The sequence below is a fragment of the Merops nubicus genome, unplaced genomic scaffold, assembly GCF_000691845.1.
Source record: "Merops nubicus isolate BGI_N331 unplaced genomic scaffold, ASM69184v1 scaffold9686, whole genome shotgun sequence".
Taxonomy (NCBI): domain Eukaryota; kingdom Metazoa; phylum Chordata; class Aves; order Coraciiformes; family Meropidae; genus Merops; species Merops nubicus.
In genome coordinates, this window is record NW_008613079.1 from 1 (window position 1) to 60,822 (window position 60,822).

Consider the following 60,822-nt stretch of genomic DNA (forward strand, 5'->3'; position numbering starts at 1 on the left):
GCAGGCTGCTGCCCTGGGTATTTTAAAATCGCCCACGGAAAACAAACCCCGGGGGCTAGTTTCGAGAGATACCCAGCAGTGCTCTCGTTCCTCGTTCCCCGCTTCCGCAGCTGGTGCAACCCTCCGCTTGAGCCAGCGAGCCCGCTCCCAGCTTCTGCAAACAGAGGAAAGGGTCAGCTTCTCCAAACAGACGAAAGCAAGCGTTTGTAACACTGAGATAGATTAAACTAGAAATGCGCAAGGAAAAGGAAAAAAAAAAAAAAAAAAACCAAAACCACAAGAGAACCCAAACCAACCCCGGAGATGGTTTCCTTATGAGCTCCTGAAATGTTCTTCTGGGAGGCACCTGCCTCCCGGGGCGCTCGCTGCCCCTCGTTCCCCTTCCCAAACCCTCTCGCCATAAGCTGCTGAAAAATCAGTCCCGAAACAGCTTGCCACACATAAAACAATCACATTTGGTTTGTACTACATATTGAATATTTCCAAAGGCATTTTTAGAACTAATATTTTTAAAGACTATTTGGATCAGGAACTAGAAAATTCAGTTCAGATCATTCCTATGCTGCCAATCTTAGTTGCATCTGATGGAAAAAGCAGTGACTTTTATCAAGTAGCAACCACTGCATCAATACAAAGAGAGAGAGCATTTTCTCTTTATATTTAATGAGAAAAAAATCACTCATGGTGTTTGATCTTTAGGATCAGGATATTATTTCAAACCAAAATTGTAATTTCCATGTTGTTTGGGCTTTTTTCTGAAATAAAGATTTATTCTGAGAAACTTAGAAAATAATATGTAATAACTCTAATAAGATGCTATATAGATTAATTGTCCAAACTCTCTTAAGAAAGAATCTAATTCTTAATTTAAAAGGCCAATTTTTTTGACTGATGCACCAGAAGTAGGTAATTTAGATACCCGATAGTGTTGCAACTCTGATACTCCTTTCGCTTCTCTGGACATACATATGTTTAAGAGCAAAAGAGTACAACAAAGTACTAGATAACTTCAGTCAGCAAGTCCCAGCTTATCTGTTTAGTTTTTTTTCTAATGTAAATGTCTGTATTTCTCTTTCTGTTGTCTGTGACTTTTAACTCTAGTTTCCTTTCTGGGCTGTGGAATTTTTATACTTGTTTCTAATATTTTCTTTTACATGTCTGAGGTTGTCTTTAGCGTATTTTTGAAAACGGCAATTTAAGATACTTGTCCTGTAAGAGACAACTGACCATGGATTCACGAAGATTCTTCATCCCTTAAAATGCTAGCATGTATTTCCTTAAACAAGCACACGAACATTTGCATCGCAGGGAGGTGAGGGTAATGCCCCGATTTTCCCCTTTCCCTTTCTTGTGCCTTTATTGGATGTGCATGCATTACGGTTTTAGGGTAGCTTTTTGAGAACTGGGTGAGCATGCTGGGTTCACGGTTGCTGATCTTGTGAGCCAGCGTGTCTCATGACACAACGCTGTGCAAGGAGACTTCCTAGCTTACATGTTTCAAGCAAGGGCTAATTTATGCCCACATCAGGGAAATTTGAAAAGTGCAATGCTGAGCATAGCATAGGCCACAGAAACACATTATGGCACACAGAAGAGAACAAAAACCCAAAAGCCTAGGCCACAGAGGAATGGGAAAGAGGAAGTCAAAATAGGTACATAAAGAGGGAATTTTGACACAGTGATTTTAATTTTGCATGTGGAAGTGAAAATAGGGGTTATTGGTGACAAACAGGCGAGCACTGAAGTGAGAAACACAGCCTCCTGTAGAAGGAAAGGCTGTGAAATACCTGAGACTGGAGACCTCTCTCATAGGAGGTACCTATGTCTGGGGAATAAGAGAGACAGAAGAAGTAATGGAGCTGGTGATCCTGTTTGCAAAGAACAAGTGTGATTAGAAAGCAATAGAAATAAGACCAAGCTGTGACAAGTTCCAGCCAATTATAACTGCATGAACACAAGATAGAAAACACTAAGAGGAAGGAAAATTACCGAGCTGCAACTCAGAGGACATGATGCAGGACTACTTCCTCTTAGAATGGGTAAAAGAGGAAATAAAAACTAGCTAGATTTTTTTTTTTTTTTTTTGGAGGTAGCCTGTCCTGAGGTTGCTACTGTAGACTTCATTGGTGGAACAGCAACAGGATCTAAAAAAAGTATGATAGGGAACCTAATTCAAACTCTTGCTTTTGTCACAATAAATCAAGAGATGTACTAGATATCAGTTCAATTGTAGCCAGGTAAAACTGTTTTGAGATTTCAGTCTTGCTCAAGAGGACAAGATGCAGTTAAATTTTTCATTGTTCAACCAGTGTGAACATTGTAGATACAAGTCAGAAAATGTAAGGTTAGAAATCGATATAGCAGCGCATTGCATCAAAAATGCGGCAAGTGCTGTGTTCCTAAATATTTGTTTGATAGGTGCTGGCACCAAGAAGCTGCAGCACAAAGACTTCAGAGCAGGTGAAAGCCTTTGTCAGAGCGACTGTAGATTTCATTAGTTCAGATCACAATTTCCATCCATCAGGTTGCGGGTGAGGTCTTAAGTCAATTATTTGGTTTCATGCTTCTCAAGGTAAAAAAGAAATTGTTCAATAAGTTGTGATTAAACGGTCAATTGAGACTTGCTTTTCCACGGACTTATTCTGAATTTATGCGGGGGCAGCTCTGTTCAGAGTGGTGGGAGGAAAAGACGGGGAACTGGTGCAGCTGTTGGGACTCTGACCCTCTGCGTTAATGAGATGATTTGCTTGGGTTTGCTTTCTCTTGAATTTAGCATTCCCATTACTGTGCTGATTCTACTCCAGCTTAAAAGTAGTGCTACTGATGTAAATTAGACCAGAATGAGTTCCCATTACGTGAATTTATTTACTGAGAATTACAGAATTGTATTTTGGAAAGATTATTTCATGTGCATTTCATGTCAGAGTACACGTTATGCTGGGTATTCCAGAGACACATCAATGTGAAAACTTTTCTGTAGCTCTGTAAACTAGGAACAGAAGTGATTGTAGTTTACCCCAAACACCTTAGTCTGCACAGATCTTTTTGCTGCTGCTGTTTTTTCCTATTTTATCATGTTACTTGTCGATCTTCTGCACCCAAAATTAAATGTTGTGTCAGGAAGCTGAGGCTTTTGCTTCTTGATTTGATAGGTGGTGGCCTTGGGAGATGTGCCGGATGGGACGCTGGTAACAGTGATGGCTGGGAATGATGAAAACTACTCTGCAGAACTCAGAAATGCCACAGCTGCCATGAAAAATCAAGTAGCAAGGTTCAACGACCTCCGTTTTGTGGGTAGAAGTGGAAGAGGTATGTGTCAGCTACACTTTGGTCGTGTTCACTAATTATGTGAAGTTATGGTTACGTAGAGGGAATTTGAAGATGGAGTCTGTCGAGTTTTCTGCAGCCGGGGATGCTACAAGATCTGGCATAGGCCGATTCCAAAGGCACAGAATTAGCTATATATTTTACTTTTTTTTATTGCAGCCTGTCCTCTGTGTTACTTCAGTTTTAAACAGCAAAATCTCATTTGAAAAAAAAAAAAAAACACAGACAACAAGTTGTATTGGCTCTGGAAGCCACCCTGTCAAATTTAGAACAGCACAATATTGCCCATGGTTAAGTTTAAACAGTGAATTTTCAACTTAAAATGTTAATTTTCAGCTTGTGTAAAGACTCAGGACCGCCTCAGGGCTCCAAGACATTCTCTGCAAAATCTAGTCTCTGTAACAGAGTGAGTCAGTCTAAAATTACAAGTAATTCCTGCACAGATCTAAAAATTTTCTGAGTTCATCACAACTTGATGAAGGCACAGGGCACTTTTTCTGACTTTCTTTCTCTGAAATAGTCATGGAACGGTATGCACTAGTCCTGTTATTTAATATGCTCCTGAAAAGTGAATAGGATAGACCAGAACTGACCAGTTGAGTTTAATACCTGATTTGTTGTATCTCGCTCATAACCAGTAACTAGTAATATGTAAATAAAAAGGTGTTATGAGCATAAATAACAAATAAGAGTTGAAGCTGACTTAGACTAGGACTATATAAAAATGTTGTTAGGAAGCTGCAAATAGTATGTGACACGTGCGGCTCATGTCACATGTGAGTGGGCAGGTGTACAAAGCTTGATCCAAAATTCTGTAAAATCAACAGAAGGACCCTTTGCAACTTCACTCTTTGGCTCCAGTCCGTAATCTTAAACCTCATAAATTCCAAGCAACCATGTTTACCTTTCTATTACAAGGTGATTTTAAGCACTCCTCTTGCATTACTTCCCTTGCTTCTGTGAGTAGAGTCCCTTTGTGTGGGTCAGGGGGGTTCAGTAAACTTCACAGAAAAGAAGCCAATGAGCTCTTGCTCAGAAGAAGCTCTGAGGATAGATCTGCCTCTCTCCTTTAAGGCCAAGAATGAAAAACTGTTGCACCTTTCATGTGACTTCATATGATATTTACCTATGTATTTTTCTTCTTTTTCATTCATATCTTTAAGTAACATCGGAACAGAACATTATGGTGTACCAGACAGAGCAGTGTTATTTAGGGATGATTCTGTGCTGTAGCAGTCAAAAATTGAAGTGATAGCGTCTTCTGCACTTAAATAGGTTTCTGTATACTACATTTTTGAGCAATTTGTGCAATAATGTGTCTCTGAGCAAGACTGAGTACTCAGGGCTCGCTACCCCTCCTCACCATTTTCCTCTCCCTCTCTCCCCGTGTGAACATCCAAGCCATCTCCTGATGCATGGTTGCATGTGTGGTTCTTTTGAATACAGAGTTATGAGCATGCTTCAGGAGAGTTGCAAAGGTGACCCACTTCTGCTCGCTCACTCTCAAGATGTTTTATTGCAAATGGGAGACGGGTCAGGCTTCAGACTGCGGAAGTTACCCTTATTATATGCAACAGCCTTTATTTGCCTTTGAAGTGAAATGTATCTGTAGATATTCTTCCAGTATAAATACAGTCAGCAATTGTGGAAGAGCATGGCCCTGCTGAAACATAGGTGCAAGCACTAAATGCATTTTAAAAATAAAATACCAATCCAGTCCCTCTGTATCCTGCAGCATTTTTAGCTGAGGATACAGAGGGAGATGTCTTTTAAATCGTGCTGTTTGAGCCATCTTCAAAATGCACTTGGTGGAAAACACCCACAGCTGAGAACGTAGCTTCGTAATGCTAGCGAAGAATAATAATAGGGTAATGCTGAGAAAATTATATCCATTTACTGAAAACATGAGAGATGCTGTAATGTCTAAAAGTATCAGTCATTAAACATGTTCATTTGTTATATTAAAGGTACCACCTTTTCAGTAAATGGAATTTGCATTATGATTCAGAGATGACTGTTTAGACGATTCAAATGAATAGCTGGCAAAGTGGTGGAGAAGCTAATAAAAACAAACCTGTAGTTCAGTTCCTGGCCATGGTAATGAAGCTAGAAATCATAACAGTGAACTGTGTGAGTTTCAAGGTCAAAATCCAGCAGTTACGAGAGAGAAGTCCCTACTCACACAGAAAAGCTTGATGGGGAGCGTCGTTGACCCCCTTACCCTGCTCTGAGTAGTTGCTAGTAGTCAGTCACTCGTGCACAGACATAAACTTAATTTGTCATATGATATTAAAATGCTTGGGATCCTTTAAGCAATGGAGTTATTTGGGAACGCTGCATGCTATTAGTCAGTCTTCGAGGTTAAATCTCATCACCTCCATTGGCTGCCCATCTTTGGAGCAAGTGACTAATGTATGCTTTTGTTTACTCCTTGAACAGGGGTTTGTTTTCCAAAGGTGGGGATTGTTTGCATTTGGTTCAGGATTTCTGAGGTGCTGTTCTGTTGAATTTGTATGAAGCCTAAAGCATAAGGTAACTGCTTCAAAGGGCATTGCTTCCTTTGATACTTTGCTAGAGGAAAATTAACCGAAACTTTGTTTGCTGTGTAATATTTGAGTTTGAGTAAGTTCAGTTGCCACAAGTGATAATGTGTTGCCAGGAGTATAATGTGAACAATGATTGAAAGTTCACGTCGGTTACGGTCAGAGTGGATGGTCTTTGTGTTCCTGGGGTGATTTAAAAGCCCTGTTGGAGAATAAGGAATGGCTTTGACCAGTGATAGTTCCCTGTGTGTCAGTTGTCTCCGAGGTGTAGCCATCCCTGTTAAAAAAAAAGCCTTGCCAAACTGATGGCAAGCCACTGCTCTCTCCTTTCTAAGAGGGTAGGAAGTTGTCATTCATGACATTCTTAATAAATAATTTAAATGTTCTTCTGTGGGCTTTATATGAAATCTAGCAGGATAGTCTGATGGCTCTTTGAAACGTAAGACTATAGTCCACATTTTCATCTCAGTGAATAAGTGACTCTGCATTGATGGTGGGAGTGTTACAGCAATTCCCCTCACTTGGGGGTCTGATACTGCCCATGAGTCAGAGCAGACACACAACCAAATATTGGCCAAAGCTTAAAGACCCAAACTGTGTTTAGGCGTTTGTTTTGTATCTAACAGCAAGCAGTTGCCCCGTGTTGCTCTACTTGTGCCTGTTGCCCAGAATTACACACACATACAGAGAAAAAGCATTTGATTTTCCTGACACATGGAATGGGAGCTGAGAGTATCACAGGTTGCCCAAAAATCAAGATGTTGTATAAAACCGATTTGGCTTGCTTTCCCAAACAACACAGGTTTACATTGGAATTGGCTGGGCTCCAGAGTTACTATTCCTCAACCTAGTTGGAGAATGCTACTGGGAAAACCTGCCTGTCTGGCTTGTAAGCCTGAGTAAGTAATTTCTGAAAGAAAAATCTGGTTTAAAACTTCAGCCAATCTCAGCCCCCCCCTAACTGATTACCTGGTTAAAAAAAAATAATTAATCATTATTTTTCTCCCTCCATTCATAAACACTTTAAACTTCAGAATGCTACTACTGCAAAGTATCCTGTTTTCTTAATGTATAATGAACCAGTTTAGGTTACTATGATGAAAAAAATCTGATGCAAAATGCCTGACACCATAGAAATTCATTGGATAAAATTAAAAGTAAATAGTTATTTTGGAGAGGAAAAGCTTCATGGCTCAGTAAGCATTACATATTTTCCTCATGGAATCATTAATCCTAGTAACTATCTTCTTTGTAGAACATAACATTTAATAATAAAAAAAAAAAAGGCAACAAAAAACCCACAACAAATAAACATGTTTTCCAGATGAAAATAATTATTGATAGGTTATCACAATAGTAGCTAATGGGGAAGTGTCTTGGCTTGCTGCAGAAGATCTCAATCTTGAGCAGAAAGCTGGAGCTGGAGCTTCGTGATAGCTTTCCAGCCAGGCTTTTTTAAAAACTATGTCTTAGAAAGGGCTGAAAATTAAGCCTACATAGGTGTTTCCTAGTAGCTGTCAGGAAGAGTCATGAGTAAGTTTTTTCATAGTTTTTGGTTTCCACGGAGCCAAAGTACTCCTTTTTCACAGGTGTAGCTGGTAGGAGAACAGGAAAGAGATATTACCAAGCATAATGAGAAGTTTCTGCCATCAAGTCTTTTCCTTCTGGATATAATTTTGGGGATGAAAAATCAGTTTAAGCTGGAATCTCAAAAATACTTAAAACCCAAAAATTACTGTCCTGGATTCTGAGTCAAATTATTTTTATTGGTCTTCTGAAGTCAGAATTTTGCTCATCCTGTGCTGTTTCAACTTGTGGCTGCATTATTTGGGCACTTTGTTAAAGTTTGCTTTATTTTTTACTTAAATGCATTCAAAATTATAAAAATATGTGCAAAACAGAGGAGGTTGCTGTTCAACAGGATCGTAAAATCAGTATTAAGCAGCCGGCTGGATCCTGGTCCAAGCCATTGGAATGCTTCAGGGCACGTGGTATCAGATACTGGAGTAACAATGAGCTGTGCTTGCCAGATGGGATGAAAATAGAAGAAATCCAACAGTAATCAAAACCAAAAAAAAAAGAGTTGATTGATAGAATTTAAAAACAACTGCTTATTTATAGTTCAGGTTGATAAGTATGCAGCACTAGCAGGGCTTGATGGCCACCAGGAAGGCAGTTTGGGCACGGAGGAATGGGCAGCTCCTTGGAGCCATCCTGCAGTCATGTCATTGTGTCGTGCTGGGCACAGGCAAGGCTGGCACAGCCCTTGAGGTGGGAAATCTGGGCATTGCCCAGGGCTGCCACTGTTGGCCGCAGCCAAAGGAATGGGTTGTGCTGTTGGTCCTCACCCCGGCTGTGTGTTAGAGGGTCAATGTTTATCCCAGGGCCCTTCTCCCACCAGTGTGTTCTGAAAGGTGTTTCTTTTTCTCTAAAAGACAGAGTCCAGAAGCAGTAATTTTATTTTTAAGTGACTTACAGTTGCTTAGTTGAGTCATTAATTTTGAGATTTCTGGATAAACCGAATAGCTGTGGAAGAGTTCAGTGTGCAGACTCCATGCTGGTATGGAGGAGCCGATGCCTATTGCAGCCCTTTCAAGATGAGGACAGCTGCCACAGTGCTGGCCTGGGTCAGGGGCATAGTGGCAGGAGGAGGGGAGGGGAAAAGACTTTCTTATTACTCAGCACTGCCGGAATCGTTTTTGGCACACGCTGGCTCCGTGGAGCCGAGCCTGCGTGGATCTCTGGTTGTGGAGGAAAGTGTCCGCACGACGCAGCGCTGCGCTGCGCTGCACTGTGCGGGGGTTTGCCTCGGAAAACATCAGGTGGTCCCTGAGGCTGAGCGTGGCTGCCAGTGGCTGTGCCAGCTCCCAGACACTCTCTGCTGGGTTACTTAAAATTTTGTCTGGGTGAAAAAAGTCTCGATCAGAAAGCGTCGACAGGAGAAAAATAATGGCAGAGTGATTTGGAGAACTTCCTGTCTCCGGGAGCATTACTGCTGTAAACAGTGGCCATGCCAAGTGCTGAAGCACTGCCCTCAGTCCAATAACAATAAATCTATTTTTTGGTTCTGCAGAGCTCTGCTTGTACATTTTTTAAACTCGGGCTAACAATGAGGATGAGGCAGGCACTATCGTCTAAGCATTTTCTTTTTTTTTTTTGCCATGATAAAAGGAGGTGGGCTTACCGGGATACTGCTTAGGGAAAACAAACTACCTCCCTAGATGAAAAGGTTACATAGTTTCAAGAGATGTGTTTGCCCTTCAGCTTTTTTTTTTGTCTTTGTTTTGATTTGGCTTTTTATTTTAGTGTGTCCTCCTTCAGAGGCTGCTTGAGTTCTGGTAAAAAAAAATATTTTTGTGTGTACGTATGTACCTATATATGCATGTACCTATATTGCAACTCAAATAACAGCTGCTATTTTGCCATCAAAATAAAATCATTCTGAGGGACAAATTAGGACCCTGGCTTCTGGGCTGGCTAGTGAACTTCATCTGACTATCCTATGACATGCAGTTCTTGTTAGCTTACTTAGAATTAGCAGAAGTGAGTATGCTGCAAATCAGTGGCTTACAATTGCTGTCAGGAGAGTGTTTTCCAGCACAGTCATGTGCATAAACCCTTGTCAGTCTGATTCAATCTCTGTTCCCTTCTAAAAACCCTTTAGCAGCAGTAAAAAAGAGGTATTTGTTTTCTATTACCTTAATGCTGTGTGACTCTCCACCTCTTTTGCTTCCATCCCACTTCTCCCATTTTTCCCATTGTACTATTTCAACACAGTTTTCACAGTCTCTCCAAACTGAACTTATTCCCTTCATCTCTGTCCTGCATCAGTTTCTTTTTCTTGTCCTCCTTCCTCTATTGATGCTCTTCCTGCCTGTTCCCTTTGAAAGCTGCTGCCTCTCAGAACAGGCTGGGACTTCTGCGTGAACCTTTATTGTAGGAGCAGGTTTTGGTCTCAAAGTGGACTGCTAGGAACTAAATTCCTAAATTCCTTCTGCCTTTTCCTACCATTTTTTTTCCAAGGATGGGGAGCTACCTGCCATGTTGTACAAGGAGAGAGCGGGCAGTGTGTGGGGGAGAGGGAGCAGGTTCTGAAGACTGAGGTGAGGGGGAAGGAAGCAGCTGCCTTGAAGGCTTGGTGCCATAAGAGCTCTTCAGCGGGGTGGTGTTCGGAGCAGTGTGTAAGCACATCAGTTCTCTGAAGTTTAGGGAGGAACTGAAGGAAATGCTTTGGCAAAGCCACAAAGTTTCCACAGGCTAAACTTTATGCACCATAACTCTAACAAAGCCACATCCATATCTGAGGCCACAGAGGTTGCTCTAAGAATGAAAGTTTCCCCTGGTGGATTTTGACAGGTTCCAAGTTCGTAATGGCAGTGTTATCTCCCTCATCACTGACTGCATGGATATCCATCGAGTGACCCCAGACCTCTTCCAAGCTCTGAAATCAATGTGCATTGCATTAGTCTAATGGCAGCGTGGAGGAGTCCTTCCTCAAAGAAAATGAACTCAGAGTAAACAGTCCCAGTGCACACTCCCATGCTCAGCTGGCTACTGAAGAAGTGGCTTGTCAGGTTGTCTTTTGATGTTCATCTACTTTAGACCACGGCAGGCAGAAGTCCCTCACTTGCGAAAATGGCCCTGATGATCATAAAAATGCTCCTTGCCTTTCATATTCAGAGTCGTGCACTGTTCTTCCACTGAACCCACACCTTCTTTGTTCCCTGTACCTGATGCCTCTGCCTGCAGCTATGGCAAGAGGTCATTGTCTTCATTGCTCTGTAGGGCAAGATGCGTGTTTGTTCCCAGCTCCTGCATCCTGCCAGAGCATGAAGGTATGCCAGCATCTGGATGGACAAGTAGCCAGACTTGCCCCAAATGGAAGCCAGTGCTGGAAAAAGGGAGAGAGGTTAAGGAAAAAATCCATCTCTCAAAGGGCTTTTTCTAGATTCACAGGATAATGCACCATGAAATGAAGGTGCCTCAGAACAGGATCTGCCAAAAACCACAACACCTATTACACCAAGGTTTTTCCAGTATTACGATTAGCCAAAGGATGAAAAGAGGTCTTTGAGGGCTGAAGAAATCATGGGTTCAAACACAGAAGTAATCCTTGGAGAAAAGACTGATATGAGGTGCTCTCCTCACCCCACATGCTGCAGCTACCAGCCCTGAAAGGGATGCAAGCACCACCTATCTGCCTGAAGGACCTCTTCTCCCAGACTTATAGCTGCTGGAGCTACCAAACATTGAGGACTCTGGCACCTCATAACAGCTGTCTGGCCATGGTGCCCTTCAGGGAGGTGCAAAGTGTGTATCTAAGGTTCATCCTAGGAAGCAGGGACCTTCCCTGGGGAAATGCCCTAATGCTTAGGCAGGAGCAGGGGCCACCAGGAGAGGCTGTCACTAGGTGAGCCTTGAGCAGAAGCTCCCAAACCAAATCTCCTGGAGGAGAAAGGGCAGAGGAGAGCTCAGGCTGTGGGTTGCTGAGATGCTCCTTCGCACAGGCTGAGCTTGTAGCCTCGAGGGCATGGGGCTGTTTGGCATGGGAAGCCTCTTGAGATATACACTGTGACTGGTGCTAGGCACCACCTGGATGGGGAGGTAGGAGGGATGTAATTTGGGACTTAAGCATTTAAATCAAACCTGAATCCCACTTCAGGCAGCTAAATCTTCTTGTGAATCTGGGCCTTAACCTTTTCATGTCTCTCTCATCACCTATAAAGTGAGGGGATAATTTCTACCTCAAAAAGCTTATTAATGTTTAGAAATTATAGCTGGGTTAAGGACTATTATTAGGATTAAGAATCCCAAGGTGTTTTCTGTGAGAAGGTGGTAAGTCTGCATTTAAATCATTCTGTTTTGAATTGTCCTCTCCATCTGGTGTTCCTCTTGCTGTTTTTACCTTCCTCTGAACCATTCAGCAGTGACACAGCAGTCTGCTGAATGATCATTTGTTCATTCCACTCTGGAACTGGATTGCACTTCGAGGAGGCTAAGTAATTTCTGAACACTTGTTCACAAACAGCCCGAGCCCTGGTATAGAGAAGAACTTCATTGACAACTAAAATGATATTGCACTGAGAAAAAATAATCAAAATTCCTTGACCTATAGTAGGTCACAGCTTGAAAGCAGAAGTTCAGGTTTTAGGGTAGCCCACTTGTGGTAGCATCAGAAATGTCCATCAGAGTAATCTTTGGGGAAAAAGTAATTCCACCCTCTCAAAATCCATGTTCAAACGTCGGTGACATGTACATTTGTATAAAGTGTGTATATACATTTCATGTCATGAAAATACTTAAACAATAAACATTTTATTTTAAGACTCAACCTGTAATCTCCTTGTGCTGCCATTCTGCTGGAGAGGCAGGGCACCCCATAGCATCTCATTCTTCCTGTGCTGTAATTATTGTCTCCACCCAAGTTCATAAGGATTTTATAGTGGTTATTGCAGCAGCTCCGCTTATAGTTATAGAGGCTGATTGGCTCTTCCATTAAAAGGTCTTCACCCCCATCCCAGTCTTTTAATGCTTTAATTCATTTTGCAAACTTGATCCACAGGCTTTCAGTCTAGGAAGGCATCCCACTCCAAATATTTAGTTAGAACAGGTCAGTTGGGTCGCCTTTCAGAACAGAATGGAAAGACTCTTTTTCATATTGTCATTGTTGTGCACACACTCACACACATAGGCAAATACTGCCTCCATCACAATACCTAAAAGCTGGTAGTTACGTAGGACTTAGATCTAAGGAAGCTAAAGTGTAAATAATGTTCCTGTCAGCCAGATTCCTACCACAGCTTGAAATAGTCTCTTTTCTGAAATTAGATAACATCACAATATAGGGAGATCACTTGTGGTTTTGTTTGAGCGGTTTTTTGACGTTGGCATACAAAAGTGACTAATGTCTATGTTAACTACTGGGTGCCACTCTAAGCTGGCTCTTGTAGGTCACCCTGTCTTCAGAGACGTCCTTCTTATCTTGGTCCCAAATCTCTTGTCTTTATGCCTCTTCTCAGTTCATTTATGTCCTTTCCCATAAGCTCGGAGTTATTATCCTACCTGTCTTCTGCTGCAGGTCCCTTCCTAATAAATGGCCATGACCATTTAGTACTCATACCTGGTATCTCCTGCAACTCAACTGCAAAGAGTATTTTTTTTCTCTAAACAGCATAAATCGTGCTTTTGTGGCATCTTTGCTGAAACACATTAACCAGAAAAATAGCATGAAGGTAGTAGAAGCTGTGTGCTGAGGAAAGGAAGCCAAAGGCATCCAAATGAGACTGATGCCTTGGTTCTAACATTTTAGACACGAACATTTCAGATGAGTGCGTTTCCCACCCAGATTTCTCAAGCAGAGAAGGGCCATCAGGTGCCCCGCAGGCAGACAGCGGAGGAGCAGTATCGGCGGCGGCTGCACTTTCACACACATTGTCAGGCTGTCAAGGAAGGGATTAGCACCGAGGCCCCTGCGAGCCGGGAGGAGGCAGTGGATGGTGTCATCCTGACAGCACATGGGACTGGGAAGTGAAACCGCTCATCAGTGCAGAAGTGAAACTGGCTGCACACAAACTCTTGTCAAAGTAAAATGTAAACATCTGGGGGAAAAAAAAAAAACAGAGAGAAATTGTGGTTGTTTTAGTGAGCTGAGTCCCACCCTTACAAGGGAGAATCACTTTTCTGAGGGCTTCAGATCAAATATTAAAGGTGTTAGTTGCTACAGGAATGGATAAAAAGCAGCATTCAAGCAAATATGTGATTTTTGAACTGACGGTGACATGTTTCTGGGGTGCTGAATGCTGTCCAACAGGAAGATTTTGTCCTTTTTTTGTCTGAAGAAAGGAATTTGAATGTGGGTATGACTGTACCACAGCAAAGGTGGGGAAAAGTGGCTTTAGGACCTGGTGCCTGCGAGGGCATTCTCCAGTGCAAAGGGAAGCATGTAGTGTAGGGGGCAGGTCTTGTAGCATGCCTGGTATACCTGATGACAAGGGGCATGCACATAACATTGCCGTGCATCACTAATATGTGGCTGCTGAGGGCCTGAGTCAGCTTTATTTTAATAGCTACAAGTTATACCAAGTATAGAGCCGGTTTCTACATCTGTTTGCTTAAATATTTCATGTCTGCAGTTCGCAGACTTAGGGTTTGACTTATGAAATAAGAAGATTGTCAGGGACAATTTCCAGAAAAGTGTCAGGGACAATCCTCATCACCCCGATAATGGACTTAAGGTAAAATTCAGTTTTAGTGGCTGCTTAGGTTGACAGCATCTCTATTAATATTGCTTGATTTCAGTTATGTAGTTTTGGTTGCTTAATATAGTTCCTGCATCGCCTTAGGTTAAATGTACATACACTTCACCAAAACAACACCTTGAAACAATTCCACCCAAGATGCAACCTTCTTCTAACCTTCTAGCTCTGGGGGTCCCCATAGCCATAGCAAGAAGAGCCAGGTGGCTCTGCTGCTCTGCACCACAGCATTTGACTTGTTGGCCAGGGAAAAAGCTTAAAGAATCCTCAGGGAGAGAAAAGAGAGTGAAGTGTGCACCTTGGTTAAGCACTCTGCAAGTACTGCAGAGTACTGCAGGGAGCTGGGAAGGAAAGGGGAGAAGCCAGCACCAGCCACACTCCCACAGCAGCAAGTTGCTTTTCCACAACTTATTGCAAAGCAAATTCAGTAGTTCATAGCTGCATCCAAGTTTGCAGCAGGGTCGCTTTTGGCCATTTGCACGACAACTTGGCTCTATATAAGTCCAGAACAAAACACCTATTGATTTAATGTGATGAAGGTTTCATTCTGGGTAAGTAGATGCTATGCAAACACAGATATAAGAACTTCCTGGAGTGAGACACTCGACAGAAATGTTCAAAAGTATACCTTTCTGCTGACACAGGCTGGTTTGGCAGGAGGCAAGTGGGTGTATTTCCCAAATCTTCAACTTGACATACTCTTACACCCACAAAACATCCATAAAAATACAAAAAAAAAAAAAAAAGATCTGTTGCCCATGCAAGAGATTTGCATGGGCAGTTCTTGCATTTCTTTGGGCAATCACCCCAATTTGCTGACATCTCCCCACATTTGCATTTATCTGTTTGGGTCCTTGGTTTGTGACAGTCAGAATTTGTAAACCATTCACAGAATGGTAGCGGATGAAGTGAATAACATTTTTTTCTCATATTTAAATTCAGTGGTATCTGTGGTGCTGGTGGTAAACAAATTATGTTGGTCTTCAGCTGTAGCGTTTCTCTGATGAAATAGCCACTGGACCAAATATAACAGGCAAAGTTATACTCTGTGTGAAACTGTCACCAGGGGCAGGAGAAAAATGTCATCGTCTGAGCACAAAATTTGGACTTGTGCAGGTTTTTTGCAATTGAACATGCAACTTGAATACCTGCAAAAAAACTTCACTTGTATGATGAGCAGCAGTTAAATAATAAAGGCTCAAATTATGTTGGCCCTTCTTATCCTATTGATCACACTCGGAGTATTCAGAGGCTTAAAAGATAAGAATGGCAAAATGTGGCCCCAGTGTATAATAGCTGGCATTTGAGAAAGAATATGTGAGCTTGTGTGTATTACATCCTGCCCTGAGATGCAGTCAGGTATGTTATTGAAATGCAGTAGACAACTTTACTTTGGCAGATACCCAGAAATATGTTGTGAAAAACTGTAAAGATGTATAAAAATTGATCATGTAGCATGGTTTAATAAAAGTAAGTACATAAGCACTCAAAAGTAGAAGTTGGATAAAAAAAAAGAAGTAGCATAATCTTTCTTACTGCAACCTGGAAGACTCTTACTAATGTAATAGAGATGTCTGTAATAGAATTTGTATTGCATTTGTGTATTACATTTCATACTTTTCCACCTATACCTTTTGTCCTTGTCAGCACAAGTATTCTTGGTACCTTTCCTTTTTTCGTCTTCTTTTTATCTCATTATTTACTGTAACAATAAAACAAAAAAAACAACTATAATAACACAGAATAATTCTGATGACAATTATCATCAGAATAAATCCCCCAAACAAAAGATAGCAATTGTAACCACATAATTTGTTGGGCTCCCTTTCCTCCCCCCTACCACCACCACCACAGACAAACTTCTAAAGCTTTAAATCCTTTTTTTTTTTTTTTTCTGTCCTCATTTGGATGAATTTTCCTCAGTGAAACCAATGATTCTTTTTGCCTGAGAAAGAAGAGGATTAAAATTAAGCGATAGGTTCAAGATGCAGTCTTGCACTAAAAGGATGTCTGTTCTTTTTCCCCTTTGCATCTGCCCATGCAGCCACTTGTATTTTAAGTGTTCCTTCCCACCCCCAGATTCATCTGGTCATGACACTGCTCAGGGATGACTAAAGCAGCACACAGGAGCTTCATGTGACCATGTTGTCACTTGGGATCAATTTTTTTCCCTCTTGGTTCCTCTCAAACATTCCCAGGGGCCATAGTGCACAAGCCTATTGCTCCCTCTAGAGCCCTTCAGTGCTATTCTGGGGGACCACTTCAATAATCTTTCATCATACTAGACGTGAGCTCACTGCTCATTTTCCTTTCAGCCTCTGTCAGGTGGCATGCAGACTGAATGTCCTGTATTGCAGTGTGGAGCATGGGCACAACACCTTCAGATGCTGGGGTGTTGAAGGGTGATCATCACCTTTTGCTGATTCAGGAGCAGTGTTGCTGAGCAGGCTCTGTCAGACAATATTATGCTTTGTGCATCCTCTTAGTTCTTGCAGATTTGAACAGCATCAGGGTATCTCCTGAGCAATCCTATAAAGTCATGAGCTGGGGACAACTGTTTTAATCCATCTGACCTCAGCTGTCAAATTAACAGTGACTCTTGAGGGCACTTTTGATAAAACAGTCTCTAGTAAACCCTCCAACAGAGTCTTTGGGTGTCATTTGAAAAGTCAAGATGGTATTTTGGCCAGAAATGGTACTGTTTCCATTATATTTTATAGAAGGGTTCTGACCTTAATGCTCTTGCAAAAATAAACATTACCAAGCAATTTTTCCTATCCTAGTTGAGAGGGAAGGCTTGATGGAAGCAGTGAGTCCTGTGCTCTGCCCTTACACGTATGAGGGTGTGCTTGATGTCTGTGGGACGGCTTTCCAAAGGCAGAGCCCTGTCCCACATCTGGAGAATTTAATCCTTGTGCTGATGAGGTGCTGTGTGCCTAATACTAGGAACTGCCAGGAGGGAGCAACAGTCTCTGAAGTGTCTCCTGCATCCCAGTGAGGCACAGCTTGACACTGACATCACCCGTCAGCCCTTCCGCCACTCAGCAGGCTCCCGTTATGACACAGTAGCAATTGGCTTCCGCATACCGGGGCATGCACCACAGACCCAGGCTGCTTTCTGTATGGTCTTCTGTAGATTTATGGGACTGTTTAACCCAGAGGGTCTCAGATTTTGAGATTTAGCTAAGGGAGGGCTATATGCCAGCTTGCTTTGACTGCTAGGATGTCATCAAGTTGTCATCATGACTCTGGGAGGAACCCAAACCAGGCCAGTGTTTCAGAATGCCTTTGTGGGGTGCTTGATCCTTTTTTACAGTCACTAGAGAGGTCAGTCCATCACTTAGGCTGGCTGACTCAGTTTTGGTGGCACCTACCATCAGTTCTGAGTTGAGCAGAGACACTAAGTGCTCAGTATAGGTCTTTTGACAATAGTTAGGAGGTCCACTTACTTGGGCATCAAAAATCAGGGCATCTAATATGTGCTCCAGAGCTAGGGAGTCTGAATACAGCCTCCACTGACTAATCTGGTATTGCTTCCACCACTTTAGTCTGCTGCATGTTCCTTGTGTGTGTGTGTATGTGTATTATGCAAGTGTATGTTGAAAATAAAAAAAAAAAAATAAATTATCATGACTGTATTATAATACATAAAAGAAAGGAGGAGATGTTTATAGTCCTGTTGTTATCCCAGAACAGGTATATCCATAAACCACAATTTTCACTAATGCCTCCAATCTAAATCTACCTTCATTAACCAGACTCATAAATGATGAATAAGAAGCTATGAATAAAAGTGATAAAACCACTTAATAAAGCTAAATTTAAAAGAAACAGAATAAACAGAAGAAAAACACAGCCAGAATTATTGTTAAGCAGCAATGAATGACATGTAGGTTTATGGTTATATAGTCCTGTGGTTAACCAGTATGTGGTTAAAGAATAGTCTTCTGTCAACAAGAAGTAAGCTAAGTATCTTCCTGCTTTTGCCAGCTTGTGTCACAACCTTATACAGCCTCTGAGATCTAGTCTGTTCTGTAGAAAACCTTTAAAGTAATCTCACCTCCCTTTTCATCTTTATTTTGGTCTTGTAAACTGGTAATCTGACCACATTTTATACTGCAGTTCACTACTGTTATCATTTTTTTTCCTGCATTTCTTTTCTATCTGGAAAATCCAGAAGAGCCTTATAAAGATATTAATTGACTACAGATTCCAGCAGAACAGCAGGATCATTTTACCTAATGCATCAGCAGTTGGGGAAAAAAAAAAAAAAGGAAACAAACAGGAAACAAGATGGAAATACTGCAGATTAGTAAAGAGAATAAAGTATATTTTCAAAGACTTTCAGTCTTAGTGATCAAGTTGTATATAATGATATAGGGAAACTATTTTGGAAAGAGGGAAGATCTACAGGTGCCTCTCTGATGTTTGTTAAGTCTAATTCTGTGGGTGATAATGTATTTTGGGAGGACATTTACTAAACTTTATTACCAATGCCTCATAGAAAGATCTGTTGTGCTCGTGGAGAAAGATGAACAAAGCTGTAAAGCTTTTCTCATGTCATTTGGTATTTAAAGAACGTCAAGAACACAGCCTTCCTTAGTCTGGGTAGATGTAGCATCCAAGAGTTGAGGGCCAAAGGCAGGGACCTGAAATGACTTCTGCTTCTGTTGCAATCCTTTCTGTGTCAGGGACTGCTTTCTAGAGAGAATGTGGATGTGGGAAGACACTGCCCTGGGATTTGCAAGGCTTGTGTTTCAGCCCCTGTTTTCTAAGGGCTGTGTTTTCAGGATTGTAGCTGGATTTAGTTGCAAATGCCAAAGTGTTTAGCATCTCTGGCCACAGGCTTCCTGTGAGATTGTGGCCAAGACACTTTATCTCCCCGCAGTTCCTCATCTGTAGACTGGTGAGAATACCTCCCTAATTTACAGGGACGTGATGAGGATAGTTTCCAGTAACAGCTCTGTGTGTGTGCGCACCGTGATGTTGATGCAGGCCATTAGCACCAAAGTAGGAACTGCATTAAGAAAAGTATTGAACTGCAAGTGAATGTGCATAGGGAGGGGGGAAATATTGCTGCTAGAGGCAGGCATTTATATTTACATTTATATTTAAATTTATATTTATTTATATAGATAACTGAAACAAACAATAAAAATGGGAAGTCTTAGAAGGGAAGAAACTCGGCACTCAGGAGGGCTGGAGCCAAGTGGTAAAATGAAGCAGGCAGATCTGTGTGGGAAAGCTCCCACAGCATGTGCCCAAAGGAGGAGAACTTCCAATTTTCTTACAACAGTTCCTGTTTATCTAACTTGGGGTGATGTCCCTTGATGTCTCTTACTGATAACCAAGATTCCTGTCAGTATCTTCGTCCTTCGTGATGCTGAGATAACTATGCTAAACCTGCTGACAGGCAATGTTTTTATTGTTGTCCGGGCCAAACCCATAATGAATGCATATATGAGGTCTTATCAAAGATGTTACTTTTGTTATTTAAAAAATGCCTGAAGTAAATGCTGACATTGGCCTAAAGCAAATCCAGGGGTAGCAGGATCTGAAGGCATTGCAGTTGCAAGGGGATGCGAAACTCTCCCCAGCAGCCGTCAAAACCGAGTACTTTTCCCAGCTTAGAGCTGTGGCATGCACATAATTTTGAAAAGACCTTCACAGTTTTCTTACTGAATAATAGGGACACTAGGCGTAATACTCTACTATGTCTTCATAAAATGTTTTAATTCTCTGTGGACAAGCTGTAGAGATTTTGTTTTCCATTCCCTTGTTTCTTGGCATTGCAGTAGCAGAGTATTTTTAAAGGGTTCTGGTTTGCAATATGGAATTGATCTAATGGTAGCTTCAACCACAAAGCATGGGATTTTACAACCTTCCTAGGGGATCTGAGCACCCAGTTCTCCTTAATTTTAACAAGTGCTATTGATGAGTTTCTCATGCCAATTTTGAAAGAGTCAGACACAATTTCTAAGCCTCTGTGAACTAACCCCCTTTAGAAAATACAGATACCACACCAGCAGTCATGTAGATAAGATAAACTCTAACTGTTAGAGGTAACCTCCTTTTGTTTTTATGAAGTGTAGGTCATTTAAATATAAATTAATTTTTTTTCCAAAGGCTTTGAGCGGTTGCCACAAAGGGAATGTATCCAGCACCAGGCAGCTGTGCGGTTACGCAGCCTGCTCTCTGGGCACATATCTTTCTTGAGAATTGCACTGCTGAAGTATATTAGTGCCTCTTGGTGTCTTCGAGTGCTATCTGAAATGAGGAGTACACCTTTTCTCAACATGTGTGCTCAGTAACATTTTTTTCCTGTTGCAGGGAAGAGCTTCACACTGACTATCACAGTCTTCACAAATCCGCCGCAAGTAGCCACATACCACAGAGCCATCAAGATAACGGTGGATGGACCTCGGGAACCCAGAAGTAAGTGAGCTAAGGACAGCATCTGCAGAAGGCCAGGTTGATGGTTTAGCATTGGGGTCAATCACCTCATTAAATGCAGCAATATCCACAATATATCCAGTGCGTGTGGAGCAGTGGGTATGTTTTAAACCAAAGGTGTCCTATGAATGGTTGTGTAATTATGCCTTCCTGAGGCCTCATTTTTCATGGGTGTCCAGCTGAGCTAGCATATGACTTGCACTGCATTTCTAAAGTATCTACCCAGGGATGACTTGGATCATACCCAAAAGATGACAGAAGGGATGCTGGTAAAAGGTGGACAGCGTATACCTTACGCATCATTTCTTGCTAGTCTTGCCTTTCAGATGTTAAGAGGATTTTAAAGCATTGGAAACCAATATGACATTGATCTAACTTTTCAAGCTCAGCTACCCTGCAAAAAGAAATAAATGCCTGAGAGAAGACACCTGGTTGCTGCCTTGCACAGTTTGCTGTACCTCGTGCTGTTGTATAGCTTAGGAGCACACATTTTCATGGGCAGTCAATCTGTCCTCTTTTTTTTACTTTCCTTTTTTAAGGATTAAGTACAGGAGGGAGATGATTGGTTTGATATCTCCAGGGGAACACCCACACCATTCACAGAGGCTTTTGGTTTTTTCAGGTGGTGGTGAGGGCAGGCTGTTCTCTCTGGAGGTGAAGTGAGGGTGGAGCAGATCTGTAGGTATAGATGCTTCTGCAGCACATACGGTGCCTGTTACCACAGGCAATCATTAACCTCAGTCACTAGCCCAAATGGGGCATTTTCATACTTTTATCAAAATGCCCTGATGTAAATTGAGGTTTGTGGTTAGTTTCTTGCACTCCTGCATTCTTGGCAGAAGTTCTGGCTGTTGCTTCAGTGAAATCATCCTGGGAGAAGAGAACAGGAGGATTCAAACACCCACTAGAGAATGAGACTTGCAGCTCAGTGTTGCTTAACTGGGTGGAGGAAGAAAAGAAAGGTTTGAAAATTCAACTTAGATTAGAAAACTCATGTCTTGCTTGTGCATTTTCTTCTCAAGCCTTCATTTGTCTGAGTTACATCATGATGCTGCATGCATTTGGTGCAAAAATCTGACCTATATTTTTTTGGATTTGAGGCCAGACTTTAAAGCAAATAATATAAAGTTGGTATAAGGCTTCTTATTTAGTTAGTATTGATTTTTTTTGGAAAATTCTAGTTGAATTTTGCCTGAAAAATATTCCCAGTGAACCAGACAGCTGTGCACATAAAAAAGATATTTGTATATGCAAGTTCCAGATTTGCATATGCAATTACCTGGGCATGTTCATAGTTTGCAGACAACAAATAAGCTTCAGGTTTTTTTTAATATGAGTCTGCTACAACATTAAGAAACAGAATCATCCTTCAGGCATACCTTTTGTTCTAAATCAATTCTTCACTTGGTGGAATAGTTAATATTTAATAAGATTCTATATTTTAAAAAGGAAGTAGAGATATAATGCATACTGAAGCAACATATGTATCTTCCCCACTCAAATGTATGCAAAAGTTTCCGTGTAAATAATTTCAGTTTGTCATAGGCAAATCAGCTGCATAGTGGAGGAAGCTTTACGCATGTCAGGAGGAGAGGTCAGACTCACCCCTCAACAGGCATGCACAGCTCCTTTATCACTGTCATTCATGACACAGTGTAGAAGGGATTATGGTCCTTTCATTTGGAAGTGGGCTGCAAAGTCCTTCGATTTGATTTCTCACCACGGGTTTCTGAATCACAAGTGTCTGTTGCCATCAGCCCGGGGTCTCTTCTTCTCTTTACACGTTTGACTCTGATACAGCTTGGCCTGAGACACGCCGCAGGCTGTGAAGGGAAAAAGAAGTGATGCCCTATTCATTCTCCATTCTGACAGCGTTCTGGCGAGTTTGGTCTGGACATTTATTTTTCTATGCTTTTGCTCAGCAGATGTATCCTATTTTGCATTGGTTCAATGAGGTCATGTGTAGCCTGTACAAAAATATTGCAGGACTGTTACCTGCACAAAGTCTTATACAAGATTTCCAGTTAGACATATCAAAACGTGCATGTTGTATACTGAAGGAATTTTAAATTATATTGACCTTCTTTACTGAGACTAGAATAAAACCAAAACTTGCTAAATTAGAATGTTTCTAGTTTCAGTAATTGATATTTGTGAACTTTTGTGCTTACAAACCCATGACTCACTCGTTCACTTGAGCTAAAGGAATTACAGAAATACTGAGATGTATTTTCTAAGATGTCTTAACTCAGAAGAAATCTATGGGAGACTGTAATGGGAACAAAATTAGATACGGCTGTCTTACAGAAACCTAGAAAAAACTTGCTGAAGTCAAAAACCAACTCCAGCAACAGTTTTCAATTCATTTATGTTATGTTTATAATGATTCTCAGACAGTCTGAATTCTAGTGAGTGCCTGCATTCTCTGTGAAAAATGCTGGAAGGTAAGGGGCCATCTCTGAGGGTAGAGGCCATCTGAGACAAGAGTCAGAACTTCACACCAGGATAAATTTTTAGACCGCTTTAGGACAATTTTTAGTCAGCTTTACAGGACATAAAAATACTTTTATTTATAAACCTTTAAGATTAACTCAAATAACGGAAACATTTTCTTTTGCCTTCAGAGAATGTCAGATCAAGAGCAGAATTCTGAGGCAGAATTAGATGGATTCCCAAAGAGAGGGCCTGCAAACTTTGTGTTCTTGCCCATCCCATGTACATTGGGTCGCAGTTACTGTGATAGCCAGGTCTTTGCCTACCAGCGTATTTGCCTGTGTGACTACTGGATTTGCATTTACTGTTGTGAAAAATACTCCTGTGCAAGACTTATACCATTGTCCTTTTTTTGCTGTTGAATTCCTGGCTGTGCCTATCCAGATGATACTTCTCATCAAAGTGGCTTGTAGATGAGAGCCAAAGTACTTAAGAATCTGGCTCTTCCTCCACTGCTTTCATTATGTATTTTTAAAATCTCTTTTGAACTTAGCATTTTATTCTCAGGCTCTGAATAAATGCTTATTTTCAAAATTTTTTTTTTTTTTTTGGTAAAAAAAAATAATACTGCACTGTCAGGGAGAAGGGCAAAATGACCTAACCCATCATTTTCTTCTCCAACTTCTGTGATACTATGATTCATAAAGCAATTTGTGTTTTTATGAGCTAAGTCTGTGGGGAAAATCATTAGCAGTAACCAGATCAAGAGTAGGGCTCCTGATGAAAATACTTTTGGTTAGGAAACTTGGTAGAAATAGTATGACTCTTAAATTAAATATTTCCCTTAGGCCATTTGACCTACTGTGTACATCTGCTGAAAAATTATCTTTTTCTTCTTTTGACTGCTTCTTTCTGTTTTTCTCATTGAATTGTTTTAATCTACATAGTTCTGAAAAATTCACTAATGTACCAAGTGCCTGAAAATGATGCAAAATGAAAAGGCTGCATGGATTCAGCCCCAGTGGTCCTGAGATGTCCACGGTTAAACTGGGCATTAAATGTGGTTATCCTGTATTGGATATGTGCTTTTCCCAAATACTTTATTGGCAACTTTATACCAAGGACCAGGATACTGAGGAGTAGAGAGAGAATAATAATATTGTTGAGCAGGATTTGAGAAGGAGATTAAAAAGCCATTGGCCCAAGAAGTACCTTTGTAGGAATGGAAATTTCTTTTTGTCTCCTGACCAAGCTGGGGGGACGAGGACAGTTACACCTTTTGTCAACCACAGTTAAGGACACGCTCAGACCGTGGTCTGAATTGATCCTGTCTCACTTGTTAGGTTTGAAGAAAGACTGTGGCCTGTAGCTGTTCTAAAGGAAATCTTCAAACACTCCCTTGCCCAGACAGAGGTCATTTTTAGGGAATCCCGCGGTACTGGTGGTGTTCAGTGCATCTGATCTGCTTATCCTTTCCCCTGCCCCATCCAGCCTTTGCCTACAGTCTTAGATGCACAGAGCAGCTACTGGGAGGAGAGTCACATCCCTCATCCTATGGCAGAAACAAGGAAGACTATGCACATCAGACTGGGGAAGGATGATTCCACTGAGGGTTTCACATCACTTCCATGTTCAGCCTTTCACACAAGGGAAAACCAAACCCTTCTTCAAAAAACCTTTACATCTCAGTGCGATGAAATAATACTCAATGCCTTCATTTCTTGCTTGCCTTCTCCTGTAAGTGCCTCCATCTGTTGGAAACCGAGATTAACATGTACCAATGAACAGTATAGAAACCCTGAAAAAATGAATCATGAATCACCGTGTCATTGGAATAGACCCACCATATAAACTTCAGTGATGGCTTTTCACATACTTCTGTTCACCTGGAGACTTACAGTGCCTAAAATTAGCAGCAAATGTGTAGAGTAAGAAGGTGGTGTTTACAAGTTGATTGTATAACAGAAATGCAGCAGGGACTCCTTCTTCCTTTGCTAGCACTAGCTGCATGCTCCACAGCACAGCAACCTCTTAGTATCACAACTAAGCTTTGCTAATCACTTTTTAAAAAATCTTGGCTAAGGTACTTGCCCCCAAGAGCTTCCAATCTAAATAAACTGTGTACAGACAAAAGAAAGGGATGGGCTGCAAGAAAAGCTGACTGTTGCACACAGCTGGGTCTGTGCCTGTGTGTTTGTGTCCCTACGTCCTATTGTCTGGGTGACACTGATGTGGGTGGACTAGTGCTTAAATTATGAGTGCACTCTGGGGACATTTGTAGTTGGCTTGTGCAATGGTTATGTGCAAGCGTGCAGCAGCTGAGGGAAGTTACAAAACATGGCTAGGTCAAAGTCACACAATGTGACTTGATGCATTGCTGCCCCTAAACGGGTTTAGGCTAGGTTGAGTATCACTGTTGGTTTCCTTTCTCAGTGTGTTTCTCTTTGAAGGGCAGACAAAGAAGAGCAGTTATATCTGTTTAGATAAAATAATGTGGTGTATTATTGCAGGGGCATGCTTGCAGACTGAAGGAGCTGTTTCTGAGCAGGCAGGACAGTCCTAGCAGCCCCCCAGCAGCCAGACCAGCTCTGCGGTCCCCTAGAGCAGCAAGGGAACAACAGCCTAAAATGTTCATCCTGCGGTTGGGCACGTCTCCCCGTGCTGTGAAAGCTGTGCATGCCACCAGCCCATTTTTCATAATGAAAGTACACAAAGAGCAAAAGAGCAGTTGGTCCCTTTGTGATTTGTGTTTTCTGAAGAAAAGTGAGGAGTGAGGGGGGAATCGGGCTGTTTCCCTTCTGCATACACTTTCACACAGCCAGCCTGAATTACTCCAGTGATATATACTGGGCCTTCTGGCTCTGCCCAGAACCACACAGCTAGCACAGCAGCACCACACAGCACAGGATTACCTGACACTGGATGTTAAAAGTTTGGCTGCAGAATGGGACCAGAGGTCATGTGTTTGGATGCAGCCAGCTCTGCAGAGCATCCACAGGCAGCTCCACAGCTTTTGGATCCCCTGTGTCTCAGAAAGACCTCTCTGTGCCCCACCTCCCAGCTGCTTGGCAAGCCCCTTCTCCTTCACGAAGGGATGGTGGAGCAGCCCTCTCAGGGCAGGGGCAGCTCTGGGCCAGGATTGGCCTCCTTACAGTGGCTAGTGGGGCTTGCACAGCACCAGCCTGTTGTTTGAGGTCTCTGAGTCCCTTCACCCCACCACCACGGGGGGCTTTCCCTGGCAGTAGGAAACTGAAGCAAAGTCCACACTCTCTAAGCAGTTGGTTTCAAATAGGAAATCATACAGACCAGTAGGCACACTGCCCACAAGCTGAAAAGGCTGATAAAAGCAAAGACCAGTAACTGCTGTAACTACCCCTGCGCAAAGATCCTTCAGCACAGAGAAGATCCAGGCAAGACCTGCGTCACATGGACTTTACCTGTCTAGCAGCTACCCACAGCTCCTAAAAACAGTGCTGGTTGTTCTGCATCAGATGTGCAAAGGATTATGAAAAGTATATGAATGCTCAGCACTCCCTGGCCCAACAGTAATAAGGGTGATCTTTTTTTGTCTTACTCAATAGGTAGGTACTCAATAGGTTTTTAATACCAGCATCCTTGAGTTTTTGTGGTGCAGATGCTTCTTTTCTATATGGAAAAGGTGGAAGAGGATTATTTTCCTTGGCATTTATCAGTCTCACCACCGAGTCAGTTAGGAGAGTTTATGTTGGGTGATGTGAGGCAGGGAATGTGTCATTTTAGTTACATAAAATTGTCAAATATGTGCAGTACAAAATCTTGTGTCAAGACTGCTTTTCTGGGAGCGTGGTAGCTCATACACATATTTGTTTGCCTAGTTATTTGGCTATTTTTTAAAAGATACACAGAAGTGTTGGCAGGACAAGCTTCTTCCTCACATAAAGCAGGTAAACAGGAAACCAGAGTTGCTGCAATGTAGGCTGGGAATGGCAGTAAGACTGGCTCAGTCCTATAGAAATCATTTCAACTCCTTTTTTGAGTAATCCCACTTAATCCCACACATTTCTTTCCTCCCTCCCAACTCCCACCACCTCCCTTGAATTAGCGTGGTTTTAAATTGAGAACAGATAGGTAGCTATTTTCAACTTCATTCACTTTTTTGTTGGGTTTGGGTTGGGTGTTTTTTTTTTTTTTTTGCACTTCTTTATTTTATTGCCTAGTGGTTAAATGACTACAAATGGTGGTGAATATTTTTAAATGTTTACCTACATTTGCATGGTGGGATTTCAAAGGATCATACAGACTAGGTCTAGCTCTGCTGAAATAAGTGGGCAAGTACTCTGTAACTGGGACAAAAGCAGAATTAGATGAATTTGTGTTACTTCTGAAAATGCTTCCTAAGGAGTCGGGAGGTCTGGGTTTCTCCTGTCAACTGCACTTATCTACAAAGAGTTTGTAGCTTTTAAGATTGGTGAACAAGTGTTTTAGGGGCAGAGGATTTTCCACAGAAATATGAAAAAAAGCTTGCTTAGATGCCACTCGTATTTTGTGTGTTAGTGAGTGTAAAGAAAAGCATTAATATGCAACACCCTGGCAAGCAGGTTGGCCACAGGGGATGTGACTGTGCACTGGTTCCCACTGAAGACCCTAGCTCACTGTCGTGCCAAGTATCTTTCCAGTGCGGTTAGCTGGTGGTGCTCTGAATCCAAGATTTTTGAGTCTGGCTCTTCATCCATCATGTTTCTTCAGCAAGGAAAGACTTTTGAATGGCAGTTATTAAACATGAGTGAAAGAAAGGTTTGAAGCAGCTTCTGGGGATTGCGTGAGCAGGGGAAGGATGGACTTGTAGTTAAAACCCCACAGTGGGGCTGCCTGCTGTGGTTTTAAGGGTGTTCTATAAATCTGCTCTTCCAAGAAGGAGGTTATCTGGCAAAGCTGGACCACTGGAGCATAAGTCTTCAATACAGCTGTCCCACCAGAACTGGCCACTAAATGCCTACCCGCACTCCTGTCAGATGAGTTTCCTTCAGGGATGTGCTGAAAGGCAGGAGAACCCAACTGCATGCAACCTCTGCAGCTCACTTCCTTCACCTTGCCCTCCACAGAAGGTGGGAGGGAGGGTCTTCTCTTCCTCAGGCTTCTAAGGGAGCTGGAAGAAGGAAGAGGGAAACTTTCACCCTGCATGGAACAGTCAGGCTCTCCCATTCACCAAACAAACTTTTGGAAGTGCAGGACCTTTTCTGAAGCCTCTGGTTTGAGAAGTTGCCTTACTTAAGGGTTTACTGAAACAACACACATCTAAGAGAAAGCCTGCATGAAGCTGTGTGCCACTTTCAATGAACAGACCTCTTCTTTTCTTGGAATATAACTGGAAGGGGTGAAAATCCACCTGTGTTGCAGTCCCTCCCAGGTTCTCCTGCCCTTGATTATCAGAAGATGCAGCAGTTTCCTCCTTGCAGGCTCATACGAAAACACTTCAGGCTTTCGCTTCAACCTTTGTCACCCACTGCGAAGAATGCAAAAAAGACTTTTGCTCTGCGTCTCCATTTGTGCCCTTGCTTTTTGCTTGTCTGCTGCAAATGGGAATTGTAATGAGTAAATGCATTTTCTGTTAGTGTTAAAGATAAAACTTAGACCATCCTTATATCAGTGCTGCACTCATCTGTGCAAAGCCTGAGTGAGAGCAATGCTTGGGAGAGGCTACTTCGAGTCTGCTTATCAATCATAAGAGAAGGAGTTGTCCCTTGCCTGAGGACGCAATGTGCTTCTTAGTTACTGAAACACATCCCAAAGAGAGGGAAGGATGGAAACATCCCCCTTGCCTTCTTTGATCATGCTACAGGTAAGGAACAGCCTGTAAAAGTGGGAGGAGCCATGAAAAAGAATTTAACCAGCCATAAATGAAAAGTTGATGATTTTTTTTTTTTTTTTTTTTTGTTTTTGTTTTTTTTTTTTTTTTTTTTTTTTTTTTTTTTTTTTTTTTTGTAATAGCAGCTGACCTTTATTCTCCCTTTGCAGAACGTTGTAGTTTGACTCCATTAAGCACAGGCTATTTTCCCAAGGCTGACCAGTCCAGAAAAGCCAGGCTGTGTCATAACCTTAGCATGTAAAGCTGCAGAAAAATTTAGGCAGCAGTGTTGATTTAATTATTAAGGATTCTGTTTGTCTGAGTCTGTCTGCCTCTCCTACCTACACCCTGCATTATGGGCTGTTCTTCATTACCTGCTCTACCTATCTTTGCAATCTAGCCGCAAACAGTTTTGGTTGACCACACCACTTCCCTCTTGAAAGTTAATACTGTTTGACTCATTCTGTACTGCTAACACCAAGCCAAAGAAAACAAGCCAAAGAATAACCTGCTTGTATGCAGTTTGGAAACTTCTCAGAGGCCCTGCTTTCAAAATGGTATACAGTAGCTTACTATATCTCTCTGCAGCTGCAGAGAAAATGAGGAAAGCAAAAAATGGTTCAAGAACCTAAAATAAAGACTAAGCAGAACTACATGAAATTTATGAGCTTTCAGTGAACTGCAGTGCTGTGTAGGCACAATGGAGCACTAGTACAGAGGAGAGACTGCTTAGTAACCTGCAAATTAAAATATCCAAATTTGTCTCTTTGGAAAAACAGGTATTTTCAACTATTGTGTGGACGCACCAGTCATCAAGCTTGGTAAAAGTGAAGGTCTTTAGTTCAAGGGTAGCATGTAGCCTGGTGATATATTTTCTTTGGACAGGAGCAAAGTTTTTTACAAGTCATCAAAGTCTGAATGGTCAGCATCCATAGGTAGTAAATTTACTTTTGTGCTGCCAAATGTCCCTGGTTTACGTAAACAGTGAGCTGCAGGACTTGACCTTTAAGCTACAGGTCCCTTGTTCAACTCTGTCTGAGGCTGAATAAAGGAGACCTTTTACTGTATAGAGATACTTCAGTGGACTGCTGAAATGGGTTTCTGTTTAACTTATTTCTCTGACCTCTGATATCATGAGGTTTGTTCAACTCACTTTCCCATTCATTTGTCCTCTCGGAGGCACTGCAGAAGTGGCAGATGCTATCATCCCTTGCTTTTCCCACTCAGACTGAGGGAGAGCATCCAGAGTCACCCCACCTAAGCTTACACATTAGGAGCCTGGTCCCCTGTATTCATCAGAGAGATAACCTTCTCCCAAGGGCTGCTCAAAGAGCAACTCAATCCCTGCTGCCTGAGTTCCTGCAGCCTTTCTTTGGATAGTTGTGTCTTTTTGTGCCTATATTTTTCTTGGTTGCTTGCTGAGCTGTTGGTTGGCTGCTTATGTCTCATTCTGCACCTACTCTTTCATACATACCTTCAACTGTGATGTCTCAGCCCATGGCTGGAGGGAATTCTTATGGCAGTTTGTACGTGTGGGAAGATGCAAACTATAAAGAAACAAAAGAGGCTTTTGGCAATGTGATGCTTAAGTTGGGAGTCATTCAAACTTTGTCAAGGAGTCAGTATTTTTAAAGTATATACATTGACATGGGGGAAAGGGAAAAGAAATCACAGGGTATAATTTTGCAGACTAATTTAACTTTCATTAACAAATTCTGCCCTCCAAACTCTTAACACTCAAAAATCCCTTACTTCTCTTTCACTGCAATGACCTAATTCCTGGGGTGAGCCCACAGAATAATTGCACTTCCACAACAGAAACAGAGGACACACACATGTCAGATTTATCAGAAGTTTTGGTGGATCCATAGCAGGCAGAAAACTGTGTTTTCAGTGAAAATACATTTCTACATTGCTATTTGTTAGTAGAGCACAGGCTTCACCAGCAGAGCTTGGGGGAGAGGAAGCATATTTCCTGCCTTGCAAAAATTGTCAGGGTTGCTTTTTCTGGCTGTGGTACCTCAGGGTAGATGTGAGGCATTTCATATGTTCATTAGGAGGCAGGGAGGGAGCTGGAGCAGCCTGCAGTCTGGCAGTCAGTGGGCTAGTGAGAGCAAGGGAGACAGGCAGCCTCCCCTGGTCTCTTTTCCTGGGGATGTTCACCACTGGGGCTCTTCCAGTGCAGCTAGAGAGTGAATCAGTTAAAAAAAAAAAAAAAAGGCTTTCAGTCTGCAATTAGAGCACACACCTGGAAAACAGGAAATCGAAGTTTGTTTTCTGGAGTAGTCCAGGCAAGAGGAGCTTGATCCTGACTCTGCCACCTGCTCTCATTCATTTCAGGGCAAGACTCACTCTCATTGCAAATTTTGCTCTACCTATAGCATCTGGCTTTGTGTTTTGGTTTTTGTTTGTTTGTTTGTTTAAGAAAAGTACTGATTTAAAAAAGAAGAGCTAAGAAAAGAAATATTGCAAAAAACTTAACTATTGTTAAAACATGTAGTGAAAAAATACATCATCTGCTCAGGGCACATGTCATTACAGTAGGGTGACTAACCCTCCAACAAGAGGTGCAAGAAGCTACCTGGGGCCTCCCCCAGGCAAAGTAGGCAGCTATCAGAGAGCAGGGAACCTGCTGTGTAAGTCTTTGTTTACCTTGTTGGTATCACTGGACACTTGTTCAACGCACAGCCAAATTGGATCATCGGGTGGGAAAATGAAATACTCAGCAAAGGATTGCACCTGAAACATCTGGCCTGTCTGCAGTTACTCAGAGTAACAGGCACATTTTTCCACAGAGACACAGAAAGACTGAGGTTTGGCAGGGAGCTGATAGGAGAAGTGCATCACTTCCCGGTGTCAGTCTGTCTGTGCTTGACATTCGCCTTGGCATTCTGCTTCTGAAGGACAACTGGATGTCAGGCTGGTCATCAACTCCCATAATATCCAGCCTCATTCATATGTTTCCTAGATCCTCATGCCTACAGTCAGGTCAGGTCTGATGACCAACACTGTCTCTGCTGCTAATTACAGACACAGCTCAAAAATGTTCATCATAATATGCTGTCTACCACAATGTTCCTTCTGTCTGGAAAGAAGGCTTGCATTGTACAGTTCTTAAGAAAAACAGAAAAAAAAAAAAAGATAATTGCTGATGAGTCTACTCAAAGCTCTGACTATCATCACTATTATTTTTCCTCACCACAGCAATAATATTTTCAACTGAGGAAAGAGAAAACGTCCTATTTTTTTTTTTAGGAACTTTTTGCATTGTATTGTAACAATGGTTGCTGTCTTACGCTAAGCATGTGAGTACAGCTCTGCAGGATCAGGTCAGGTCTGTTTGAAAACACAGCAAGTGTCCTAGAAAAGTTGTACTACTTGCTTTTGCTGTGCTGATAGTAAATGAGGGAAAAAGAGTGTGTGAAGTATTTTATATCTGGTACATAGAAAATGATTGCTGGTTTATGCATTTAGGGTGCTACTTCTATTGCTAGCAAAAAATACGGTTTTTGTGATGATGAGAGGTAATTTTCAAGCATTTGCATTTCCCAGCTTGGTAGTAATACAGAAGCGTTATACTTTAACTTTTTTTTTACAAGAATATATAGGTTTTTTTACACTAAACATAGTGTGATCACTTCATAGAATAGTGTGAATGAGTATATTTTCTTCTTATCCTTCACTATGTAAAAAAGAATTGGATTTATTTTAGCTTCTTGGCACTTTCATCTTTTACTTTTTTTGTTGCAAAACAATGTTTACAAATTAATTAACTTAAATTTATTATACTCTGAAATATGGTTTATTTTCTACCCCATTAGTGCTGGAGCCAAGCTTAATCCGTGAATACAAAGAGCCCTGAAAAGAAGAGGTGCTTGGATCAAGGTCCAGTGCAGTTCCAAAGTAGTCAACATTTGCTAAACCAAAGCATCAGGTCTCATCAGCCACTCCCTACTTTGGCAAAGTCTGGCTAGACACCGGATTTTCCTGTGTATAATCCACTTTTTGAGTGTGAAAAGTTTCTATTTCTACCTAGGAAAAGGGAGGGCAGAGGAGAACGGGGGAGGTATTCTGCTCCCCTCAAGGATAAAGGGCTCCACTTCATTAAATACCCCTTATACTATCTCCATGCAAGCGCAACCTGCTGATATGGGGAAGAAGACTTGTGGATAATATACCTAAAAAACCTGTGGTATTTCTTCTGGAGTCTGCCTCTGGCCAGGATGCTCAACAGCTGTGAGCCAGTAAGTCTCCATCAGACACCTGCCCAAACCTTTTGTGGGCATTAGCACCTCCCGATGCACCAGCTCCAGAGAGTCAGATTTGTGAGTGAAGGAGAGCAAGCAACCAAAGAGTGTACTCATCCTATGACTTGATTAAAAGAGGAAAAAAAAAGTCAATTAATCTATTCCAGCAACGTTTACTTGTAAAATGATCCTGAGTACCCACAGGAATTTTGGTAGCTTCAGCTGGCAGAATGAGTGTAGATGCCCTTCCTTAGCCTCTGTTTTCTGTTCCTTACTTAGCCCCTGTTCTGTCTGTTCTCCCCCTCTATATCTGAAAGGCATCAAGGGACACTCTTAAAAACTAGATTAAAAGGCAGGTAATGGGAGACCTGTTCCATTTTCTGCACCTGGAGGCAGCCTGGAGTGCTGCTCTCATCTCCATGGGGCTGGCCACGGTGGGAAACCCAGACCGAGCAGCCGCTCCCAAGGAGTGCCTGATGTGCACAAAAATGGGGGCTGCCAAGGCACTTTGTTCTTGTCATTTCCGCATCCAGAGCCCCAAACAGATGGCCGCAGTCCAAGCTGAGTGCTCTGCAGTCTCTTGAAGTCTATAAAACCGTGTTTCCCTCCCATTAAGTGGGAAGGCACTTTCATGTTGCGTTGCTGTAAAAGTATCAGAAAGGCTAATGTTTTCTCTGCCCTCCTTGTTTAATATTCTGACCTCACTGAGGCAGTATTTGAAAAGGATAAGGAAAAAAAAAGTCCAAAAGCCCCCAGGCCCTGGGGTTTAGCTAAGCAGGATGGATGTCTTATTTGTTCCAATGTCTCAAACACTGACCCTGCATCCCAAGGGAAGAAAGCGCTGCCCCTTTCTTCACTTCGCTAGTACCTGCAAATTGATGCTTGTCAATAACTACAGAGACATGGGCATGGGGAGGGAATGAGGAGAACAGTGCCGTCTCATCGCAAGTGGGTTCCCTCTGCAAGCTCTGGGCTAAGCTCTTCTTCATTCAACATCTGGATGGTTGATTGACTTCTAGGAAGTTCCATCTGGTCTGCAAAAGCGGCAGATCCTCATGGCCAAACTGCTGGCTCAGCAGACCCACACCAGTTCCCAAGTGCCTTCCTGCTCATCTTTTTCATTTTGCATCCCTTCTGCTGTCCTGGAAAAGAGAAGCCTGGGCTTGTAGTCACCACACTGAGCTGGGAGGCGAGCGTCTGCCACAGGGTCACTGCCTGACTACAGGCAAGTCATCTCGTTTCTATGTCATTCAGTTTTCCAACTATAAAAGAGATAATCATAGTCCTGGGCTTTACAGGGGTGAACTGAGGAGAACTTGCCTGCTCGTTAAGCAAGGTGTTTAGAGGGTAACTTCAAAGTAAAGCTAATAAACACAAAAATACAAGTCACCCTAGCAAAGCTCTGCCTGTGCATTTATAGTGGCTTGAGAAAACCATTTATATTCGTTATATTTTTCTGACACAGTTCCTCACTTTCCTGCTGCAGACCTTCATGCAAAACAGGTTTTGTGTTGCTACCTGCAGCAGTCAGCAAGGGAGAAAAGGTTAAATGGCTCTTCCAACTTGGGATAAGGGTGGAAAGAGTCACTTTTGGAGCTACATCTTTAGGTAATAATTGCCTGGCTTTGATTTTGTGTAGTTCCTACCAAAACTTACAACGTATGAACAAAAACAATGGCAGAGTTCCCCTGAGAAGGAACCTGCTGGCACTGGTCTTTCTTCCCGGAATGGATGGACATGAGTGGAATCTCCACAAGCCCAAGAGAAGAGACAGATCTTGGATGTGCCAATGTACTAGTGGTACCACAGGCTGTGGAGGAGGCCCCGTGCAGGAGGCTTCCAGCTAAGACACACCCTTTAATGCCGAAGAAATCTACATGATGACCTGGGACAGTGCTGGGCTGGGTGTGGAGGTCAAGGAGTTTCACATGGTGGATGCGCAGTGCAGAGACAGGCAGAGATACTCCCATCAGCTCAGAAGGATCTGGCCTGGGAACGGGGTGGCCTGCGGTGACCTTGGTAGGATGCTGTGCCTGGGTTCATTTGCCCTGCTCGCCGCCTTGCTCAGAGCGAGCTCGGGTTTTTCGGCCCTGCCTGGTACTCATGTAGTGCCTGAGTTAGATCCAAAGCAGGAAGGTTAATTCCTGCCTCAATGGCCTCAGCTCAGCCCTCGTCCTTTTGGCTTCAGAGGAACTGCTCACCTCCACACAGGGCTGCTAGCACACACGCTTGTGCTACCAGGGCGCTTGGGTTGGTGCCAGGCAGGCAAAGCTCCAGCTGCCGGGAGGGCAGTGCCAGGGAGGCAGGAGGAGAAGGCAGGGTAGCAGGGGGTCAAAGCTGTCGTTGGTGCACTCACTTAAAAGCAGAAGATGTCTGAGCAGAATTTGAAATTAGGAATACAGTACATCAGGGGAACGGATTTGGAGAGATCTGGCTCTTGGCTTTGCAAGCGCTGCGTTCAGCCTGCCGCAGCTTAAAGTAGTCCAAATGTATGAGGTATTTTATACATCTTGCATGACTCCGCGTGTTTACGTTCAAGTCCAGGGTCAGGATCCCAAGTCTTGAGGCAGCATCCAGCTTTGCACTGCTGACAAAGGAAGCGCTTGCTCTTGACCAACAAGAACATCAGATAAAAATCTTTTTCATCTTTCTCCACTCTTCCTCTCCTTTTTTCTTTTTCTTTTTTTTTTAAGACCTAACGGGTCTCTTTAATCATGAAACTGCTACTATATAATCCCTTTTTACATTTTAATTTCCCCCCCTCCTTGGGATAATTTACAGCACAGTGTGGAATCTGAGACAGTTCAAGCTGTGCCAAAGGGCCTGGCAACAGGAAGAAATGCCGAACCACTGCGATTTGGAACCATAATGCAAGTTATAAAATTTAATTTTAGAAATGCAGCTACTGGGAACAGCTTTGAAATGCACATTTTCCTTTTAGTGCACAAAATGGTCCTGTGTCTTGATTGAGCTGTTAGGGTGGCTTGAAAGAGTGTTCTGTAGAGTAAGGGGCATACAGAGCTCTTCAGAGATCTTTTGCTGCTTATTCACTGATACTCAAAATTGGAAGCTGGATGTTTATGAATGTTTATGTATTAAATACTACAGGGATGCGTAAAATAAGGAACGGTGGATTATTTTCAGGAGTTGTGCCAGTCTGTTTCACTGCTGTAACTGTGAGTTGAAAGAGAACTCAACATAGGAACGGGACTGGCCTCCTCCTTGTGGGGACAATGAACATGAAAAGAAAGCTGCAGATGGCAACACTTCACAACAAAAAAAAAGTGAAAATCAGGAGCAGATAGACAGCAAACTAGGGTGTTGAGCAGAAGACAAGGGTAATGGCACCTTCTTTAAGGGAACAAGTAGAATAAAAGATGTTTGACCTCTGGACTAGAGCTTTGACATGGATCTTGTGCCAGAGACAGCCTGCTTTGGGGCTTTCTGCTGATGTTTTTTTTTCTGTGATCTTTAAGAAGAAAAAGCCCTAGTAGGGGATGGGTAAAGGAAAATTTTGATTCCAGCTGGTTGGGAATGTGGCTGAACCATCCCATTTCAGACATTTCACCAACCACATATGCCAGGGAAGTTTCTATTTCAGCCCCAAATCATGGTGTCAGTAGCCTTCCAGAATAAAATACCCCACTTTTGAAGGATATCTCATAACACTGGAAACCAATGGACACAGAAGTGGTTTGCAAAGTTGTGACAACAGGTTAGCTCTTAAGAGGGTGGAAGAAGGATTTAAAATTTGTGCTTTTGTCATGCCTACCAGAGTTCAAGTGCTCCGGCAGATGAGATGTCCCTGTTGTAGGCTCTGTGTGCTGTCTTTGTGGTTACAGGTTGACACAGAAAGGCTCCCAGTGCAGAGAGCAGCCACAGGCAACAGTTAGAAATGCATTACCTTAGTCCTTGCGTACCATTTGCTGCTGCCAGCTAAAGGCTTCTTTTGAAACCAGTCCTGCCCATGATGAGATATGTCTTTGCCCTTTCAACTGAATCTGGATGTGCCCCAATGCTGTGCTGGTGCTGGGCCTCTCCAGCACCTTCCCTGTTCCCTCCCAGCCCTATGGGGCTGCGGCACCAGTGCTTCATGGGGACAAGGGCTCCATGTGCTCCAAGGGCTGCCCTGGGGAGTGCTGGACTTTTTAACTCCTACATGGCTATGACCAAATCTGCCATGCACTGTCTAATGCTCTAATGTCAGCATCTACTGTTGCATAGTGGGATGTCTGGTGGGACTTCATTTTTCTGAAGCTTCCAGTGTCAGTAAGAGAGACTTCACTACTTCAATTTCAATTCTGCCAGCTTTTGGTGTTTCTTTGCTATGTCTGTCTGTAAATGCATGGCAAAAGGTTGAAAAACTGGGATCTGTTTGGGTTTGTTATGTTATAGCCCCATAGTATTTGTCTAATTATGGTACCTTATGAAATCTGGGATTGAATTTTTGAGGAGTTATTCCAGTGCAGATTTAGCACAGGGACCACTCAGTGTTTTCTCCTTTTACGCATCCCTGAAGACAGTCTTCCTTTTAGAAATGCCTTCTCTCCCAGTGCAAGGTGTTAAGAAGGCACTGCAATTTTCAGTGGCTCTGGTTCTTCAGACTAGGTCACATCTCAGTCTGCGTCACAATGTGGTTACAATGCATGACTCGCTTATGTCTTCTGTTCTTGCAGAGAGATGGTTTCAGTTTAATTTCAGGGGGCTGCTAACTGGTTAGTTACTTTGCCAGTAACTAAAAAAAAAATTAAAAAAAAAAAGTAAAGAAAAAAAATTAAAAAAGAAAATAAGTCAACAAACCTCATTTATCAGTGAGCTTTTCTGATCTTTTTCCCCCCCCTCCCACAATAGGACATCGTCAGAAAATAGATGAGCAGACAAAGCCTGGGAGCTTGTCCTTTTCAGAGCGCCTGAGTGAACTGGAGCAGTTGCGTCGTACAGCCATGAGGGTCAGCCCACACCACCCAGCCCCCACACCCAACCCACGAGCCTCCTTGAACCACACCACTGCTTTTAACCCTCAGCCTCAGAGTCAGATTCAGGGTAAGTACCTGAAATCCTCCCCCTGCTCGCCCACCTTCACCCCCCTAGCCTGCAGAGCATGGGGGCTTGTAGGTGCTGCCCCTCTATCCTTCCATCTCTTCTGGACTCTCCTTGGCCAACTTTAATGAGTGAGGGCCTTTAACAAGTGAAGGGAGTGGCTTCCTATCGTATGTCTGTATTTCTAGTGGCCTGACAGATCTGAAGGAGTTCGTACTGCCTCGTCTTCCTGGTGTCAGTACAGCACACGGTGATTGTTAACCTCACCTATGCTAGAGCTGTAACATCTTGAAAGCTGTTGTTTTCTTGCAAAGAAGCATCATGCCAGGCCTTTTTCTATGTGTAGGTGTATTTCCTGATGGATATTTTTCAATTACATTATGCGCCTGAATGAGAGAGCAGTACTGTCAATGCCTTGCTTTGGCCTTTCCCAGGAAGGCAGCAGCAAAGAAAGCTTTGCAATGTGCTTTGTCCCTTGAAGATGACCTCTTAGTACTAAGACATTAATGTGGGGAGGCAAGTCTGAGTGTATTTCTGTGACTGGTGGTCATCAAATGGGTTCTATTTGAATGAAAACCTGCAAAAGGGTGACTCAGGAGTCTGATTTACTCTGAGGCTCAGGCTCAGATGATGCCACTGAAACCATGTCATCTAACTAGAAATCATATCTGCCACTGCTGGAGCTCAGTCTGTCCCTGTTGAAACCAACTCTGTTCCTCAGATTAGCTGGAACTCGGGAGGCAGTGAATCAGATCACTAAACTGAGCTTATACGTGTTCTGCAAAATCTGTCTCAAAGTGCAGCTTCATAGTGAGATGCACCTAAGGGAGGGTGTTGAGACAATATTAGTTCTAGTGAGCACTGTTCCTCTGTTCTTCTAGCCAGAATGAAATGGTCTTAGCTGAGGTTCTCTGTTGGGGTTTTGGGGAGAAATAGCTACCGAGAATTCGAGTAAGTTCTTTTCTGGCATTTATTTTTAAAACCAGGGTACACAGCGTTGCGTGTAGAAAGGATTCTTGCTTACCTAAGGCAAACACTTGTTACATCTTTTTGTTCCGTGGACTAGGAGGACCTTTAGCTCAGTGAGATCTACTGCAAATCTGCTTTTGACTTTGCTGTGAGCAGAAGCAGGTATTTTTTGAGAAACACAGGAAATAAATCAACACATTGCCACATGCTATACTGTAGAAAGAGGAGGGCAAAAAGACAGCTGGAAGGACCAGGCAGCTGCTTCCCTCCTTGGAGCAATGCCAGGTCAGCTCAGGTGAAGGATCCAGTCCTGCATATCTCCCAGACCCCCTCACTTAGTTTTCTGATTGGAGAGCAAACCACGTTGGGTTTCTCCTGTGCACAACTCCGTTCCTTTAAAAGAAAACACACATATTATTATGGCTACTCAGCAGCCAGTGGCTACGTGGGTGGAGGTATCAGTCACAGACTTGCATTCTTCAGCTTCTTGGGAACACTATATGCTTAGCAGAGTATCAGGTTTAACATCAAGTTTCCCTCTTCCCTGGTTCCCCTGAAAGTCCCTTGCTTGTACGACCTCAGAGCAATAGACTTCTTGTGCTTGGCCAGGGATTCAGCTGCTCTCTCCAGAAACAGTTTTAGTACGTTGCTCTGCTTTGCTCTTTGCAAGCAGGACTTTAATGTGTTTCACTTGTGGACATAGCTCACAAAATGGTAACAATGGAGCTGCTAATGATACCCTCCTCTTCACCTATCGGGCTGCTCTCTCCCAGTACCCCTGAGCAACTGGTTCAGGCTTGCAGTTACTATCAGTAAAATAAGCCCCAAACCGAAGCCTCTCTCACTGGGGATTGTCTGTGCTGCAGACGCCTTTTAATTTTTAGGACTTGCCTTTTCAGGGTCATGCTATCATGTTGGGGAAAAGAGCTAGAGTGAGAAGGGGCTCCAGCACCATTATTTTTTTCCTCGGTGTTCAAAGCATGATTAGTTTTCAGGCTGATCTGTGTGGTCTCTAGGGAGTTTGGATATTAATTATTTTTTTCTATTATTTAATAAACAGCACTGTATGTCAGAACACAGGCCTCCCAAACCAAAACACTTCTGACCTTCTCCATAGTATTGCTATACTGATCTGCACATCTTTGCATCCTGAAAGACTTCTGTTGAAACTCCTTCACTGAGGAGAGCACAGAGTGCTTTTTATATAGGCATAATATAAGTCATAAAACCCCATACACTGCTGATTTCCAAGTAGCAGCATTAAACTTTGCTTTAACTCATAGCAGTATGAATCACAGGCTACTCCTCTATTCATCCAAGTCCAATTATCTTTTTTAAAAAAACAAAAATAACTCAAAATAGACATCTCAGACTAGTTCTCGGATTTGAAGGGGCAGCTTGCCATGCCACTAAACCACTGTTTATTTGTTGAGGTTTTCATCTATAAAAGGATTGAGGTTAATTTTAACTTCCTATTTTACCGAGTCTTGAATTTGAGCATAAAGCTGCTTGTGTCATGGGTACAAGTCAAAGCAAGTTAAGAGACCATAAATTGCTATAATCGAGTTTTATGCTTCTTTCATATCACAAGGAGGGAGAAAGTACACCTGTTCATTCAAGAGATCTAACCATAGCCAATTCACAGACCAAAGGGGAACAGAAGGGGAGAAAAAGCTTCCACCACATCACACATGGTTTAAGTTGAAAGATTACTTTGTGCCTGTACCAAGCGTGTAATGTCAAAGGATTTGACCTACGTGCACAGACTAAGGATATTCAGTTAAACCTCTAAACCTGGCCAACACTTCAGCCTGAGCTCACCGCTTGCTTTGTACAGAGGGGAAAAGACAATAGACAAAGCCATGTGAGCTGTGCTGAGCTGTTGTTGAGGAAAGTTTAGGTAAGACCCTCTGTAAGTATTTAAGTTCATATCTATCTGTCTGTCTATCTATCTATCTATCTATCTATCTATCATGGTTGAGTTGCTTCTAACACCAGCCTGCATCAGATACTAAATGCATAATTACTTATTTTAAAGTGGTTAATGTTAACCAGAGTAGGTAGATCTGTAATTCAAGATTTTTACATAAAAATGAATTTACAAGTATCATTTTTTTCAGGGTAAATAGAAATATTTTCAATGTATGTCATCAGGCCAAGAGGGTATGCTTTTGGAGGTATTAATGTTGAGTTAATAAGTTGCTTAAATAAACTTCTAACTAGTGGGTTTAGCAATATCATCAAAAAATGTGTGCAGTTAAATAACTTCCTTTTTTTCCCCCCTAAACTAGCCCAAATAGTGTTTTCAACAGGTGATTTATTAATAACCCATAGTTTAAAAAATAAAATAAAATAAAGCTATTTCTCCTGTCTAGGGAAAACAGTCTGTAATCACTTCAAGCTACATGCTTCTGGTTCTTTTTAAGCTTTTATAGCCTTAAAAGTATCTAAGTTTGCTCACTCCTTTTTTTTTTTTTTTTTTAAATTTTGTAACTTTATATGTTAAGTTGCAGCTGGGACCACACTTTTATGACCAAGTCTAAAATCCCTGGCAACAAGAGGCTGTAATAAAATTGCTGACAGATCTTTAAGTGAAGAAGCAGAATTAGCACCAGTAACAAAGCAAGAGAGATCATTTAAAGATCAGCTCTTTGAATTAGCACGAAACATAACGACAGAGAGATTATTTTGTTACAGGCTAGCCTTTTGTCTTCCTCCAGGTGCAATATGCTTTGTTTAAGAGACATTTCAAGGTCTTTGCTATCGTAATCTCATTCCACCAAAAACAGTCCAAGTTTATCAGGGTTCCCATGAACCGGCAAAGCACAAAAGTGGAGTCAAGGGCGATGTTTAAACCCAGGGAATTAAAATGGCTTTGTTCCTACTACGCCTGTATCCTGCCCCGATTTTTAATATTTCCACTTTTAAATAAGCTTAATAGGCTGTAGGTTAATAAAATGAGAAGCAGCATTTCAGAGTGGTCTTCAGTGGGGCTGTCATTCTGCTTCCATGTTTTGCTGCTCCACAATGCCATTTTCAGGTGCTTTTGAGAATCCAGACTGACATGCTAGTAGCTCTCTGCCAAAACAGATAAACAGGCTCTCAAGATTAGGGGCACACCAACTCTTTCCATTGTGCAACACACGAAATGCCAATATTTTTGTGTTCTCTTTGGACACGTCCGCGTCCCCCTGTCTTTCCTTAACCTGGGGCACTTGCAGAGCAACTACATGCTGCTCGAACAGCGTATCATCCTGTTTCCACTTGATTAGCCACCTGACCTCTCCATCCCAAAATAAAACTCCCCAGCATGTCAAGCGAGTGCTGCCTGAGCTTGGCACCTTTCCTATCGGCGCCGCTCCTGCCTCCCCTGGCCAGCAGAGTGTGAGTCACGCCAGGGGACTGACGGGCAGTGCAGGCAACGCCAACACAGGAGCTGGCAGTGGGTACGTCATTGCCAGTCAGCATGGCTGGGGCTGCCAAGCTCCCCACCTCTGGCCCTTCTCCTGGATGTACAGGAGCCCTCCTCCCCAGCCCTGAGGGAGAGTTTCCCCACCATGAGCCACATCACAAATGTTTTGCCAGCGGCTCCATCCCCTTTGAAGGAGCTCCCCTCCCTCAGCCATCTTCTGAGCTGGCCAGCCAAGGTGGCAGATGTGTGCCGGGAGCCTGCTCCGGGGTGGGGTGGGGGGGAAAGATGCTCTTTCTCCTTTCCCCTCTTTTTCTATGCCAGTAGCGACTAAAGAGCTCCTGTGTGGGGAAAAGGAAGGAGGTGAAGCCACCCTGGTGGCGTGGACCCAGAGCTTGAGTGTCACAGTCACTGGGAGGTTGCAGGAAGGTTGTTGAAATAGTAATGTTTTCCAAAAATATTTGGCAAACCAGAGCTATTTAGCTGCAAAGGGTTCCAACTGGCTCTATCAAAAAGGAAATTTTATAGAGATGTCTTTTTACTGAAAAGTACAATATGTTTGCTTGATTCACAGCTATTGCTCAGCACATATTATTTTTATATAATGCCATGAGTAACCTCCACAGTTTTTCTTTTTAAGGCGTATAGTGCCATTAGCAGCAGAGTCACTCTGCCGTCTCTTTGTTGTGTCATAAACCAGCTTGGCATCTGAAGAGATGAGCATATGAGCATGTGAACAGAATTAGCACAATTCTTCTTTCATTCAGTTTAATAGAATTCCACTCTGGGGAAACATCCTTCCTTTTCCACACCCCCTACTAACAAATATATGTAAACCTCCTTTTTAAGTCTATCTGAATCCATCTTGTAGCTCTGCAGGCACATGAGCTCCTGTTTTTATCCAGAGTTACTTGTGTCGACCAAAGTGGAGCAGGTCTTAGGAAGTTTGCTTTGCACTTAAAGCGAGCAGCAGAAATGTGTCTCTTGCCATCTGCAGAAGCACAAAAGTAAGTTGCGTAGCATTTCTGGCCAGGTGAGATGTCTCATTTTGCTGTGAAACTAACCCTCTCCATATTTGTATCTTAGAGAACGTTTGTGAGGTTCTAGTATGTACAGAATATATTGCATAGACTAGAAAATATCCATCTGGTAAATATATACACAAGATGTGCATAATACAACTAACCTGCAGATTCATAGTGTCCGTTTTTTTCTTGCCTCCAGCTTGCAACATCGTTTTCCACTCAGTTATTTCATCCCATGTAGAAGTAGGCTCCTTACAACAAGAGACATGTCTTCCATTTGATTTGTAAAGTTCGTAATGCCATTTGGGCCCTCTCCAAATATTAACTTTGACAAGGATAAAATTTTTTTACTGTGACATGTTATCTCTGCCAATACTTGCTTATCTGCAGGGCTGGTTGTGCTGTGACACATGAGCAGCCCAGGAATGAGAGCAGTTCTGAGGAATTCCCTCCATCCTGCAATAGTAATCTCCCCTCTCCCCTCCTTCCCTGCCATAAGTGGGCCACCAGTTTAGCCATTTTGAGATACCATAGATGGGATACTGTATTAATATTGGTATAGAAAATTTTATTAAAATCTCATCTGAGGTCCAGATGCAGTAATGGTCATCTAGTGTTCAAGGAAAGTTTGATTCAAGTGGCAACGGATGAAAAGGGGGACTCTGACTGGAAATTAAAAGATGGTTCCTAGGTATCAGATCATCCCTGACAGCCTTCCAGGGACTATCAGAGACAGAAAGATGTAAATTAAGATGGATCTTGCTATGCCATGTAAGTTCAGAACACAAGATGTGGCTGGGATGCAGAACCCAGGAGATGCTCTCCAACTCTGTATTTTCTTCTGTTCAATCAACTCTCTACACCTGTGGCTTCATCAAAACAAAACAAGGGATATTTTGTTCTACAAGACAGGCAGGAGTATGCTCAGGGATCTTCTCAACCCTTTGCTCTTTTGCTGATCTCAGTGACAAGACAAAACCTCTGCTTGCAAACTCCCAGCGCACTCCTTACTCCTGTGTGGACTACTGGGTCTTCAGCAGTTCTCTGTATAAATCTCACCTGGGGTGCAGGCTCAGCCATCTCTCCAGCGCTGGTGCTGGAGATCTCATGCTTTGCCTGCTAAGGGAAAGACTTCACTCACTTGAGGGTGACAGGAATCCATCCTGCCATCCCCTCTGTGCACCTCAAGGAGTCATCCCCTTCAGCCACAGATTTGTGCCTCCTCCATCTGCTCCCTCTCGGGGCAGAGCGAGGTGAGAAAGCCAGTTCCTCAACACCTGCCCGCGTTGCAGGCAGCACGCCCAGCTCCAGGGCATAAGCCTTGCTCAAGAGCCTCCCCTGCCTCCTCATATTCAGCTCTAGAAAAAAAAAAAAAAAAAGAAAAAAAAAAGGCATCTGAAATTGTTCAGCTTTTTCATCAACTTAAGGCACTCATGGAAAGAGTTATGTAATGGTGTTTAATCCAGAAGATTTCCAAGTGTCGATATATTTAAAAGATACCAATCTTCATATTCCAATTGCCTGGCAGTTCCTGAGATTAAAAAAGCAGTAGATAAGGCAACAAATATGTACTTAGTGCTTGAACAACATGTCCACTGACACCAATTTTTCTTCTGCTTTTTAACCCCTCCTTTTGTCCTCCACACAGAGCTCCCCGAAGGATGACTTTAACTAAAGAAAAGGAAATCTTGGTTTTAAAGCAAAAACTGAGAAGTTTAAGAGATCTGTAAATTGTTCTAATTTTTGTCAAAGTCATTCTGCATATCTTTTGGACAGCGGTTTAGAGCTTGATTTTTTAGCGTATTTTAGGAAAATGTAGCACACCAGAAAGGTGTCCTAGCAAGATTTTTGATAGTGCCTAAGCATCTAAGTCATAAAGAAATCAGTGACAACAATGGAGATGCCTTTGGAAATCCCTCTAGCTGTCTAGCTGAACCTTTAGGCAGCTGTAAAATTTGGCAGTTTGTGCCCAGACATAATTTTATTTTTCATTAATCAGTACATGTCTTTTACCACATGAGAACAAAGCTGAGCTGATGGATACTGCTAAGAGAAACAGAACTTGCAGGTAGGGACAAGTATCCTCAGTTCAGTTTTTAACTTGCACAGCGATCTCTCATTTGTTTTGTTTTGTCATCTTCCACTCAGTAAGCCAGAGTCCCTTCTCCGTTATGTCATTGCTAAGTGAAGCTGCTTTCTGACCCAAAGCAGGAATCTTGTGCCTGCACTGATGCCATCAGCCTAGATTTAGTGCTCTCAGTGGTCACTGTGAACACCAGAGAAAAGAGTGAACTACTCAGGCTCACTTCTTGCTCCTTTAGCTCACTCATGGTGCAGCAGTGAGGAGTCACCTCTCTGAAGGAGAGCCTCTGCCTGCTCTTCTCTCTTCATTGTCATTTCTGGGGCAACTGAGAAGGCTCATCATCTTTCAGGACGGCAGCTTAAATGCAGTCTACTTCAGGGGATATTTCTGTCTGCTGTTGAGATTAGCTGGGTCACTGGGCTCTCTTATTTTCCATGGAAACACCTTTTTCTGACTCATTGCTTCTCTTGACCAGTGCTAAATCTCATCTATGGCATCGATGTGCTGAAGATGTCTAAAGCAAATATCCCTGCCTGCCCCAGAGGCAGTTGCTTCCACTGTACTGACCTTTGGATGGCAACGCATGGCCATGTGTCTGGTAGCATTTGAGGCAGGTGCTCTTGGGTTTTGGGCTATTCTTCACTGGCCATTAAAGCATATTCTTTGGCCTTTGAATGGCCCAATTGTGAGGGAGATTAAAAGCACTGATTGCAAAACTCTGGTAAATAAAATCTCTCTCAGTTCTTTACTGACAAACCCAGTTTCTTTCCATAGCGTTCTCCTCTTTAATCCCCTCTTGGCAGAACGTGGCATGTTTTGATACCAGAGCTCAAATTACCTTCCACAGTAAATAAAACAAACAAAAAATAAGTAAGTGCTCCTTACCCTAAAAACACCCACTGAAAACAGATTATTATTCAGCTGATGCTGCCCATGTGCCAAAAGTTACCACTTTGATTTTGTAATTGAATGTATTATTTTCCCTTAAATACCGAATTGAGTCTCTCCAACCTTGAAATGCTGAGGGTTTAGAGCAGAGTGACCGCAGACACTTGTACTATTTGCCATCTAGAAAACAAAGGAAGAAATGAGAAGACTAGCGCATGAGTTAGTATTCAAATGTCTGTTTCTGAGGTGAAAAATACCACCTCCGTATACAGAGCCCACATGATCTGGGTTGGTGTGGACAGACACATTTTGATGGAGTGAAATCAATCCCTCTAGCTCTGCAGGAAGCTGCAGCAGCTACCCATGCTCATAGCAGCCAAGGGGCTTTGCATTCAGGAGGCATGGCACAGTCTCTGCTTTCTTCACCAGAAGGAATTATACATGGGGTGGGGGGGCTCCTTTCAAAGCATCAAGTGCAGACATGCCCTTGTCTCTTCCACTGCCATGCCTTTAACAGGATGTTGCATCAAGCAGATCTTCTCTAATGATCCCACGTGGTTAGAGGGTTCACAGGGCTCCTTTTACATGACTGAGTACACAATACACCCTTAGCAAACTTATAAATAAGTTTTCCCTGTGTATTCAGTATGTTATGACCCCAATAAATTGAGATTGTTCACATGCAAAGAACAATGGGCTTGGATGTGCTTGGTAAAACAATTCATCAATCAATTATGTGGGGATATGCACATTATAAAGTCAAACAGAGAATCGTCTCTGACTGTTTTCATTGTATTTATACAATTCTTCTCTTAAAAAACATTGAAAAACAAAAGCATATGAAAGATATCCACTAAAAAAATTGTGGGTTTGCTGCCAGGGTCAACTTGATTTCCAACAATAAATGCTCAGGTCTGTTTCAGAGGTTTACTTGGTTTATCTGTGTTGGGCAAGATACTGAGTTCAAGATCAGTGATTCTGAGAGCTTCCAGCATTCAGTGCGCAGATCCAGGCACTTTGAGGGAGCCCAGATGTTTTGAATGTCTTTGATGAGGCAAAAATGGAACTGGATCGCTAAGCGTGCTTTAGAATATAAACCGTTGTAGTTTGTGTCCTCTACATTTTAAAATAATAGGAATTATCAGAGCTTTTACATATGATTTGGCCAGTTCAGGTTCCCTTAGCTTCTGGCAGATTAAGTCCAGGTGATCATTACCAACAAAAACCAATTAAATCAAAAATCATTTGCATAGCAAAAAGATATATTTTCACTGCTTTATTCATTGATGAAGTTTCCACTTTCCAGAGAAGTTGCTGTAAACTGCTATGTCCTTTGGCCTGGAGGAAAGACAGTGTTTTGTCAGAAGTGAGTCTTTGTTTTATTAGTATAGTGATAATTTACAGCTAGATGAGCAAGTGTGAGATTTATGATGATTTAGGTTCTCATTGCATAAGGTTACTAAAGTATATTTAATTTTTAAAATCCTAAGTCCAAATGATGATCCTCATTCTGCAGTAAAGCATGTGAATAGCTGCTCAAAACAACGCTCTCTTTGATACCCTTGAGACTTATATATACATGAGTAATTTTACATGCAAAACTGTTTGCAAATTAGTTCATGGGGGAAGGTATCCACCAGAAAACAGTGCTGCTGCTCTGCCATGCATTATAAAAGTGAGAACTTGTGTTACCTTGAAAAGGAACTACACAAAAGGGACGGAGACGTTCCAAGTCAATGTAAACCAAGATTTGCCAACTAACACTCACCTAGATACAAATAGATTGTTAGTGTATTGTCCTTTTTTACTCCTCCTCTGCAAATACTTTTTTGAAAAGCTCTTTCAGCTTGCTTCAGCTTTTAAGCACATACCAGGGTGTTTGCACCAGGCTCTTGTGGTGATGGTGCTCATCAGCCTCCACCTTTGCAAGCCCTTTCCCATTGCCCAGCCAGCAGATAAGCTCCACAGGTTAATGTGGCAGGGGATCAGCCTGGGACCTGGAGGAGCCAACCCTGGCCCAGGGAAGCATCCTGCTAGTCTCCACTTTTACTTGGCAAGGGACTGCAAGAGCTGCCCCTCTGTGTTGTGAAATTCAAGAGCCCTGTGTGCTCCTTGAGTTTGGAGCAGCAGGAGAAAGGAGAATGGTTTGCAGCTGGGATCAAGGGCAGCTAAAATTGAGCTGCCAAGGCATAGGGAGAAACCAGGTGGAGTACCTCAGGCATGGCAGAATGCATGGCCATCACCAGTGCATCTGTGGGTCACCCACAGGTGACCAAGCCTCAGGTGGCTGGGTGCCACATGGGATCTCTCCGTGAATGTGGTGGAGCCTGGAGGAGGAGTGGGAGGCCACAAGCACTGCCCTCTCTTGCCCTCACCAGGGTGATTAATGTGGACAGATGTAGAGTGGGGACTAGGCTGAAGCAGGTGAGAGAGGTAAAAACAGAGAGGAGAGTGTGAAAACAGGTTTTCCTGGAAAAGTAAAGGAAATATATCTGTGGAAAAAAAAAAAAGAAAGAAAAACAGCTGTACTAATTCTTGTATTCTTGTGCTTGTTTGATCATGTTCAGAGCCTCCTAAACTCCCATGGAAGGGAATGGTTTTGTTTTGTGAGGGTGGTGCATATTGAGTGCATGTCCATGTGATTTTTGTATTTGTACATTAAACATTTCCCCAAGATGTAATTCCTTCCCTCCTGCACTTGGAATAAAGTGACTTTACAAGAAGGACTGCCTCCAAACAGCACGCAAAGGAGGGCTGTTGGGGCAAGATAGGGCAAACGTAAATGTGTCTGAGCTAGCTGCTCCACCCAGCCTCTCATCTTTATATGAAAAAAAATAAAAAATGTTTCCAATAACCGAAACAGGCAAGGTCTGATCTGCACAGACGGTCTGCAGGCATCTGCCCAAGAAGCTGACGGTTGGCTGGTACATCCTCATCTGATTTATGTTGTGTGTGTGTTAAGCCTTAAATTGTTGAGTCTCTGGCTGGCTGCAGTGGTATTACTGGATGGTTGGTGTATGTTTTCAGCTCACAGAGCTGGCTCTGATACTGGGGTTGTTGGAACTGAATCAATTCCAATCTCACACCTGTCTGAGACAATGAAGGCCTTGTTGCACACATCTCCACCAAAGGCTGTCATACAACTTATTTTTCACATTTGAAGAAGGAAAAAAAAAATAAAGGGAGGACTGAGGAAATGCTGTCTCCTCACACGACACGTTCCTCATGCTCGGATGCAGCATGCCCCTCATTTCTTTATGGGAAAATATATTTACAAAACAAAGCCAGTGGAGTACTTATGGAAAGTATAGCTTAATCCTGGCAGTTAAATGTGACTAAGGCTTGGACTCCAGGGTCATGGTCTGTAGGACCATGACTGGTGGGTTAAGCATGAGAGGTAGGCACCAAGTTTGATGCACTTTTTTAGTGGGAAGTTTACCTCCAGCGTAGTTATCACTATTAATAGCTTCTTATCAGTATGCCTGCATTTTGGGGGCATTTCTTGAGGTCTCAGGGGCTGTAAAGGTGCTAGGCATGGATGCTAGGATGACTGAGATCCTCTGCTTACTGGCATAGAAGCAGCTCAGCTTGGGTGGAGAATCAGCCTGGCTCCAGATGTCATTCACTCCTGAGCAGAAGGAAGTAGTCTGATCTTTGTCTTGGTCATCCATCGTTGCCCTGGTGGTCTCCCTTCATCCACTCTTCCTCACCTAGTTCTGTTGCACACATGTCTTAAATGTTCATCCTCTGAAAACAGTAATGTTTTATAGCCATTTCCTGCTCTTCCTGTTGCACCCTTCCACCCACTGAGAGGGGGTGGCAGAGGGAGGCAAAGGCTGCAGACCTGTCCCATGCAGGTTTTTTTTTTTTTCCTTTACTACATTAATGGCAATTTTTTACCAACTCAGACAAGAGACATGTGGCTGAGCATTTCCTTGGAGTGAGAGTTTGCTCCTGACTGCTGAAAAAGCATGAAAATGCAGAGTGGCCTTCCAGACTCTCCCCAGATACCTGTTTGCAAAGGCCAGCTGAGCCTCCTGAGTCTGCGGAACTGCTGCCATGCTGTTAGTGACTGGGTCCACCTGTCCAGGTAAAAGACTGGTTGCACAGTTCAGCGGCTTTCCCACGTCCTTTTTTTAACCTTTTTAACTTGATCTCTTCCATATTTGCCAGTGCCATCACTGGTTGCATTGCTGAAACTGTGCAGATGGGAGTGGGTAGATGGAGGGGTGTGGGGGGTGATTGGTGTGAGATGCAACACAGTGTCATGTTCTCATTCCTCCTCATCTTGACCCTTACTGTAGTCCCCATTCTTTGCCCCAAAACATCTTTTGAGGAGGAAAGCAGGAATAAGGAGAGCATAAGACACTGCAGCCTTGTTCATGTGCAGTGAGTTTTCCAAGGTGCAGAATTAGACCAAAAGACAGCTCTTCAGCCAGTGTAAGTTTCCCTTGCTCTGTTAACTAGTCCAGCTGAGGACCTGCCCTTGCACCTTGTCAGGGTGGTCTTCAGCATGCAAATAAATTATTAACTACGTAATGAGTGAATATAAAGACAGATGGTAGGGTATACTTCTGTTGGTACTTGCATGCCTTTGTTTAAGAGTACAGAGAAAGGCCCTGCGGTGATGAAATGCAGACGGGAGCGTGATGTTATCTTGCACCTATAAACCTCGCTCTGAGTCCACTGGTGGCCACTATCCAGAACTGCTGAGTTCAGACACACTGACTTGTACAGAGTAGAAATGGTGTTTTCAATCTTCAGTAAACAGCATTTTTGCCGCAGGGCCCAAATCCTTCAAACATTTGCCTAGGTAATTGTCTGGTTTTGCCTCCTAGTGTCTCATCATCAGCTTATCTGTAAGTTCAGACTGGCTAAATGAGCATGTGAAGATGGGGGAAGAGCTTCTGGAGGACGGGGGAATAAAGCATTTCATATTTAATTCACTGGCAGGAGAGACTAATGTGAGTGCAGCTAAGTGATCATTTTGGGATCACGTTGGGGGAAAAAATGAGTAATACAGCATATTAATTAAAACAGATTAAGGAGCTGCACAAATAAATGAAGGGGGTTTTTGTTTTGTTTCTGTCAGTACCAAAATATCAACAACTGCAAAACAAGAACAGCAAATATAACATTTCTGTTTCATTTAAATAAGTTGTTTCAAAATGTTGCAAACTTTTTAGATTGTGAAAATGTAGACATAAAAAATATTTCAGTTAGGGCAATTTCTGAAGGTTTGTTTGTTTGTTTTCCCCTGACTAAGCCAACAACCTATAACCTACAATAACCTTGTTTGTTACTATCACATTGGATTTTACACTCTGTAAATGCCTTGCCTGGTCTTATTCTTATTCTTATTCTTATTCTTATTCTTATTCTTATTCTTATTCTTATTCTTAAGTAATTATTTCATATTTACTTACATATTATGATTATGTTTAGCTTTGAGATAGTTTCTTAAATAGAGAAAAGTTCCTTTTGCTTATAATGATGTCTTGTGATCTTACTCTCCATGCCACGGTTCTCTAAAACTGCTCAGTTCAGCACATTCAGTGAAGTTTAGCTGTTTTTAGCCAAGTTTCTAGAAAGTTTTTGATGTGTCAATGTTTCAAAGGTTTGTAACTGCTAACAAAGAAGAATAATTTTACATGATATCTCTGAGCAGACAGGCAAGTCATAAGGTCCAATTTGAAAAGAGGTTATAGCAAGGTAGACTTTTCAAGCCATTCAGAAATGTTTAATATATTAAAGGATAATTTTTTAAGGTGCTTAATACAGAAAGCGAAACAAAACTGTTCTTTGTATAAAACATCACATTTCCTATTAAAAAAAATCTTCCTCAATCTGGCAACACAACAGCTGTTTATTGGTTAATACTGGGAACTACTTTGTTTCTTCCATGCTGGGACATTTTGCAACATTTGACATGTGTTGACACTTCTTTTCTATATTGAATTACAGTTTTCCTTCAACACTGTTACTCCTTACTCCACCCATTCTGGTAGCACCAATCTGCACACAAACCAGAAATTATGACTGGGACATAGGTAACCTAAATTTGGGCCACGGTGCACATTTCTGAGCAGCCCGATTGTCCCACGTGCCCCACAGGAAGAGCTCCAGAAGTGGTAAGGAGGTGTACCAGAGTTGGGGCATCAGCAGGCTCCCCCTGTGTCTCCTCCAGGTTGCTGCCCTGATGGGTGGCACAGGTAAGTCTTCCCTCTTTGGAGCAGACCCTGATGGAGAGTGTGTGTCCAGAGCATTTCTGGCTGAAGCCTTCATGTTCAGCCCTGCACCTGCGTATTCATGGGTGTTGCTTTTCATACGTTGGTTTGGAAGGACCACAGCCCTGACATCCTCAGCTGCACTAAAGAGAGAAACACATTTAACTTCAAAGCTCACGTTGCCTATATCTTTTGCCCTTCGGATTTAAACCAAGCTTGCTCTGAAATCAATCCATGTAACATTTAAATATGGCCAGTAGAGTGAACACACAAGCTGAGCTGGACCTAGTGCATGTCTTGAGCACTCCTGCTCCCTGTGGAGCACTCCTGTGACTGTGTCAAAGGGCTAAACAAGGGAATGTGTCTTTATAGAATCATAGAATCCTTTAGGTTGGAAGCGACCTTTAAGATCATCAAGTCCAACCATTGAGCCATTAGGGCTCTTGAGTCCTCTGCTAAAACAGATCAGAATCTGTCAGGGTTGGAAGGGACCACAAGGATCCCCCAGTTCCAACCTCTCTGCCATGAGCAGAGACACCTCCCACTAGATCAGGCTGTCTAGAGCCTCATCCAGCCTGGCCTTAAAGACCCCCAGGGGTGGGCCCTCAACCACCTCCCTGGGCAACCCATTCCAGGGTCTCACCACTCTCATGGTGAAGAACTTCTTTCTCATGTCCAGCCTGAATCTCCCCACTTCCAGCTTTGCCCCATTACCTATCCTAAAAAGTCCCTCCCCAGCGTTCTCGTAGCCCCCCCTAAGATATTGGAAGGCCACAATAAGGTCACCTCGGAGCCTTCTCTTCTCCCGACTGAACAGCCCCAACTCTCTCAGTCTGTCCTCGTAGGAGAGCTGCTCCGGCCCTCGGATCATTCTCGTGGCCCTTCTCTGGACACGCTCCAGCAGGTCCACGTCCCTCTTGTACTGGGGGCTCCAGAACTGGATGCAGTACTCCAGGTGGGGTCTCACCAGAGCAGAGTAGAGGGGGAGAATCACCTCCCTCCACCTGCTGGTCACACTTCTCTTGATGCAGCCCAGGGTCTGGTTGGCTTTCTGGGCTTGCACGTTTTTGCTCTGGCTGTACTCCTCCAGCCTCTCTGCTTGAAGGGGAGCCAGGGGAGACATCCTGCTGCCACCCACCGGTGCCACGGTTTGGGCGATCAGTGATCGCCACAGTGTGCTGCATTCCTCGGCTACACAGCATGTGCCAAGGGATTTCATAAAGGAAGTAAAGCATTTCTTAAACAATATTTTAAACGTATTTCTGGACTGAATGCCCCTGACAACCCAGTGAGTTGGGGCTTTCAGCACATACTTCTGGGCTTGACTCATTTTCCATTTCAGTTTTGCAGATCTCCTCAAAACCAGCTTGACAGTTTAGAGGAGCAGATCATTTAATAGAATTTTCAGCAAGTCTGTTTTAGTTTATATAACGAGCAACAGTTTCTTAGTTACCTCCTTTTTAAAAAAATTCATTCATCATTCTAAGTCAAACTGACTTTACAAATATATGTTCACATGAAGAAGACCTTACTTCACCTTGTAAATCAAAGCTGCACTCTGGAGAGAGGCTTCATACCACTGGGCTCAGTATCACTTTTCTCAAGGTGACCTCAGTTGTTAAAGCATGAAGGTTACATTTGATATGTCATTGACGTTCTCTAAGTCAATAAAATGAACCAGTGTGTCTTTAGATCATCAGAGATCTGCTTATTACCAGAAGTTGTTTTAATCCTGATTTGTGTTGGAATTTAAAAGAATTCAAGCAGATTTAATTTGCCAACCTGAATAAGGGTTTGGAGGGTGATACTCCACTGTGTGTGCAGAGTGGCCCTGGATGAATTCTACTTTATTAGTTTATAGGCTTTCTTCTGAGCACTTGGGATGAGATCATGAAAGTGTAAATGGCTGTTATCTTCAAAGGCCTCTTTTATACTGACAAAACTCCACCTTACTGACTCGTATTAATAATCTATTGCAATCCTAATTAGTTCACATCAAGGTCAGTATTTTGTGGTGGATAAAATGACTGTAAGCTCCAGAGGGTAAGTTTTTACTTCCACTACTTTCATGCTGAAAATGAGGAGGGAGCACTGAAAGTGTAAAAGAAGAGATTGATGAGGACTTTTTGTTTATCTATAGGCAAAAGAACTTTAATATTGAGTAATTAGTTCACATTATCAGGAGCAACCTGTAAGATACCTGAGGCCACATTTTAGAGTCATCCCTTTATCACTGTGTTTCCCAGTAGACTGCAGAGACTTCCTCACTCAACACTGCTCTTTTTTTTTATGGTGTTGGTTTTCCAGTGGGACTAATTCATACAAGGAACTTTCAGCCTCATATTTAGTTGTCTTGAAATGTAGACACGAAGGTAGGAAATGTTTCAATGCGACTTGAACTCATGACTGCCTTCTTGAACACACTAAGACCAAGTCCTGCTCAGGCAATGGCTCTGGGCTGAGCACCAGGGAATCAGCAATCTCCTCCCTAGACCAGACCCAGCTCACAGCATGGAGACTATTTCCCTAGAGAGGAAAGTGCAGGTAATCTTATGTCTCCAAATAGTGACTCAGTCTGACTTCCAGATCCAGGCTCAGGAGTTATCTTTCAACTTCCTTTGGTCTTGCTCCAACCCATAAAAGAGAAACTTTGGAGGTGTAACCTGGCTGGAATTCATTTCACCTAACTTCAGACATCCGTGTTTTATGTGTCTCCATCTGACACAGTCATCTGGTGTCTTTGCAACTGGAGAGAGAAACAGCTGTTCATCGGGTGTGATTCATCTGCCATGCTTGGCTTAGATGTCTCCCTTAGGATGAAATTACTTACAACCTGCAAATGTCTGTCTTACCCCATTGGCAATGAAGTCTAGAGTCTAGACAAGTAGCTCAGAGGTGGACACCTACATTGTGGATCTCTCAGGTGAGATGAATACTTCCCAAGATCCAGGACACCAACGGACAGCATTACACTTTGTACACAATTAGCACCCTAGTTCTGTTCTGCATTTCCAGGGCATGATATACCTGTCCAAGGCAGGCTGACAGCAGCTGCTCTCACCAGCAGCAAGGCAGTGAGATGAGCTAATTGACCTGCTTCTCAGTGAGCACTGTACCCCACCTGAGTCCTACACTTTGGGTAGACTGCTTTCAGTATGTAAGCTAAATAGCAGAAAGGGGATACATCTCCCTCAAGCAATTTTTAGAGGTGAACTTTCCCTGGTGGTGTGACATCAGGTAATTTGCACGTGCTCTGACTCAGCCAAGTACTGATCTTTCTGCCCTGAGCGCTTTGCTGAACTGGAGCCTTGCTTTCTGAATGCATCTGTTCTCTGTCTGCTAAAATAAGGACTGCAAATAAACAAATTAATTAGCTGGGAGGTGATCACATACTAGTGTGGTTCAGGGAAAGGCGTAGAGAGCAGTAGCTGGGACCTGGAGCATCAGAAGGGAGAAGCTGGGGAGGGAACAAGTGGGACAGGAACAGAAGTGCTCTGTTTTCCAGCAGGATTTATCCTACAGGCTGTGGCAGCAGGTCAGGGGAAGCTGCCACAGTCCCTATGCAATTCCCCTACAGACTTGGAGAGATGTGATTTCTAGGTGCAGATTTACCAAGATGGACAAGGAAGCAGAAATTCCCCCAGTAGGTCCCACTCCATAGTCCCTGTGCAGATCACAGCAGATCATGCACCCTCCCAGCAGCAGCACACAAGTTACTCTCTCCCTGGCACCTCTGAAGCTAGAGGAAAACACCGTGCCATGCAGCAAGTGCACAAGTTTATGTGTGTGTCCACATGTGTATGCACAGGAGCACACATGTACATGCTTGCACTGGCATCCTTCTGCCCCAGCCACGGGGCTCTCTGCATCATGCCACCTCCCAGGTTGGGCACAATGGGACAAAGGCTGAAGCCCGCTTGCTGCCAACATCCATGTGGTATCTGTCCCTGATTTCCTCCTCACTGTTTCCTTTTGTGCTTTAGCAGGACACTTAGAGATAGGGGAGAACACTGCAGTGGCATCGAGTCTGGCAGCGTATCTCTTCCAGGGGAGGCAAAAGAGTGGAAGGTCAAGGTTGAATTCTTTTACTTCATTCAGTGTTGATGCAGAGAGGGAGGGAAGAGGAGGATGGGTGATGGAATGGAGTCTCCCTCTTGAACAAATAATTGCAGCTCTCCAGGGTGACTCATACCTCTGAAGACAAAGAACAACACATCCTTAATGTGCAAAACTCAGCTTTCCAACTCCTGCATGTCACTGGCACCCAGAGACTTTGCAGTTTGCCCATAAAGCCATCATGTTCTTCAAAGCAGCAGTGACGCCAGCACAGAAGGAGTGTACTTACTTAGGAGGCAAGATGGTTTATATTTCATTTGAGCAGCTTATGTACCAACCTGCTAGGGCAGCACATCCATTGATTGTGAAATCAGAGTTTTCACCGTTTGGTATTTGGAGTTGTCTGCACTTCTTGATTCTGGAACCAAGTTAAGAAAGAGACCTGAGAGGTTTTTCAGGGGACCTCACCCCACAGCCAGGTGCCATTACTAAAACGCTGTTTCTTTATAGCATGTTGTGCATATACAGTTCTGCTAGTCTAAGCAGCTCATTCAGGCAGCTTTAAACTTGCAAGAATACACACTTCTCCTCCTTCTATCCCCAAAATATACACAATTAGAACAAGAGCTTTCTCCTGCTGCCTTTGGTATCATCTCTAGGTATCTTACTGTCATTGGAGCACTGATTTTCTTGACATAGACATGTAAGAGAGTGAAGGAAATTTAAATAAACTCTTAGGATACACTCATTTCATTTTTCTCCCTTCCCTGCCATCTATTTCTAAAGAAAAGCTGGCAAAAAAATCTTCATATAAGACTTCCAGTCTTTCATATGTTCAGCACTGGCGGACTGATATCCTCAAAGGCACCTGTAGATATGCATCATTTTCATCCTCAGGAGTCTTTCTAGCACAGCACCAAACAGACATGAGTTAACACGGAAGATGAGTTGGGGATAGATGATGTCCAGAAACTGAATGCAAAGTACTGAATGAACAGTAGAAACGGTGGTCTGCACCCCAGCACCTAATCACACTACTCCTTGTCTGCGATTTTCCATGGTCTTTACTGTATGCTCAATCCTTCTCAGGGCCTGGTGCCTTTCTGTATGTCAGTGCAGCATCTAGCATGCTTTGGGAATTTCTGCATCAGCTCTAAGTGTTGCAGGTAGAACAAACAGCCTCAGCATCTATTTTTTGAAAAGACTTTTCTTGAGCCTGATATTTTTCTTCTTTATTCTCAAGAATGTGATGCCTCAGTGTGAGGAAACTCTCTCAATTCTCCTATCTCACAGGAGGTTTTTCAGAAGCTCAAGTACCTCTAGAACTTTTCTAGCCTTTGTAATACTCCACAAAAACACAGTAATATTGAAATAAAATGAAAGCAAACATTGAGGCAGGGGGTCACTGCTGAAGATCTCTCTTCCAGAGAGTAGCTGGGGATGTGGGTGGCTCTTCCACCACCCAACCCCCCCAGCTTAAAAATTTCCAGACATGCGACATATCTGTCTTTGTTGTTCTCAACCAGAATAAGTCCTGTCACCTGTTAGCAATCTAAAAGAGGCTTTTCAAGGCCACAGAGAGGAGTGAATGTTCATCTCGTATACATTTCCGGTGGAAATGAGAAGGCTTTGAAAAACTTTCCCTGGGGGCAAATCAGAGCTTGCACCCCCCTCTGTGAAACCTGCAGGTCTCCCAGCTGTTGCGCTGGGAGGTGGCTCTGTGGTGTGACAGCGGTTTCCACAGCCTGGCACACGAAGGGAAACCACCCTGCAGGGTGAAGTAGCTGCTGGTGGAATTTTACAGTTTGCTCTGTAATTTTCCAGCTCCTCATGTTCCAGTGCTGAGAGGTATGAGAATACCAGCCTTGTGTGGCTGCTGCCACTGCCAGTGATGAACTTGTCCTTTGGAAAGTCCCCCTTATTTAAGCTACTGACTAATTCTTTCAGCTGCTGGGAGATGACACACCTTTTCATGGTGCTGCATTAGGCTGAGGATTTGCTGGGTCCCAAGTGAGGGAGCGAGCTTGAGTCATTTTGAATGAGTCTCTCAGAGACTCGGAGGAAGACTAGGTCAGACCCATGCAGGACCATATCATGGTCCCTTGTGCTTCTCGCATCATCACCTGAAGCTGCTGGGGCTAGGAGGCAGTGCAAGAGAGCTAGTGGGAAGAAAAGGCAGAGACAGGCACATAAGAGCTGTTGGCAAAGGGGGGAAGGGAAGGGGGGAAGACTGAATTGAGTTTTTTAGGCAGGTGGCATCTTTCTCCTGAGCACAAAAATACACAGAGTATTTCTGTGCTTATAGCCCATTTCCTCTATTAAGCAAGACACCTCTCTGAATGAACAAGTCTAATCAAGATCATTCCTGCCTTACACTCCAAAGAAGCAAAAGTCACCCTATAAAAACTGTTTCCCTTTAGAAAGATTAGCAAATCAGACCAGGGATGACGGAAGGACAGAGGGACAGACAAATCCCAGACTCAGAACGGCCTTCCGAGGCAGTTAAGGAGCCAACGCTCTCCTTGTCTGCTTCTGAGTTTGACACCAGTAAACTAATCCCAGCTTTCATTCACCCCACATCCTCTGCCAGTTGCTGCCTTTAAAGTGCTTGCCAGGATAGTGGAGGAATTGAAAAGCTCGATGCTATGTGACTTTCAGGGTTTGTTGTGTATGACTGACAGAGATTTTTGCAATTTGAGAAAAAAAGTCTGGCAACGGCAGCGGCTATTTCGCAATTCATCTCTCTGTGCCGGGGACGGGGGGATTTACGCCGACACACGTAGCGGCTAATTAGCTGCTCAGGACTCGGGGCTAACCCCCTTGTCTCCCGTGACCCTGGCTTGGGAAAAAAAGTCACCTGAGGAGGCAGTTTGTTCAGGTGATTATAATTCCCGGCAGGCAGGTGTCGTTTCAGAGGTAGAGGGGCGAGGGAGGGGAGAGGAGGCGCAGGCGGTGGGTGCGGGAAGGGGGAGGCGGGCAGGTGGGCAGCCTGGCAGAGCCCCGGGCGTACCTGCTCCCTCCCGGCCCCCGCCGCCATCCCGCCCCGCGCCACGGAGTACTGACTCACATCCTGCTGCTCCTTCCTGAGGCTTCCAGGAACATGCTGTATCATACTGAGATTTGGCCACGCAGCGCCTCTTGGCTGGGAGCAGGCAGCAGTGTCTGACTTGCAGTGACACAGAAAGAGCCGTCTCCCTCTCTGCGCTCCAGGGGCATAGAGCAGACTCAGAGGCGCACGGGAGCCAGCCCGTAGCAAGCCACAAACATCCACACGAGTGTTTTTCCTTTCAGCTCGTAGGTGCAGTGGGACCTGTTACCTGATTTGAATTAGAAACCTGAAGCTTTTAATATGGCTAAAAAGAATTCTGATCAGAATATAAAATTTTGCAGAGGCTTCCTTTCAGACGGCTTGGTACGGATTGTTATATTTGTTATACAGAAATGCTGGGTGATAGACATTTTTGCTATCATCTTAAGCGACATCCTGACCTGGTACTATGGTTATTGGTGCTATGAATCACCACAGTCCCCTTGAAACTTGACGATTTATACCCTCCAATTGCCCGACAGCATCACAGTGTTCTCTTTTGGAGGGCAAGGGAGAGAGTTGTTTTACATTTTAAAGTGCGTGGCCCCTCTGAAAAAGAATCACGTAGAAATAGCATCCCAGGACTTTGTGTTTGTTATGTCCCAGTGTTTTCTAGGTCTCGTGCGCTCAGGCTCGGTTTTACAGATAAAAGGATGTACTGTGCGAGCTCAGGAGATACACTGTGGTTTTGGCTGAGGTCTCGAGCCATCATCTTGTGCTCTGAGCACGAAGGGAGTTCCTTTCTTGTCGTACTTGACTATCAATAACAGCTTTGGAAGCCAAAACATGCCGTGTCACACTAGGATCACTCCGTTGCCTGGCAGGCGTTTGTTTGCCCTGCTTACCCGTGCCGGTCCTGCTGAGCAAGGGTTATCTTCGGCTCTGGGCGAATACATCTCTGCCGGGCATCCGAGCCCAGGGCTGCTCCTAAGCGCGGTGCCGTTTCCTCGCAGCG

The 60,822-nt window shown here is 43.1% G+C and overlaps 1 protein-coding gene across 1 annotated transcript; it reads left to right on the plus strand.

Moving 5' to 3' along the window:
* Positions 1-3,152: 3,152 nt before the first annotated feature.
* Positions 3,153-38,125, plus strand: LOC103774375 (runt-related transcription factor 1; the record flags this gene model as incomplete). The annotated part of the gene is made up of 3 exons (XM_008941775.1): positions 3,153-3,309; positions 20,456-20,560; positions 37,934-38,125. Coding segments are annotated over 3 exons (454 nt in total), but the record flags the coding sequence as incomplete, so codon positions are not given.
* Positions 38,126-60,822: the final 22,697 nt, after the last annotated feature.